Source organism: Osmerus mordax, chromosome 1, assembly GCF_038355195.1.
Source record: "Osmerus mordax isolate fOsmMor3 chromosome 1, fOsmMor3.pri, whole genome shotgun sequence".
NCBI classification, from domain to species: Eukaryota; Metazoa; Chordata; class Actinopteri; order Osmeriformes; family Osmeridae; genus Osmerus; species Osmerus mordax.
In genome coordinates, this window is record NC_090050.1 from 9484531 (window position 1) to 9552464 (window position 67934).

A 67934-nucleotide genomic window follows, 5' to 3' on the forward strand; every position below is an offset into this window, starting at 1 on the left:
AAACTACCCCTGGACCGCGAGACCACCTTTACTGGCGCGAAACTCCAACTGCGGGTTGGAGTCTCAGCGCATGCGTGAGACTTGAGAGATCACCGTGAGGGCTGCCTGTCACAGGCCCATGATGAACAGTGAAACGCTGCACAGCATGACTCATGCCATGAGACTGAGTACGGAGGTTATAGATAGCTATACAAAGGGACCTTGTTAAACATCTCCTGTGGGACACTGTCATCATGGCCAAAATGTGCACACAATGTGCAACACAAATCATTGGTAGGCTATGTCTAGATAAGCAAATTAACACGTACATATTACACTAGCTTGGGCCATGCTCTGACTAAAGGTCAGTGTTGGTAGTTGACCAACAGGCAGGTTACTGCAAGTAATTGGTTGATGCTGCCTGAGATTGTCAGGGTGATGACTGTGTCAAACAGCTTGTGCTCCTTTACAATCAAACTACTCTGTACCAGATAAACACCACGTATTATATCATGAAGAAATTGTTCATAAAGTGACAACTCACCCAACAGTATAAAATAAGACATTGGTTCCACCTAATAGCGACACAGCACTTATTGGGTATGCAAGTGTTTACGTAAATCACCCTGAATAGACAGCAATAGCACAGAATAAAAATACTTTTCTTATAACAACTATAGTTCATTCTGCTGGCTTACAAAGTGTGGTATATTAAAAACAAAATAGGTTTAATGTGGTGAGATTTGGCTTGTTAAAAACCTCAGAAGAAAGCAAATTCTAATGGCCACCACAACCCTAATTAAACTTATTCACAATGTGTTTTGTGATGGAGTTCAGTCCAAAGCTACTGTAGGCTGCAGTGCTGTAACATCTTAGCTGTGTAGTCTACTACGGGAATCAATTCTTTGTTTATCTGCTGAGTTAAGGTTGTCGTGGTCACTTGAATGAGCTTTTTTAGGCTTTTAACAAACTATAATTCACCACCGCATTAAAGGGTCGTTTTTTTCTATCGGCTAGCTCAATATTGCTAAAACATTAAATTAAATCGAGTTTTACATTGAGATGTAAAAAATCGGGGATTTTATGCAGCTGTAGAGGCAAGGACCGTCAAATCTATCATCACGTTTTTTATTTCGAATTTGTACGTTGCGGTGGTTTTAGTAGGCTGGGGGAAACGTGTGACGTAGAACCACACCTTCGCTTTTGATTTGATTCGGAAAGCACCGGCCGCTGTTCGCGTCACCGACAGCGGGACATCGGTTCATTGAGTGCAAGTAGGACTGAACTCGAGACCAGCCGGTCGCGTTAAGAAGCTGCAGGAGGAGAGGACGCAGGTGGAAGCGGACTCACATGCACTGATCGATAACTGAGCATCGTCTTGCAGGTTTTCCATCCAATTTGTAGGTACATTTCAGAAAAATGTGAGACTAGGATAGGGGCTGGATAGAAGCAGTGTAATGGCGAACAGAGGTTTCTAATGTATAAGACAGCTACATCGACTGCCTTTTGAATTAAGCATAGCCTACTGTTTATTTTCATACGAATCACATATTTGAGTCGGCTACTCATTAGGTTTTCGGTCATAGCAATGCGTCTCTGGTTTCTGAATTAGCCTACTGCGTGATAGAATTAGGCTTTCTTTTCTGCAGTGGTAGCTAGATCGAGTCGATGAGGTAGCGAGTCCTTAGGGCTTATTCGAAAAATACATATTTCTTGAACAAAACAACAACAATCGATTAAGCTATCTGGATTTCCTATCTGGACGAACTCCACTGTGCCACTACTGTGCCACTATGACATTTATCATTTTCAGTCGGTTTCCATTCTGAAACTATCAGCGTTGCGATTAATTTTCACATGTTTATTGTAATTGAATACACCATTACTATGCGGTGTAATCCGTCCATGGTCTGTTACGTCCCCTGCAGCAATGTGCCCATGAACAGGAGTTCCTTGGAGACTTGGCAGGACACAGTGCAACCTCATGTCAGCAAGCATTCTGAGGGAGTCTGGCTCGGCCAGCTCTGCTGACGCCAAGAAAACCGAGGCCAGAGTGAACGAGAAGAAATGCTGTAAGTACCTGTGAGGCTGGTCAGGAGTCCTATGTGGACTGTAGACCGAAGCTGAGGTCGATAAAGCTAGTCTACTCTCTTCCTCCTTTCCCCCAGCCCCCCCCCCCCCACCACCACACACACACACACACACACACAGTCTCCTATGTCTTCATTAGTGGAAGCCGACCAAAACATGCTCACCAATGCACTTTGATCTGCTTCTTCTTTGATGTGTGTGGAGGAACATACCCTGTTTTTAGGTGTATTTCTGGCACCATAGCTCCCATGGTGAGTTCTTAGTAATTGCACCTCCTGTCATTTCCTTGTCTCAATGTCAGGCTACTGTGGTATACAGTGTCCTATTAAGTTTCAGGCCTGTATCATTTGTATCATGTATCATGCACTGAAACCTAAGACACTAATACAGCATTTACATTTACAATGTATTTAGTATGGACGATTGTCAATGATGTAATCAAATAAAAAATAAAAGTTGTATTTCCATTGAAATTCCCTTGAAACTAATGGAAGTGTCTGGCTGTGATGGTGTGTGCGTGTGTGTGCAGCGTGGGCCTCATACATGACCAACTCCCCCACGGTCATTGTAATGATCGGCCTGCCGGCCAGGGGCAAGACCTACATGTCCAAGAAGTTGACCCGCTACCTCAACTGGATAGGAGTGCCAACCAAAGGTCAGAGGTCAAACACAGTGGTTATACTGACATAGCACATCATGACAATATATCCAAACAAAAATAATTTATCACTAAAAGTTTGATCTGTCTGTGGGTTTATAGAAAATCGTTCTATCTTTTTCACATTCATGTTCACGTGTTAAATATTTTATCTACTGTTGCTTGTTGCCTGTATAATAAATGATTACACCTTTACTGGTCTGTCACTCCAAACCAGAATATCATGCTGTCAGGACTTGTTACATAACGGTACAACATCGTAACTAAGTTGTTAAACAAGCCTCAAACCTAACAACGTAGTCTTCAAACCACCACTGTATTTGCTGTTAAAGAACCATTATATTGTGGCCTACTAAGTAAGGGACATTCGTTAATTAGGTACATAACAGGACTAAAGTCTAACTTTTAAAGATCCTAATTACAGAGAGGTCCCTCTTTGGAGTGAAGGACACGTCTCCTACCTGAACCAGCATATCTGAGGGTGTGCGTCGGTAGCCCTCACTTCACCGTGCTGTGTCAACACTTATACGAGCAGGGTCACATTGCTTCTCTCTGCTGGGGGACTGCTGCTGATGTCACTGTGCTGCTGTTGCAGTGTTTAACCTGGGCGTGTACCGGAGAGAGGCCGTCCGAGCCTACAAGTCCTACGACTTCTTCCGCCACGATAACGAGGAAGCTATGAAAATAAGGAAGTAAGTTGGCACCTTTTTGCTGTGTTTGTTCAGGGGTACACCATGAAAAGGTCACACAGTGAAAGGAAGTCCTTTAAGTGGAAGATAACACTTGAGATGTAGTTGCCACATTTGATTGGATGGTGATCTTGCCATGAACTATAGAGGCATATCCACTTCGAGTGTGTTTTGTCTGCAGAGACAGACAGACAGACACGCAGGCGTTCTGCCTGCAGACTTGGCCATGGTTTACTCTGCAGACAAAGCTGCTGCATCAGTGACTCAGTGTTTCAGAATGGGGAATCTCTCTTTCCCCACAGACAGAAACACACACCGATAGTAGGAGCACATACACACACAAATACACACACACACAAACACAAATAAACACAAATGATGAGACATGAGTACCCACTCTCCCCCTAACACACTTCAGAATATGAATGAGCTCATTGACTCGACCGTGGCTGTTGGAAAGTACTCTGCTGGAAGCTTTTTCCTTGTAAGCCTGTCTGGCTTTGTCAATCTGGACAGCACCACGGTTTGGCTGACCTACATATCCAGGCTGCCGCTGTCACTCTGTCACGACTGGTATGAGGTCAATCATTCAGAACACCGCGGGGTCGTGACCTGTCTCTCACACCACTTTCCCTCCACTCTCCGCCGCTGAGGTCACAAGAACGGAGCCAGGCTCCACATAGGTGTTGCATGATGTCATACTGACCTGTGTAAGGAAAAGGATGAAATCTGCGGTCTAACGCAGGTCTAGCTGTGACAGGGTGAGAGATGTGTGTGGGCTGGATCCTTAGGAAGGATGTCCTGTAGGCAGACTGCTGTCATGATGTGTCCTTCTCCCCCAGACAGTGTGCCCTGGTGGCCCTGCAGGATGTCAAGGCCTACCTGAACGAGGAGGGAGGACAGATCGCTGTAAGACCACACCTCCATCCTCCTTCACTACTCACTATCTCCTCTCTAGTTCCTCTCTGTACTTCTGATGTCGGTATCTTATGTCTGATTTCCACAGTAGCAACTTCCCCCCTGGAAGTAGGAACTTTCCCCCTGGAACTTGTTTCCCCCGCAGGACCGGGGTGTAAATTGAGTTCCGGGGAGTTAAAGGAGGAACTATTAATTCCCTGGGGGTGGTATTTTCTTGAATACATGAACCTTTTGGGTGGGGCTTGAAGAACTGAACCTTTTTTGATTGGTCAAGTACTTGCCGAGTATTTCAACCAATTTTTATAAACCATAAAAAATACATAAAAAGTTATAGAGCAGGTGGACCCAGATGCAAGGAGATGCTGGTGGGAAACATAAAAGTAACCTAAACATATTTATTCAACCAAATATCAGGAAAGCGAAGGACTACTCACACGTAGGGAAACCCAAAAATGACAACTTAACTGACAAAGACTGACTAGGGAAGAAACCATATGCACACACAAAACACATGTGCAGGCAATCAGTCAATCAGACACAGGGAGAACACACAGGACAGATACTGGGGCACGGTCATAGGTGTGACAAAATATGTTTAGATTCTATTTCATATTCTATTTATAGATATATGACACACACGTAAGTGGACTAATTAGCATAATCCTCTGTGGAAAGTGCTAACAATGGAGTAAAGGAACCTTCTAGTTCCTTAAATAAATAAAGAAATGGAAATACAAGTTCCGGGGATTTGTGGTGGAAATATGGCTCTCGTCCCTCTATCTCTCTTTAAAATCTTTTTTTTCACATTCGACAGCCCAATCATTCATTCTCAAATTTTCATTAATCCAATGATGTCCTGAAAAGCCTTCATGTTGGTAAGATTTACAGTTGATCTTATTTTGTCATTTCCATCTTTGTATTCAGGTCTTTGATGCCACAAACACAACCCGCGAAAGAAGAGACCTCATTCATGGCTTTGTCAAAGAGAATGCATTCAAGGTATGTGACAGAGCTTAGAAAACCATTCCATCAGCATGTTGTATCCATCATATTTGATGGTATTCTCAGGTCACTGTAAGGCTGCTTCTATGACGGCAGACATGTCCCCAGCCCTGAAGTGAGTCACCATTGAAGCTCCCGCAGTCTGAGCAGTCCTCTACCCTTTCCAACAGGTGTTCTTTGTGGAGTCAGTCTGTGACGACCCTGAAGTTATCGCTGCTAATATTCTGGTATGTTCCGCAACAAGACCAGAATACTTTTATATGACCCTCGAGCCCGGGGCCAAACTATTACCTATTTATACAGTTCCCCTGTGACCTTGGGTGTGTTAGGTAAGATTCCTTCTTTGTGTTTGACATTCGTCTCGTGATCGCCATGTTCACAGGAGGTGAAAGTGTCGAGTCCAGACTACCCAGAGAGGCATAGGGAGAGGGTGATGGATGACTTCCTTAAACGAATAGAGTGCTACAAGGTCACATACCAGCCCCTCGACCCTGACGAATATGACAAGTAAGAACGCCCACATCAAGCTCATACCTTTATTTAAACTGTACCTCTTCATGATTGATTAGAATTATATTGAGGGTGCCGGGCAAAACAGGCCTACACAATTTGTAGCCTGAGGATGAGCCGTAAGCTAACATCGTAGCCTTTTCAAAAATAATTAAATACAAAGTCATGTCCTAAGTTCATGTAGGGAAAAAAGACTTCCAAAGTTCTGCAATAATGATTTTAGTCAGTAGATGGAGCTAGTTGGGCTGCCTCTGCAACTCAAGTTAACTTCCTGGATATAGGATATACAGTGCTGAGTTTCTTGACGAGGGATGACAGACAGGGTCTATACCTCCCTCCACGCTGAATGTCTCTCCTCAGGGACCTGTCCTTCATCAAGGTGATGAATGTGGGCCGCAGGTTCCTGGTGAACAAGGTCCAGGACTACATCCAGAGCAAGATCGTCTACTACCTCATGAACATCCATGTCCACTCGCACTCCATCTACCTTTGTCGCCACGGAGAGAGCAGCCACAACGTCGAGGGGCGGATCGGGGGAGACTCCGAGCTCTCTCCTCGAGGGAAGCAGGTGCGACGGGTCTCTCGCCGGACACCTTCAGAGAGACCGTGTTCGTCAGTCCCCTCACGTGACCCCTGACCCTTTCTCTCTTTAGGTTCATCTTTGCCCTTTCAGTCACGTTATGGACGACTGTTCGATAATCGTTTTTTCTCTCAATCTGTATCTTTCTTTCTTCATCTCTCTTCCCCTCCCTTTATTCTCTCTTCGTCTTGTTCCCTTGTTGTTCCTCTTTACCTCTTTGTTTCTTTCCTTATCGATGTCTCTCATTGTCTCTCCCTTTCTTTTTTCAATTTCTCTATCTCTCGCTTTCTGTTTCTATTTCTCTCTCTCTTTCCCTCCCTCTGTCTCTTTCCCCCTCTTTGTATCTTCCTCTCCATCCCTCTCCCTCACGCATCCTCCCGCACACACTCTCTCTCCGCTCTCTCTCTCTCTCTCTATCATTGCTCTCTCTCTTTGTCTCTCTCTTCCAGTTCTCCCACGTGCTGCGTGGCTTCATTGAGGACCACCAGCTGTCTGACCTGAAGGTGTGGACCAGCCAGCTGAGGAGGACCATCCAGACGGCCGAGGAGCTGGCCGTGCCCTACGAGCAGTGGAAGATCCTCAACGAGATCGACGCAGTCCGTGACCTCGACCTTTCACCTCTTCACCTCTCATAATGAGTGTCTTCGCACAAGTGGGGGGATTTAAACAGGCCACATGTCGAGCTGCAGTCGAATGCTCTCCCACTGAGCCACAGCCACCTTTTTGACCTTGCGCTAGTATAATGGCAGCGTGGTGTTGCAGTGTCACCGCATGATGATGTGTAAGGGGTTGTAGATGCAATGGTAAATGGCGTTGATGTTGCTCTAGTCTGAATTGCACTGTAAGTAGTTAAGTGCGGTTGCTGTAACCGCAGTAGGGGGCGCTCTTGTACGGGCCAGGTTCTTACCCCACAGATGAAGCGGGACAGTGGTAGTCAGTGGTCTTCTGCTCCTCTGCAGGGTGTGTGTGAGGAGATGAGCTACGACATGATCCAGAACTCCTTCCCAGAGGAGTTTGCTCTGAGGGACCAGGACAAGTACCACTACCGCTACCCTGGAGGGGAGGTGAGCCAGCTACCAACTCTCACACACACACACGCTTAACCACCTATAAATACACACCGACACACGCCTGTACACACAGGCACATGATGCACACGCACACATATACATCCACACAGGCATACACACGTAACACACACACACCCCTTCTCCCTGTAGTCCTACCAGGACCTGGTGCAGCGTCTGGAGCCGGTCATCATGGAGCTGGAGCGTCAAGGCAACGTGCTGGTCGTTTGTCACCAGGCGGTCATGCGCTGTCTGCTCGCCTACTTCCTGGACAAGAATGCAGGTGAGCACAACCGTATATATACAGGACACACAGTGTATAAATATATGTAAACACAGTATATACTGAATTTGGCTCAGCGCATTGCATACTGAATGGTTTAAATGGCAATAGTATACTGTATATGTACTATACTACATAGTATTAAATAGTATCATGTGCAATACCTTGAGCCAAACCACTAAAACTCCACTAGAACTGACTCCACTATATCATACTAACACACCACTACTAGAACGTACTGTACTAGAAAACATTGTACTAACACAGCACAACTAGAACGTACTGTACTAGAAAACACTGTACTAACGCATTTCTACTAGAACGTACTGTATTATCACACTGTTGACACTGAGAGTGTTTTACACAGACACAGTCCATTGTTCTCTCTCTTAGATGACCTCCCATATCTGAAGTGTCCTCTGCACACTGTGCTCAAGCTCACTCCTGTGGCCTATGGTAAGCTCCTGCACTTATATTGTTGTTTTATATTTTATATTTGCCTATTTTATACTGGAGAAACACCATACATTGTTTACATACCATAGATTATTTTACGTCTTGTACTCTCTAGTATACTTGTGTGCACTGTTGGAAGCCTGAAAATAAAGCATTTCAGATTAAATAACTCTTTTTGCATTTGACATTAAACATAAACGTGAACTTGATACTTTGTACATAGAAGAATATACCTGTGACCCTTTCATATAAGATCCATATGTTCACTGTTTTTTCTCCAGGCTGCAAAGTGGAGATGTTTAACTTGAATGTAGAAGCTGTTAACACGCATCGGGACCGCCCTCTTGTAAGTACCCCTGGTTGTCGTCTAATATTAATATTTATATCAGCCTAAAGAATTTGCATATTAAAATAAAAACCTTTGAGCTATATTTGTCTGATACAGTATCTACTGTCTTTCTTTACTGTGAATTAAATCTTGCTTTGTCCAAAAGCCTAATATACTAGTATCTAGTCTAGTATGAATACTTGATCTCTAATGTGAAAATGAGTTGTGTTGTTTGCCAAGATACACACTGACTGCGCAATCAGATCTCCCGATCCGCAAAGCTTTGCTACCTTGTACCCTGATCTTGGCTTCCCCGCTCGGTTTACACACGCTGTGCCTCACACACACTCTAAGGAACCTGGGAATCTTCTTCTTTGAACTTCCTGTTTAATCAAACTGGCTCAGGCTATGTCTGATTAAGTGAGTGGTCAGTGTGTTAGCTGCTAGGACGCTATCATGGCTGATCCCACTTCTTGCTTGCTTCATCGATGACATGGGTGGCCTTCACCTCCGGTTACCCTCCATGAGTCAACTGTGTACAAGCAGGAGCTCAGTGGTGTGGTGTTTGACTGCAGATCAATAGGTTGCAGGTTCAAGTCCTACCTCGTACGTCACTTTGGATAAACATTTTCTATATGTATGCATTGTTTACCTTGTTGGTCCAACTGTATTCATTTGTTGCTGAGGCCCCATACTCTATGCTCGGAATAGAAGTCATTTGATAGAGTTGTGAGGTGCTGTCTGTCCGTGCTTTGTGGAGAGCTATGGCTGTCTATTGCTGGACAGAATCACCAGTTTCATGTCCCTTATTGTAAGAGCTCTAAAATTTAATATGTTGTCGTAGATCATCCAAGAGGTGTTGTTTGTCTACTATTGGCTGTGTTCAGCTGTTCCCATAGGGAGGTACCATCAGTGTAGTATCTGTCGGGAGGGGGGGGGGTGTCCACATCTCTCCTCTTTAACTGTTCCGGTGTCCCCCCTCCCCCCGTCTCCAACCAGGATAAGGTGCGGAGGGAACCCGCTCCCACTCTGCACCGGAGGAATAGTTACACCCCTCTGGCCAGTCACGACCAGGTCAAGAGACCCAGGCTCTACAGTGCCGGCAACCGCCCCTGGCTGCCCCTGGCAACCACCCCATCCGATCTGCAGTTCCCCGAGATGCCAGAGGGACAGCCAAGCCAAGTTAGTGTCCGGACCAATGGCACCCTCAATCAATCAATCACTCCAAATTCTACCCAGTCACACACCCTCCCCCTCTTCCACCTCCCTCCCTCCCTCTCCCATCTTCAAAGCCAATCCCCTCCCTATCCTTAGCATCCCCTCACCTCACCCTTGGATCCTCTTGGTAATCCTGTGCTTGTGGTGGTAGCAGGGTGGAGTGTCTTTCTGGCATGGTCCTGTGGGGTGCTTCTTCTCTCCCGGGTGTGTGTGTATGTCCTGCATGGCTTGTCGTGTCCTTAGGCAGGTAGTCTCCAGCTTGTTTCCCCATCTTGAATATGCACAGCACTGTGTCAGTGTCTGGATTCACCACCGGTTACCTTTTTAACGTATACAGGACACATCTCTTTCACACATACACAGCCACACACACACACACACACATGCTATATGCGTACAGTGCAAAAAATAATAGAAAACATTTTGGAGGGCATCCTTTAACCCTCTCCACTCATAAGTGCTATGAGAAGCATATTCAAAGCACTTCTGCTGGTGTGGGTATGTTGGCTTTGTGAGTACAGTGCTTCAAGCTCTTCTCCCCATTTCTCTCTTTCTCTCCTTCCCTCCCTCTCTTCCTTCTTTCCTTCTCTCTCCCTCTTCTTTCATCTCCCCCTCCCTTCCTCTCTTTCATGCTCTCCCTCCCTTCCCCTCATACTTTATCTTCCCACTTCCTCTCCTTCTTTATTTCCCTTCCTTCTCTCCCTCCCTTCCCCTCCTTCCTTCTCTCCCCCCCTTCCCCTCATTCTTTATCTCCCCCTTCCTCTCCTTTCTTATCTTCTTCCCTTCCTTCCCTCCCTCTCCCCGTTCCTTCACAGACTCGTATAGGAAACAGTTGTTTGTGAGTATCATGGAGAACTTCCAGGCTGCCAATGCATCCATCTACTTTTAATTTGACTGTTTACTATCCATATTGTCAATCATAAAAATGTAAAACAAGAAAAAAAAAATTTTCTTCAGTTTCATGTATTTAGTTTATACTGATGAGTATGCCTTGGTTAATTCATCTTTTACAAAGAGCACCTAACCTTTTTGTTGTCTTGTGACAATGGCTTTTTTATTGCCAAATGTTTTTCAAATACAGATGTCTGTTGATTGATCACTAGATTCTGCAAGGTGATGGACGTACTGTAGGCTATGTGATGGATCCCTGACAATGTCTTCTTGTACCAAACTTCACACACTATTTCTTATAATGGCTTTGCAAACAAATATATATACATATATATACACTCATACACAGCATTGTTAAAAAGACAATATTTGATTGAATTTGAATTGATGCCATGGAATATATATTGTATTCTCAGAGACGATATAGTAACATTTTAAATCTATCCTTTAAGAGATCCTTGTTTAGTGCTTGTCTTACTGCGTGCACTTTGAGATTGTGAGATGACACTGAAACTATAATTACTGCTAACCACCCATCATATTTGTTTGTATTCAAGGAGTCCCTGTGTGATGGAATCGACCTTGACAGCCCAACAGAGTCTAGTGGCTGTGTCCGCTTCTGAGTGACTGCGATGTCAGCCTCTGGACCAGACTGGCTACCCCTCCGTTTGTCTGCTCTGGAGCTGCATTCATCTGTTCATCCTTCCCTCCTCCTCCCAGCCTTGTTCATCGTCTCCTGCATGCCTGTTTAAATGCTCTGTGGTGCAACATTAGCTGAAAACACCTCCTACATGTGTGCCAATACAGAGACGCGTGTCATCGACATGCGGCACTGTTTATTGCTCTCTGTTCTGTGGATGCTTTGAGGTATTTTCATGCTGCAAGTGTACAGCTACACTTGTTGAATAGAAGAGACTTGGCAGGCATATTGAGTTACAAGGTACACGTTTATTTGCCATTTGTAACAGGTACAAGTACAAGTATTTGGAATTTTTGGTTCTGCTCCTCTTGATTGTCTCCTAGCGGTCTAACCGAAATCATATATGGTTGTAAATCTTAATATCTTTATAAATAATCCTAATTTTGTGTAATCCTAATCGCATTCAATGCAAATGGGTGAGTGGCAATTATTACTGTAGAACAGTTCCATCAGTCTCCAGATGAATCCACCCTTCACCTTACTAACCAAATATGGCATTGTGATATTTTCATTTTGCAGGTCAGCATAGAGCTTGTTCATATTGGTACTTTGTATGTTTTAGACAGCCTAATGCTTTATAAGTGATCTCTAAGTGATATTATAGTTGTGAAAATACACATTAATCTTTGCATTATTAATGTCAGCAGCAGCTAATGATATGTAGGTCAGAAGAACAGTGATATTGAGGGTAAAAGAACATTTATAAACAAGGAAAAGTCACGTTTCTGTCTTAATGATTGTCCAAATAAGACTCTTGCACAAGTGTTGCTTTGGGAGCATTTAGTCCAGCCTACAGAACCAAGTTCCTGGTAATAGTGAAGCAATGGCCATGCTTCAAATGGATAACATCTTTATCTCTGAATGCAATTGAATGTGGCTTATGTATGTAATACTGATGTCCTAAACAAAAACAAGCAGGATTTTTCTCCTGTTCTGTCACAGGTATATCGTGTATCACATTATATGGGATATTTTCAGTAATATTTTAACTGACAGGTCAAATATATATTTGATATTCCAGGGAGTTTTACATTTGGAAACTGAGAATGTGTAAGACTGAGCAGAGTTTGTGAGTTTTCTGATGCAAATGCTGGTCAAACGATTGTGAATTATGTTAAATGTAGTCAACTGACGCACACTTTATCAATGATTGTGAAAGTAAGAGGATGTACATTGTTGGCAAATATTTGAGCTTTTGAATTTTCTGATACAAAGTCATTTTTCTGAATTTAAGGTTCCAAAGAAATATGGTAAATGGGCTGTGTTTGATAGTTTTACAATAGTTGTCTTTTCAACCACAGAAGGTAATATGGCCAAGATGGTGCAATCATGCTTTGCATTTCCATGTGTAAATGTCTAGGTCTGGTGACTATGCTTTCTAAATATTGATAACAGCATATCAACATCATGTGGTTTAAAAGTTTATCTACTATTATACTATTAAAGAGTATCATAGTATCTCCTGGTGTCAAATAGTCTTCTGAATAACTAACAAAGAGCCTAATTGATTTTGATATTGCTTCCTTTCTATTATTGATATGTATCTGTATTTAGGTAGCCATTTAAATGCGTTAAAAGAATATCAAATAAAATCATTCCCACCAGCAATGGCAATCCATTGTGTGCACGTCACAACACTGAGTACGCATGATTATGTTGCTGTGTACGTGTGACGTATAACGCACGATTTATACTTGGTTGTATTTGTTTGAGGCATTGACAGTTTACTTCTGGTAAGCGGCTAAATAACGAGCGATTCAAAACGTTATTTATGTTCATTTTTACTAATTGATACGCGTCAAATGTAGTAGTTTGTGGGTGAAATGACAAATAGTGTGATGGCTAACGCACAAAAAAGCAATCTAATTAAAAAGACATCCAGGCAAACTGGATGTTTTGTAGTCTCACTACAACTAGGCTAGTTAGCTAGCTAGCCAGCTAGCTTATCTGCCAAATATGTCTTACTATCAGGTGGTCCTGTAGTTGGCAATCCACTCAAAGGAGCAACTGTAGAATGCAAACTAATAATACAATATTAAGCGGTTTTCACTACTCATCGCGCATAGGCATTGGGTCGCTATTTGGGAGTGGCAGCTAGCTAAAGTAAAGCTAGTGAAGTAGCTAGAAAGCGAGCTAGTTTAAGCCAGCCAAGAAGCTAGCTAGCTTGTTAGCATGTTAGCTAGCTGAACAGAGAACAAAAGAGTTGAGTTCAGTGAGTTCTTCTCTCACTCAGTTCCTGTCATCAGCAGTTTACTTGTTTAGAGAATGTACTTGTTCAGTCCGGCTGAAATCACATCAGCAAGAGACCAGAGCTTTTCAATAACATAATTTGTTAGCTAAAAGATTTAAACAAATATCTAAACAAGCTAGCTGCCTCATTGTCAACCTAGGTAAAATTGTTAGCTCATAATGGCATATGTAGGCTACCTAACCAGATAAAATCCTAAAGCTGTGTCCATTGATACAAACCTAATATCTGTTTGCGTTTGGTTTTCCTAAGACAATATTAATCACATAACTTAACTATTACCACAATATCTGATGTTTTACAAACTGTGTTTTAGTTGTCTACCTAAACTGCCATGCAGCCTGTTGAGAATAGTGATAGAGCATATGACTGCAGATCAAGACGTCCCATGTTAAAATCCCCACTTGTACGTCGCATGAAGATAAAAGCATACAATGTATTGATTGTTTACCATTGAGCAGGGCCTGTGGTGAGAAGCCAGTGCTCATCAGATGACGTTGAACCTTTTCTTCCAGAGTAAAAGGGGGCCAGGATGTTGAGGCTACGTTGTAAGACCAAAAACGGCAGCCACATCATGCAGGGCCTGACGCACCAGTCCTGTGTGCAGGAGCTGAAGAGCAAGGTGGAGGAGCTGACGGGAATCCCCTGTGACATCCAGAAGATCATGGTGGGCTACCCTCCTTCCAGTCTGGACTTAAGGGACGGAGATGCCCACCTCAAGGATTACCCCATCAAATCAGGTGTGTTTGAGACAAACGGCTTGCGCAGTAGTTTTGTACTGAGGTTGCTTGGGTTGAGGTTTATGGTGAGCAGTGAGGGGTTTGAGGCAGGTTAGTGAAGTTACTCGTGGCTAGGGACAATGTATACAGTCAACACCGGAATTATTGGTGCCCCTGGTAAAGATGAGGGTCATGGGTAATAAATAAATAAACACAGTTTGGTGAATTAGCTTATTCTCACAACAGTACAATCTTTAAATTTAAGTACATTTATTCTGTGAAAAAATATCACTCATCAATAATTTAACAAAACCATGAGTGCCAAAGTATAGAATACATTGTGTATATTTACATATATATCACTACATTCTGTATTTTAGATTTTTTTATTGATTTAGCTGCTTTTATAAAATAAAAAAAAGCATAATGCAAATAGCGCATCTTTTAAAGTACAGCAGAAAATCAAGGATCAGAAGTGCATAGTTCTACTTCGAACAGCTCTTGGGTGGTCAGAGTCAAGCATGATGGGGTATTTACCGTCCGGGATCGTGTGAGAGATTCATCCATGCGTTGCTGCTTCCAGGTGACACGCTCATTGTGGAGGAGGAGAAGAACAAGCCCAAGCCCCATGCCAACGCCGTGGTCACCCCCATCCCAAAGGGCCCGAAGCTGGACTGTCCCCCGGTGCTGGCCCGCCGCGTTGTCCCGGCCGACAACTCCTGCCTGTTCACCAGCGTCTCCTACGTGGTGGAGGGCGGCGTCTACGACCCGGCCTGCGCCCCGGAGATGCGGGGCCTGATCGCCCAGATCGTGTCCAGCGACCCCGCGGCGTACTCGGAGGCCGTGCTGGGCAAGACCAACGATGAGTACTGCGCCTGGATCCGCCGGGACGACACCTGGGGCGGCGCCATCGAGGTGTCCATCCTCTCCAAGTTCTACCAGTGCGAGATCGGCGTGGTGGACACGCAGACGGTCCGCGTCGACCGCTTCGGCGAGGACGCCGGCTACCACAAGCGCGTGCTGCTCATCTATGACGGCATCCACTACGACCCCCTCCAGAAGGAGGCGCCCGGCTCGGACGCGCCGCCCCAGACTGTGTTCTCCACCACGGACGATGTGATCCTGGCACAGGCCCTGGAGCTGGCTGACGAGGCCCGCAGGAAGAGGCAGTTCACGGACGTCAACCGCTTTGCGCTGCGCTGCATGGTGTGCCAGACGGGCCTGGTCGGACAGAAGGAGGCCCGCGAGCACGCCAAGGAGACTGGCCACACCAACTTCGGAGAGGTGTGAGGGAGGGGGGGGGGGGGGGGGGGTGGGGGGTGGGTGGGAGTGGATGGATGGGAGTGGATGGATGGATGCCTTTTGTGTCCCCCACCCTCCTTCTCCTTCTCCTCTATGGTCACCCCCCTCCACCTGCGAACACCCCGTCTGTCTGTCTGCGTCTTTGCCTCGTGGCATCCTGAGACGTTGTGGGCGATTCTGCTGACAGTGTCCAATCCTACCTCTCTCTAACCCTACCTGTGGAGTCCTACCTGTCCTACCCCAGTTGTCTAACTCTGTCTAAACCGGTCCAGTTCAACCTGTCTAACCCTACCTGTCTAACCTCCTCCCTCCAGTCCTACCTGTCTACCTCCACCTTTGCTGTCTGTCCTGCCCTAACTGTCCAGTATTACTCCACTGCTTTTTAGTTCCCAAGCTACTACAGTTCGGACCTCATTAAATCATTATGTCTGATTATCATATGGATAAGTTACTCAAAGTCCTAATGCTAAACCCAACACGCAGTCATGTGACTGCTGTTCGGCTATGTCAGGTTCCTCATGTGTAGCATGTGTTCAGTTTACGGTTTACCAATGCAGAAATTTCTGTTTAAACCAAAACATTACAATTCGTCCTTTGGTTGGCACATTTCTTAAGACAAGGTATCCCTGGCGACGATGGCACACGTGTCATAATCTCTTGTGACACTGAGGGTCATTACCATAGTTAGATTTTTTGCTGATGGTTGAGGACGGGAAGATGGTTTTGTGAGATTGCCTGATTAGCTAGTTGTTTTTAATGATAATTGATAAATGTCCAGAGATGGGAGTGTCTCTTGTGGCAGTGATGGCTTTGGAATTTCATAGTATCAGCATAGTTTGGTTGTTTGTTTTTTTTTAAGGTCAGCAGAATATTTGAGAACAATGGTGCTGTGGTCAAGTCAATTTGACAAAGTATTAACTTATTTTTCACTCATTATTTTTTCACTCATTACATGTTTTGCTATGTGGGCAGCCAAGTTTTAACATTTCTTTTTTAGGTATGATGACATTTTGTTGATCAACATCAAATCAGAAAAATATTACTTAAGCGTATTGCATAACTCAAGACAAGTCATCCAAATAGGCAATTGTTTTCTTTCAGTTTACTCCTTTGCAATTTTTATGGTTTTTATGCATATATATATGCTGTCATTTTTAACTACATACCAAGTGTAATTAGTGGTTTATAGGTGAACTATTGGAGTTTGTTTTCTTTAATCGATGGATGAACAGAAATCTTGACTGTTTAGGGGTGCTGTGTGAGAAGAGTCCTCACTGCTGATGTATTTGCAATTCAGGTACAGTCCACCCTGTGTGCTCTTCATGTCCACATTCAGTCCAGAACAGTGTGTCGGGCCTCCCCTGTCCCCGTGGGCCGTGCGCTCACGTGTAGCCTGTATGACACGTCACACCGTGTGACGTCATAGATGTTGTCGGACCACGCTTGTCCCTTGTGATTGCATGATGACATGAGAAAGACTGGCGGCCGCTATCCGCGATGCTTCTACAGGTCCTTCCACCTCCTCCGCATATCTATGTCTTAATTCAGAAGGCTGTAGGGGGTGGGTGGTGGGGGGGCCACCACCCACCCCCTACAGCCTTCTGAATGGGGGGGGGACTCTCAAAAGGTGTTGATATAATGTGGCATTACTTTTTTTTTTGTCACGATAGTTTCCTTATCACAGAGGTTGAAACATATTCTGGTCATCATTTTCTGTTGGCAGACACTGCTTAATGGTATATAAAGCTGTGATCTGGTTATTTATAGTCCAAGTCTACAGGCTATTATACCTACATTCACTTGTGGAAACCGTTTGTTTTTAATGCTCCCATACTGATTCAGTAACATGTTGGTTTCAGCAATGGGGTTTAACATTTAGGTCAAAGGTAAGCATTTTAACCAGTAATAATGTGAAAGCCTGAGAAACTATGGGTCATTAAGCTTTTTGTGCCAGAGTGTGTGACCAGGCCTGTATGCCCTGGTATAGGTGGTGTGGGACTGGCTCCTGGTGCCAGATGAAAAAGTTCTCAATGATACTACAGCTCACACGAGTTCCGTGTCACGGCTTTTTACAAGGACACTTATAATGAATGTTGCACACTAAGCACTACCGTTAATCTGGATTTACTTGATTTTTCCAATGTTGTGTCACAATAAAAAGTTGTAACTCCAACAAAAAAAAAATTGCGTTCACTCGTTTGTTGTACCTAAACAAAACTGTGTGGCATGTCTTCGAATTTGTCAACACCGATCGACGTAATGGAAGAGGTTACTCACCGCGACATTAACAGTAATCGCTGTTTGTGTAGGCCCTAGTTGTTGACAGTGTAAACAAGGCACCAAACGGCTATCAATGACGAATCCCATCGTTCAAACGAGATTAAAGCCCTGCCAATTCACTGGGATTAAATCGCGTTATTTTAAGGAACCTTTAACCTACATTAATAGGATTTAAGAGTGGATGAGTTTCAAGTGACAGCCGCCCCTTCAACACAGTAAATACACTCCCTAACACTCATTGAACCGGCAAGTTGAATACCCCCAAATTGAGTTTCAACAAAGAAAAATTACTGTAATGTACCAACCGGTGTAGAACAGCAGGACTACGGAGAGGTTTCAACACTTGGTAGTAACAGGAGTAACCTGCGATTTCAACGATGTGCATACTTCGCTGTGATTGGCTAACACTGGCTACGTAGTGAATTACCTGTGACAAGGTGCAGTTGAACACGACTTGATCAGACTGAACATCAACGGCGCGTATTTCATCAATTTCACTTCAGGGATGTATTCATTGGAAAGACTTTTAACATAACGGTTTCTAGAATTTCATTGACTTTCCAGGTATGTAAATATTAACTCGTACGTGTTTACCAAACGTTGCAGTGTATAAGCTACACAAGTGATTTAAAATTAAGAAATTCTCATGAAACGTGTTTGAGTTTAAACAAATGTTTTAGTTTGACAACGTGTACAAAATGAGTGTTCTTTGAAATTTATTAGAAAACAAGCAATCTGCCAAAAACAAACTAATTTAAGTGGTAATATGTTTATCAAATAGTACAATCTTGTACATTCTTTCTTTCTTTGTATTTGTAAGTATTTGTTCATATGGCATTCAGTATTCTCGTATTTACTCATCTTGCGGGTCTATTATTCCAGTACACCAAAGCCTTTCACTGAGTGTGGCAGCTTTAACTGGACTCTCAGGAATGCGAAGCCAAGTGATTTTGGTTTAACTTTAACCCACTCGTAACTAATATTTTATCAACGAGTCACGCTGGTGCACGGGCGATTAAATACAGAATAACTTAATCGTCTGTATAACAGACTTTATTAATTATTACTGCCTGTTGTCACACTTGTGATTGGAAATGATCTTTACACAGTGTCCGTTCCTGTGTTATGGCAATCAATAGTTCCGTTTCAACACAGAATAATCATGACTTTATTGAAAGTTTACACTTATGGTAAATAGGCGTCTGATCACATTTCTAACATGAATTGCTTTTGGAGACGAGCCTAAAAAAAGACAGGCCCTTCTTATTATGAAGGGAAAGGGACCTTTGAGCTGAGCTCTGGACAGTTTGTGATAGTCTGACTGTGGGAATACCAAATGTCCACAATAGCCCAGCCAGTGAGTGTGTGCCTCTTGTCTGGGAGGGATGGTTAGACACAGTAATGATTGACTAGATGGTCTGGGGTTGCTGTATTTCAAAGCAAATGACAGCATAAGGCATATGGCCCAGTCTGTCTGATAACAGCTTGTGTAGAACTGAGAGATACGTGATTGGGAAGGAACCTGACATCTGAGGAGAAATCATGTTGAACTTCTAACAAAGCCTGCTTCTTGAACCAGTCACTGTGTACCGGCCATAATCTCCATTCCCTACACCCCGCTTGCAAAGTCGTTTATGATATTTGCATGGGATCAGTTTTAGATTGCGTGAGGTGGAAAGACAATAAATGTTATCATCTGCTTTGTCATCATTCAAATCCTCAGCTCTCAGGAAGGATGGTGGGTGGGTGGGTGATTAGGGCTGCTGGCTTCACATAAACGGCAGGCATAGGTTGTTCAACTCGCAAAAAGGGAGTGCTTCACAGCAAAGGTAGAACGGCAAACAGGACACCTATTGTGTCTAGAGCTGCCTTGACCTACTTAGACAGCTCTACTCAGGTGTTGAAGTTCTACCAGGCTCTTCTAGAACTCTTGGGGACTAATAGGGATGTGTTTGTCAGGGTTTAGGATGGTTTTAGTGTTGTAGGCATACTACTGCTACTGCTACTACTATCAATAGACTGTACTTTTGTCTCAAGATAAGTAAATACAATAGGTAGCGGTTCTCCAACTAGGCAAGGGAGGGGGGAGGGAATGAGGATGTTGACATGTTGTGTGTTGGGCTGTGGGAGATGACAGACTTATAAAAAAAAAAAAGAGTATGTAGTTATTACAGGAGAGGTGGGTGAAATCATGTTCTAATTTCAAAGGGGGGGGTTGACAAACAGTTGAGAACCACTGCAATAGTAGTTTCTTCGGTCTACTGTTGCTGTCCACAATTCAACATCCATCACATGTTATCCTGACAGATAAGGCCGCACTCCATGGTGAGCTGCATCTCAAATGGCCTCTAGGACGTAGATAATGTGTGATGTCTTCCACTCAGAATGAAATTGATCCTGACTAAGGGGCTTAGTGAAACATGTGCTGTAATCTGAGTCACATGTATGCAAGCTGAGAGAGTAGTTCGTTATCTAAGGTATCTGACCGACACAGACTTAGTCATGATACTCAGCCAACCCTCCGCTAACTGTCGCCCATTCACTATTAGGCAGGCTGCTGCTAAACACATCCACCAGCAGTTAAGAAGATTCTGTAGTGACAGGAAAGCTTAAAAAGCTGGATGGGGTGCGTGATGAAGATACAGAGAACAGGTTTAACGTATGCTTCCGAGATCCAATGATCATCAGCTGCCCTATGTGAATTTGGGAGGCAAAACGTAAAAAAATATTTCTGAATTGGACAGTTTTTTATAAAAAAAATTCATAGTGAAACATCTGATTCAAAACAATCTTCCTCTCCTGTCACACGAACCAGACGGGCACCTCTGAAAGAAACTGTGGACTTCCAACCACAGGCAGTCTAGAGTCCACAACCCACCTTCCCCTCTACCATGCCAAAGAGTGACACGTGGCCTGGTGGCATCACCATGGAGACCATGGCTGGCATGGACAGCGCGGGAAGTTGTGACAGTGTGGTCAGCATGAACTCGAGTCACGTAAGTAGCCACACCTTCACTTTGTCACTACACACGCTGTCCTCTATTGCTGTCCACTCAAGCCCACACGAGGAGTTTAAGTCACCAGAATATTGATGAATGAAATGATTACATACATGAGAACTGACCTTTGTGTGTGTCTGTGTGCGTGTCTGCACCTGTGTGTGTACCGCGTGTGTGTGTGTTTTCCAGAGTGACGACAGCCTGGAGCATCTCTCAGCTGAGGAGAAGGCCTGCCTCATGTTCCTGGAGGAGACTATCGAGTCCCTCAGCACCGAGGAAGACAGCGGACTGTCCAATGACGAGCCAGATCGTCTGCCCGTCCCCGGCAACGTGGCTAACAAGATGGCCCATCTCTCAGCCTCCATGGGGCAAAGCAAGCTTTACAGTGAGTGACATGGACCCGAGAGCCAGTCAAGTCTTTTGCTAGATTTAGGATGTTCGAGTTCCAAGTTTGTTTGTTACTTTAATGTCATATAAAATGGCAGACGTGTACTTCTTATCTTAAGTAGGACCTCTGTTATAACATTTAGGAAAATTATAAAAGTAACAAGATCAGTATTATTATGAGACACAAATGTCTACAGGATGTGTGGTATCGCAGACATTCAGATCTCACATCGGATCAATGACTAAAACCAGGGTGTTGTAGTAAACTGGAAGAAGCATGTGTGTCATGAGAGATTTCTCGCCTTATAGATGTATCCAGACATACCTGTGACCAGCCAGCCAGGGAGGAAGGTAAGCTATCTGAGCCAGCGTACAGCTACCTGGTTCCCACCCCCCTGGTCATGGCCAACATCTCCTCCAGCCTGCAGCCCAAGACCAGGCCAGGCCTGGAGCCAAACAAGGAGAACTTCCATCCCGGGCCCAAGGCCTCTTTCTCAGTCACCAAGCCCAGGTCGGGTCAATGTGGTGTCCCGTCCGAGGTGAACGTTGTGGTCCCTCCTCCTCCTACCAAAGTCCGGGGCCCACCAGGAGGCCCTGAGGTGGGGTTGCCCCGAGGCCCTCTGTCCTACGAAGCTCTGGTCCAGCTGAGGAAGAGTGCCTCCATGAAGAGAGCTCCCGACAGCCCGGGAGCTGACCCCTCCAGAGACAGGAACAAACAGCCGTCGGGTCCCACCACACCCTTGCAGGGTCACCATGGAAGCAGCCACCCCACGAGCCCCTCCGACCCACATCCCCAAAAGCCCACCAGGTCCAACCCCAGTCCACCGGTCGTGGCTCCCAAGCCCCAAAGAATGCCCTCCAGTGCCTCGCGGAGTCCCCAGGACGCAGCGGCTGCCTTGCCCACCTCAGACTCACTGCAGAGCGAGAGAGTGAGGAAGGAGGCCCTGCTGAAGCTGGGGCTCCTGAGAGACAGCACGCCAGATCCCAGGCTTGTGGGCGCCTCGCTCTGCCCTCTCAAGTCCCACTCCTACTGGGACCTCTCTGCTCACAGCGTCCTTAAAGAGCCAGGCCTCAGCAACCCGGGACAAGGCCATCCCTTCTCCTACATCCAGGGTTCCAGGGAGGCCCTCTCTAAGCCCCGGCCAGTACAGAGCAGCAGCAGTCTCCTTCTCCATCGCTCCAGGAGCGAGGAGCCCGCCGCACCCCTCTCACACCCACTGAGACCCAGCGGGGTCAAGGCTGCCACCCTGGAGCGCTCCGGGGTCAGGCTGGGGAGCCATGCCACCGAGCAGAGCGTCCCCCAGCCCCTCTCCGATGCCCTGAGCAGCCAGAGGAAGGCTGGATGTGGTCCCCCAGTTGGCTCAAGCAAAGCCCCAGAAATGGTCTCTTCCTCTGCTGCTTCTGCCAAGCCCGGGGCCCAAAAGCCTGCACAGCCGGTGGGGTTCAGTGTGGTGAGGGTGCCCAACATGGGAGAGGATAGAAAGCAGGCCCTGAGGAAACTCGGCCTGCTGAAAGACTAGTGAAGGGTTCCTCCACTTCAGACTTGGGTGGGTGACAGACAGGAACTAAGAAGACTTTTGGGGCCAGTTTGCTTTTAAGTCCTTGAAATTATACTGAGCTTTGAACACACACCCAGCTTCTTTTCAGCTTTTTCAGTTGACTTGTCAGTTACTTGTACACTACTTTGTTCAGTTGAAAGTCAGGAAAAAGTAATCTCATGAATGAGATCATTGTAATAATGGTATTCCAATTTTTCGAATGCAATTTGCTTTAGCTGTAATCATTGTGCTACAAAATATCTTCATATGACCAATTCATAGAAAAGAAAATACAAACTGACACTGTTGAAATTGATCCAAAACATGTTTATATATAATTGTTTTAATGATCTAAGGTTGTCATTTCAACAATAGTTTCATATCAGTGTTTTACTGTGCGAGTGATGTATTTTTACAGTTGTTTCCCCATCAGTTTCCTGCAGTTTTTGTCTAAATATTGTTGTGAACAAAGTTTTATGTTTGTCTTACTTTCCTTCCTGCTATTAAATAACAGCCTTCTTTGTCCACACTTACAAGCTAATCATAGTTTTGGTTTTGAACAAGGGCACAAACAGATGTCTAAACTTGAGACTTGACAGAAGCGCTTTCTGTAGCATCAAAACATTTGCCTTTGCAAAAAAACAGCAGTTTTGGAACATAAACTGAAATTTTCTATATTTGTTTGGAATCAGAGCGGTACGTTTTTTTTTTGCAGCATTCTACATATAACCACCACCATCAGAAGGGTAGTTGCTTGTTGTAGTAGAGTATACTTTACGTTTTCACCCCTCCACATGTGACACCTGTCATGGTTTACCTCCAAGATTAATATATAAAGGATGAGACATGTCAACTAATTACCCATGAGCCACTGCATTTTTTTTTTTTTATTATTTGGGGGGGGCAGCTTTGGCTAACTGAACACACTGCAGCGATGGCAATATTAGCTATATTTTGCCTCTAAAGTGGATTTTTGTCTACATACTACTTGGTTATCTCAAACTTGCCAGCATATACTCAATGTGGGTTCAGCATGGCGTTCACCTCCCTGCCTCTCCAGAGCACCCGTCCTCCAGGTGGATTATCAGTCATGCTACTCGTCTTACAACCACACCACTCCGACGATGAGAAAGCCTACTCCGCACTCTTGTGCTATCGAATGAAACTGAGCTCCTACTCTAGGTGAACCTGTTTTTCACTGAGGGAGATAAGCACCCTACTCTCTGTGTCGCTCGACTTGCTCATTCTTTCAGCACAAAGAGGTCCGTTCCTTTGATTCACTGGCCTGGAAGAGACAGTCTCATACAGCCCACATAAAACAGACACAAAACTGATGGAAAACCATCACAACACAGATACAAAATGGACACTAAATAGACACTAAACCTTCTCTGGTGGAATGGTCATTGCATTGGGCTGTTGCTATGGTAGCACTGCAGTGTTATCTCTTCTGCCAGGCAGGTATTATTATGGCCTGGCGATATCCATGTCAGCATGTTAGAGTGCTTTGCATACGATGGTTTCGCATCAAGAAATTGACACCATTTCCAGCTGCCAGAGCCATATAGAAATTAGACTAGATGTTAAATAAATAAATACTTCATTACACATTCTCTTCTAGATGACTGAGCAAAGACTCACACTTGTAGCCAGGATTTAAACATGGGTCCTTGACTGTGTGTAGTGTTAAATGTGTTTAATTAGCCTACACTTTACATTGTATGAGTGAAATGGACAGTGAATAACACTAACACACAACACACTGCTTCAGTCTGATGAATACTATAGATGTATCACTCACCATGCTGGAGGTCACACACACACACACACCACGTGGGCCTGCTGTATCCTATACCTAAATCTTTCATCAGGGCTGGAGGTGGCCCCCTCTGGTTAGGGGAGTTTATCTCCCATGGTGGAGGTCATAAGGTCACGCATGAGAACATGTCAATACTAGTCATAAGTGGGAAGTTCTGTCAAAATGTAATAGAGTTTGATTTATGACTTTAAGGAAATGCTGGTGCAATAGGTCATGGGTGTGTGTGATCATGAGATATCAAAAGGGGGATTGATCAAGGGGCATGTGGTAAATGTAAGTACACTATATGATTTAAAAAAAGTATGTTTGTATAATGAAAAAAAATTAGATTGTATGTAGACAAAAGAATAACACCGACAAACATACCCAACAATCGTACTTTTCAGAACCATGGAGAGCAACCTCTTCCCCAGGTCTCATGCGTAGAGAACTTTCACGAGACGGTCAACTGATCTCCTTGAAGAGTAAAACAAGAGTTTGGGAGGTAGTATTGAACCCCAAACGGTAGCAACCTGGACTTGAGAATGTGGAATGTGAGGTCAAAGACAGTCTCTTCCTGCTCTGGCCACAGCCTTCAGGGACCATTACCTGCTTAACCCTGACCTTAACCCAACGTGTTGCAGTACAAAACATATATTGAACATAGCTTTTAGTATGAGACACTGAAAACCCAAATATAATCATCTTGGTTCCTAAACATTTGTAGCCCATATTAAGAACTGAAGAAAGAAACTGATTGGTGGGTGTTTACATTTACACATTTACATTTAGCAGACGCTCTTATCCAGAGTGACTTACAGTAAGTACAGGGACATTCCCCCGAGGCAAGTAGGGTGAAGTGCCTTGCCCAAGGACACAACGTCAGTTGGCATGACCGGGAATCGAACTGGCAACCTTCGGATTACTAGCCCGACTCCCTCACCGCTCAGCCAACTGACTCACTGGGTGTTTAGGATGTATAATGAATATTAGTTAACTAGCCTTCTTTTTCAACTGAGCTATTGAATATTATTGAGCTATTGTTTAACTGTCTCTGGACTTTGTATTGTTTTACCTGCAGTCTTACTTAAATTCGACATATTTTGCCAATTTTAATAGTTGAATGTTAATAATATTCAACTTTATTTTCATTATTTAGATATATCTGTCCGTTCAAGGCATCAGTAACACTTTTTTTTCTGTTTTCCTTTTCACACTTCAGTGATTTGCAGTACAATGTGTCTTCTTTATGCATACATATGTGAATAAAACACTTACCTAAAATAAAGTATTCAGTATAAATTCTTAACCTACTTTATGATTCCAAATGTAATGTCATTTCTGGTCAATTTGGAGAGAGAAAATTGTTTATATTCTAACTCCTTGGTCATGTCTGATTGTCTTAGTTGCACATCCGGGGTGATGTTTTACGTCTCTCCTCTAAAAGACCCACACAGATGCAAGCAATTAGGCCAATTAACGAAACACCTGATCGGAATTGCAGTTCAGTGAATAACATTTAATGTGAAACTGAATTTGATTAGGAGTTATTCTGAAACGTAGACCATGACTTCAAAGCGAACGACAAAAGTGAGTGCCGAAGGGCATTTCATGGAGCAAATGAGCGAGATGCGTCAAAAGAAAGCGGATCTTTTTATCCAACAGTTCGAGAAAGATGGTAAAACTGCTGACAGCCTACTGACCGGAAATTATGCTAATATCAAGAAAGTTTCTTGAAATTTGGTTAACATTGCCCTTCTCATCCCTTAGCGCAAGACCGCATCAACGAGATGGTGTCTAAAATGGAGCAAACTCTTGCCACGGTAGATCGTGTGTTCAAAGTGGAACTAATGAAAATGCCACCTGCCCTCCAGAACACATTAATCAAAGATTTGATAAATGGTAAAAAATAAATGTACACTTAATCTCGACATCTTTTAAATATGTTGTGAAGCTCGCATATTGAGGATGAACATGTTCGTTTTCTTAGCAGGTGGTTTGTCAGCTGGAGACGTAACGATTGCTGTCAAGGTACAACAACAAAAGACTTCCACAAATTATAATGGTGAAACAATAGCCTACCATCTAGTGGGCACATACAGTAACCACCTATCATGCCATCTGTAACAGAACGAGTCTCCTGAAATGCATCAGCCACTCACAAGGAAGCACAGCGGCAAAAAATGTTTGTCTTGACATCTTTATGCATAATCGGCAATAATCATTAGTCTTCATTTGGAGTTAACGGAACACTTTTGTATTTCCTCCTGGTCTAGTTGAATTGTAAATTGTCTTTTAATCTGCAGCTAAAGTCAGCGATGGTGCACCCAAACGGATCACAGGATCTCAGACAAGGAAACCGTTAGAAGCAGCTAAGGTTTTGTCCAGCATTATTGCCATGATCGTTTGAGGGTTCAGTACATGGCAAAAAAACAATTTCGTGGAAATGCACTCGCCAGGAAAGTACCCTCACAGGTCTTGTTTTTTTCAGAAGGCAACCAACAAAACAAGATCTCTTGTTACAAGTTCAAGCGCAGGAAACTTAAGGTAACTCTGTTGCTCTTTCACTCCCAGTTCAATGTAAAAAATGTTGACATTTGTTACAGGTACACTGAAGTTCTTTCGGCCTGATCCTATTGACAGGCCGCTAGGGAATTTTATCTAAACCTCCCTAATAAATTAAACCTGGAATCATTCCTAAACTGTGAGCTGGCCTGGGGTGGGGGTGACATACAACTTAGATCAGTTAGACTAGGTTTAGTTCAAGTGGTTACCAACCCTGGTCTTCCAGCCATCCAAAGCCACCACACTTCAGCTAAATGCTTGTTTGTGCATTTTCTGCCACAGGTGTGCCTCTACCTCAACGTGTAAGAGGGCAGTGTCTCGTGTCGCCAAAACCAGTGACCAGAGTGCACTGACTAGTAAACAAAGGTTTGACAATCGGTCGTTTTAACTCATTAGGAACATGTCAATGAAAAGGCATGCCTTTTTCCTGTGGCACATTGTGGATGTGTCCCTTACCTCTCGTCTCCAGAGCGGTCCTGCTGTCGAGCGGTAATGACCGCATGTCCTGCTTCGCGGCAGGGTCCGCACCATACGTCACCATATCTACCTCTCTTGGGGAGGTATTATATATTTATTATACCACTCTTACCTTGATGCTAACTGGAAATGTCGTTGGCAAGCACCAACATTATTTTTCTCCCCAGACAGTTTGTCTTTCTGAAGAGACCAAGGACGAGATTGACGTGAGGCAAATGGATGATATGGCTGTTCTTCAGATGCAAAGGCTGATGGTAGATGAGTCTAGTCTATCACAAAAAAATGAATGACATTACTGTACAATGAAAGGGGGGGGGGGGGAAAACAACTGACTTCTTCTGTTTTTCAGAAACTGATGGTCTACCTAGCCAACAAGTTTAAACTGAACAGTCTTTAACTGGGGTGATTCACCCATGCAATCCATCTACGCACCGGTTTTACTGTAACTTGATTTAAATAAAGATATTCTTAATATTGTACAAGAACTGCAAGTGCTGGTCTATTTAGCTTTAGTGGTCATTGGTCTATTGGAGGGCTGGAATAATGCTGTAGTCTTGTTTAATAACCATGGCCAGCTTAATCGGGGTCTTCCTTCACATGCTGCACCATGACAACAGTATATTAGATTAACTGCAGGGTCTTTCACCTGGTATGGACTAACCAATGCAATGGGTGAATAATATGCACACTATTGTCTAATATTTTATTAATTTGTCTAAGACCTTTAAAAAAAAAATCCTGCTTTGGTAAACACGTGCTGTGGTGTAGAGAACTCGTCAATCCAGAATAGGAGAACACTGAGACCTGGGAAAGGGGATGCGCTCCATGGTTCTGAAAATTGATTATGCTTTTCTTTTAAAATATTTGTATAATTGAAGAACAAAATGATACTACTGCGCATGCAACACATCCCCTTTGGTATCTAAGACATCCCCGCTCTTGATATCTCATGATAAACCCATGACCAACTGTATCAGGTCTTTGACATCAAACCCGGCCTATAATAAAATTAATTTGATAATGATGGATTCATAACCTTTGACCTGTTATGAATCCAACCACTACTGTGTCAACACAGCTGCCATGACAACTCTGCCAACTTTATCAATTCACCGCAGTACATAGTGGAGCCACCCATCTGAGCAAGTCCATCAGTCCATTTTCCTGTATTTTACATATTGCAATCTTTTTAGTAAAACATTACTTTATTAAACGTTACATCATTGTAAATGTCTTTGTGATAAATCTTTTTTTTCCCCTTACCATATTTTAAAATATACATTGTTTAAAAAAAAATATTATTCAGACTACAATTGTATTAAATTGTGTCTGGGTTGTGTGTCAGCAGTTATGAGTGTGGGGGAAAGGAGGCAAGGGAGAAGGAGAGGGAGTAGGCAGCGAGAGAAGCACAGGAATGGAACAGGAAAACAGTTACTTCAATTCACATCACTTTGTCACAGCCTTTTTCCCCCCCATGTTTTATATAAATACTTATCTCCTTTACAACACATCCATAAAACCAATCACCCATAAAACAAGAGGGTTATTCTTGTAAGTGCTAGTTGTGAACATGAAACAAAGTGGCAGGCAGCACATAAGTGTTGTGGAGAAGTACATCCACACAGCAGATGAAGATTCTTGTTTGTTCGGAAGCACAGGCGTATCACAGTTTAAGCAGGCATTGTGGAGTGGCATTAGGTAGTGTAACATAGGTAGTACTATCTTCAAAATTACGATTAAACCAACACGCACAGATTACACTGCTGGATGAAAGGCCCATGTGACAAGTTTCCTTCTATTGCAAAAAAAACTATCAATACATATTCAATTACAGTGAGGGGAAGGATACAATCAGTAAATAAACAGCATAACCCTTCAGGTTGTCCAGTCAGTGTGTTAGCACCAGAGGTTCCCGGTGGCAGATAGAACAGAGGTCCGAAGTGCAGCGAGGAGGTCCCGGCCTCCTCACCTTTGACCTCTTCCGTCGTCTCAGTTGCCCTCAGACAGGATGTGGCTTTTGCTCTTTTTTCTCTTGACCTTGCTGTTGGAGGAGGGGGGGCCCAGGGACTCCAGACGGAAGGGCCGGGGGAGGAGTGACTCGGCGCTGAGGGGGGGAGCGATGTTGGAGCCGCTGGAGGTCAGGTGGGCGGCGCCGTTGCTGGCGGGCGTGGCGTGGACGGCTGGAGAGGGAGAACACGTCAGAGGAACGACAGCCAAGAGGACCATCTCAGTAGACATTGTATCTCCAGATAAAATCAAGCACAACATCATCTTTCGAACATCATCTTTGTCACGTTCAAATCTGAACCATGAGACCAACGCCAAGATGTTAATAGACGTTTTGTCAGTGTCATGTGTTTAGTCAGATTTGGATGTGTGGACTGATACTTTAAGCACAAGGGGCAGACGTTAAGCCGTTTTACAAAAGATTCCTCTATTTCTGTCGTTTCAAACCCAACGCTCACAGGCTTGGCTCATCCTACAGGTCCCTCGAGTCTCTGCTGAGTCAGGGAGAGCTGCTGGGGTTTTCAGGGCAATCTGTTTTGGGGTTGTTCAAGTGAATCCTTGTCTTTCGGGAAATGTGGTAGATCGATATTTTCCACTTCTTCAGGATGACCATCCTCCTATGCTCTACTCGACCACCTTTTTATTTTGAGGTTAAATAAAATCGAATAAAAGTAGCTTAATAGCAAATGTTTACAAAGCATGCTGTCAGAAAGATCAGCAGCTCGGATACATCTCTCTCCATTTATCTGTTTATCCCTTTATCTCTCTGCTATATAGTGATATCTATCTGGTATCTTTATTTAACATTACTCCAACCTGACTCCAAATGATTTACAGCCCACTTGTGTCAAAACCGTCTGCTACTGTCCAGATAAACATGCAGTGATCAGTGACCGGACAGCCTGGTTTGGAATAGTAGGACAAAGTCTACTGAGTAAATACTGCGTGTGTATCTGTTTCTATGACTGGTTTGCTATCCTTGCTGGATCTCGGGACAGCCAGGGTTCAAAGGTCAGGATCAGGGTCTGTAAGTTCCCAGTCTTACCGAGGCCCTTCAGTGAGTCTCCGCCCAGCAGCTGGGTCGCTCTCTTGGACCTGAAGTAGTTGCTGGCGATGTTCTCGCTGTCGCTGCGGTTCAGCATTTCTTTATACTTGTCCCCCTCGTCCTGCCACATAGGCACACAGGAGGGTGAGGCACCATAGCACACTATACACCTTCTATAGGTTCTAGTCATGAACCATACTAGCTAGAGTACGGTTCTAGAATAGTATATAGAGGGAGAATTTAGTGTAGTGTTGTTTGTGGACGCTCTGCCATGCATGTGTGTTCCTCTGCTCCCTGCATGTGTGTGTGTGCCATCCCTGTGAGATAAATAAAGATGGCTTCTTAGTTACTAGTCAGTAGTGCTACTTAAGAATCCTAACAGTTATTTTGCTGTACTTGCACAGCACAGGGACTATCTGTATGTCGCTTTGGATAAAAGCGTCTGCTGCATGAATCCAATGTGAATATAAAATGTATTCTAACACTGAGGTTGACTGCAGGTTTTGTACACCTGTCCTCCTCTTCCTGGAGCACAGAGAGAGAGAGGTGTGTGAGGGGCCGTCACAAAGAATACAAGCAATAGTTCTGAAGAATACGAGTTACAGTACTAGCCACTATTTGGAGCTTTAGCTATAAGAGCTGAATGAGCACCATGTCGAATGTACCCAAAGGCGTGCGGTGTGTAGACGTGTAAACGTTAGACGCCCCTACCAGGAAGAGCTCGGCCGTGTCGGTCCCTGATGCTCGCCGTGCCGCGAGCCTCGGGGCGGACGCACACACGGCTGGGACGGACAGACGGGACGGACACAGACCGTGAGAGATATGATGAGAGTTATTGATAAGCTGTGCCAACAGGGTCTGCCAGGAAGTCTGGGTGTTAAGTGTGCACATTGTGTCGTGTCAGTTGCTGGAGCGAGTCAGCTGTTTGCGTGTGTTTGTGTTTGCGTGGCGAGTGTGTCGACGGAAGGGTCCGACCCAACTCCTGCTCCAACCCAACTGACAGTGATGTGAGTATATGGTGATGTGGAAGATTGTGTGTGTGGGCGTGTTATGACACTGAACAACCCCCGCTCCTCCCTCACCTGACGGCAGGGCGGTCTTCTGCACCACCACCTCGGGCAGCCTCCAGGTGCCCCCGTCCTCATCCCAGCTGGCCTCCTTGCGCAGGCGGTCAAGGTTGCTGTAGTTGCAGTCTCTGCGCACCAGGGGGGCCATGCGCTCCAGCAGGCTGCCCAGCAGCTGGGCTTCTCTCTCCAGCCTGCGGATGGTGGACAGGTAGTCGTTCCTCTCCAGCTCAAACTCGGCCTCCAGGTCCCGGATCTCCAGCCTGGCTGCTTTCAGCTGCAACGTCGACATCATCATTATCTACATCATCATCATCATAACGGCAGGCCACACCAATACTTAACTGTACAAGCTCGAACATCCTTATGTTATACTAAATAATAAATCTGACGTGTGTCGAAAAAAACGCACATTCATAGATTAGAATATAACAGCATTTACAATACACAGGTATACAGTACAGTCAACGCTAATGTATATCCAGTGTGTCTCAGAGGGTGTCCAGGAGTTCCTGGGTGTGTGCCGCTGCGTGGACGCCCTCCCCCACCTTGCCCTGGGTCTTGTCCAGCAGCAGCCTCTTGGCGTGCACCTCCTCCTGGATGGAGTCGTACACGTTGAGGAGGACGTGGTCGCTGTCCTCGCCGCTCTGGGACAGCGCCCTGATCAGGTGTTTCTTCCGCTGGTCGGCCAGCGTCTTCCTCTGGTGGTGGCGGCGCTGCAGCTCCTGGTTCCTGGCCTGCTCACCGCCCACCATCTCCTGCTCCAGACGCTGCAGCCTGGCTCGCGGGAGAACCACACACACACCCGTGAGGGGTGGAGGGGGCGGGGGGGGGGGCGGGGGGGGGTGTGTAAGGGTTTTGGATGTGTGGTGATTTGTGTCCGCGTACGTGTCTGTGTGTGGGTACGTGTGTGTGTAGGTGGGTAAGTGCGTGTTTTGGATACGCGGTAGTTTGTGTCTGCGCGTGTCCGTGTTGTCTGTCTATGTGTGTGTGTGCGTTCGTGTGTATGTGTATATGTCTGGAAGTATGGACATGTTCATGCATGTGGTCGTTGATGTCTGTGTGTGTGGGCCACTCACCTCTCCAGCACATGTTTCTGGTCCAGGGGTCCTGGGGTGGAGAGGGAGGGTGAGTCTGCATGGCTGTCCCCCTCTGACCCTCTCTGGACCCCCATAGCCTGGTGAGCAGCCTGGGCCTGGACCCCCTGAGGAGAGAAGAGATGATATTATGACAGGTCATGATGACAGGTCATGATGACAGGTCTCATGATGACAGGTCATGATGACAGGTCATGATGACAGGTCATGATGACAGGTCTCATGATGACAGGTCATGATGACAGGTCATGATGACAGGTCATGATGACAGGTCATGATGACAGGTCATGATGACAGGTCATGATGACAGGTCATGATGGTGTGCTGTGGTCAGAGGTACAGGGTCTGCCGTATACAGCAGGTACATCCTCAGGGAAACATCTAAAACAGTACAGTACTGATCAGGTGGTTGGTCTGGAGGATGGTACCTTGACCAGGGGACGGTCCTCGCCCGAGGCCAGGGAGGGCTCACCAGGGGTGGGACAGGACTCCTCCTGAACCTGGGTCACATGGCTGGAGCTCTCTGTCAAGCACAAACACGACCGCGACACGGCCACAACACTTGATGAGCTCAGACTGTTTTAAACCCTGATATAGTTGCCGGTATTCAGTCGACTAACATTCAAACAGTGAGTCTAGTGTGAGTATAAAAACAGAGGCTTAGAGGCTAATTGAAGGCACTATTACAATTTACACCCCCGCACCCTCCCACACACACACGTACAATTATGTTTATGTGCAGACATTATTATTGAATACTATAGTTCTGATGAGGACATGCAATATACTGTATGTATACACACGTATGTATACATACATACAGTATTTTCTCTTATGGCCGGTGTGACAGCACCTGTGGTGGAGCTGGAGCGCCCTCTGGTGGCCCTGGAGGCCTCCAGGTGAGCCAGCTTGGTCTCGTAGGAGCAGCGCAGGGCCGTGATGTCCTCCTGCAGCTTGGCCTTGGACTCCTGCTCTGCACTGTACTCTGCCTGCAGCCTGGACAGCTTGTCCTCATACTCCTGGAGTGTGTATACACACACACACACGCGCGCACACAGACAGACATGTGGTACACACAGGAACGTCCACTTACAGGAGGGCCCACATACAAGCACAAACACAAGCCGACAATTACAGGAACACACACACACGGTTTAGGCCACGAGGGCTCTGGCGTTCCCGTCCACCAGCCGGGGTGTGTGTGTGTGTGTGCGTGCACTGTGTCGGCTCGCTCTCCAGGAGAACACACCTCTTTGATCTTCTCCTTCTCAGCCTCGGTGGTGCTGGACTGTGGCCTGGACGGAACACCAGGGGACGCCTCGGACCTCTGGCCCTCCAGCAGAGCTGAACACAGAGAGGGACAAACACCTTCAGACTGGGCCTGGACACGTAGGAGATTGGAGAGCGGCATCAGCACAAACTATCCACCGGCTAGCACCGTGGCTAGCAGATGTGGATGTGATTGACGTCCGCCTTAATGACCTCTGACTTCCACCAGTTACAATCCCGCACAAATACAGCCTTGTACTCTGGAATGGTGAAGACCCACATGACACGTTGGATTTGATTTGTTGTCCGAATCACATCGTAGCCCTTCAACACGGGCAATGCAGGCACTCACATGAGAGGTTGGTGGTCCCCAGCTGTCCAGAGATCAGGGCTCGCAGCAGCTTGATCTCCTCCTGGTATTCCCTCAGGAGAGCGTCCTTGGGGTCCTCGTTGATCCGGGGACGGTTCTGGATGCTCTTGGCCCTGTCCACATTCACTTTCCTTTTCACTGGGTCGCACGCTCACAGATCTTATCCGAGTTACAGTTTCTACACGGAACACCACTGCTCTCATCGACATGGTCGAGAGTTACCAAGCCTGCCTGTTCCCCTACCATGAATGAAACAGTGTATGAAATAACAAATGAAATGGGGCGTTGATGTTCCATTGAGTGGATTTCAATACAACCTCATTCCCTTCACAATTTCATACACTGCTTCATTCATTCCTTCACAACAAATATTCCACCCACCAGGCTAATCTGGTCAGGGGGATTCAGTTAGAACCTAAACAACGCCCCACGTTAACAACACAAACAACAAACAACAACACCCCCCAGCTCACCGGTTGGCGTAGCGCAGCGTGCTGAGGCTCTCCTCGTAGTTGTTGTCGGCCGGGGAGAGGCAGGCCACCATGAGGGTGCGTGTGTTCCCGCCCAGGGAGTCCTGGAGCAGCCGCGTCAGCTTGGAGTCCCTGTAGGGGATGTGTTTGGACCGGCCGTCCACCAGCGCCGAGATGACGTTCCCCAGGGCCGACAGGGACAGGTTGATCTTGGTGGCCTCGCGGAGGCGCTCGCCGGTGGCGCCCGTCTTGGACTGGCGTTCGCTGCCCGCCAGGTCCACCAGGTTGAGCTTGCCGGCCCGCAGGTGGTCCTTACCTGCTGCATCTGAGGGGGGGCAGGCAGACAGACGGGCGCAAGACAGAGATAAGCAGACAGATAGACAAGCAGACAGACAGATAAGCAGACAGACAGACAGAGATAAGCAGACAGATAGACAAGCAGACAGACAGATAAGCAGACAGACAGACAGAGATAAGCAGACAGATAGACAAGCAGACAGACAGATAAGCAGACAGATAGACAAGCAGACAGACAGATAAGCAGACAGACAGACAGAGATAAGCAGACAGATAGACAAGCAGACAGACAGATAAGCAGACAGACAGACAGAGATAAGCAGACAGATAGACAAGCAGACAGACAGATAAGCAGACAGATAAGCAGACAGACAGGCAGGCACAAAACACAAACAGACAGACTAGTTAAATACAACATTTCATCATATGGAAACAGAGAAAGACCGAGATAGAGTGGGGGGTGGGGGGAAGAGAAAGAGAATGACCTTTAATTTGCCTTTAATAATTGATGTCCTTGGTGACTCAACAAGCAGTAGTCAGGGTGTGGTGTGTGGGTGTCATGCTGACAGACTGACCTGTGGTAATTGGTGAGAGTTACAGGGAGGGTGTAGTGTAGCTGGCTGTATTGTATGATGAGCTAGCTCCACACTCCACAGAGCTAGCTGTGAAGTATAGTGATAGGGACTGGTAGGGGTGTAGTAGAGCTAGATGTGGAGTATAGTGATAGGGACTGGTAGGGGTGTAGTAGAGCTAGATGTGGAGTATAGTGATAGGGACTGGTAGGGGTGTAGTAGAGCTAGATGTGGAGTATAGTGATAGGGACTGGTAGGGGTGTAGTAGAGCTAGATGTGGAGTATAGTGATAGGGACTGGTAGGGGTGTAGTAGAGCTACATGTGGAGTATAGTAATAGGGACTGGTAGGGGTGTAGTAGAGCTACATGTGGAGTATAGTGATAGGGACTGGTAGGGGTGTAGTAGAGCTAGATGTGGAGTATAGTGATAGGGACTGGTAGGGGTGTAGTAGAGCTAGATGTGGAGTATAGTGATAGGGACTGGTAGGGGTGTAGTAGAGCTAGATGTGGAGTATAGTGATAGGGACTGGTAGGGGTGTAGTAGAGCTAGATGTGGAGTATAGTGATAGGGACTGGTAGGGGTGTAGTAGAGCTAGATGTGGAGTATAGTGATAGGGACTGGCAGGGGTGTAGTAGAGCTAGATGTGGAGTATAGTGATAGGGACTGGTAGGGGTGTAGTAGAGCTAGATGTGGAGTATAGTGATAGGGACTGGTAGGGGTGTAGTAGAGCTAGATGTGGAGTATAGTGATAGGGACTGGTAGGGGTGTAGTAGAGCTAGATGTGGAGTATAGTGATAGGGACTGGTAGGGGTGTAGTAGAGCTAGATGTGGAGTATAGTGATAGGGACTGGTAGGGGTGTAGTAGAGCTAGATGTGGAGTATAGTGATAGGGACTGGTAGGGGTGTAGTAGAGCTAGATGTGGAGTATAGTGATAGGGACTGGTAGGGGTGTAGTAGAGCTAGATGTGGAGTATAGTGATAGGGACTGGTAGGGGTGTAGTAGAGCTAGATGTGGAGTATAGTGATAGGGACTGGTAGGGGTGTAGTAGAGCTAGATGTGGAGTATAGTGATAGGGACTGGTAGGGGTGTAGTAGAGCTAGATGTGGAGTATAGTGATAGGGACTGGCAGGGGTGTAGTAGAGCTAGATGTGGAGTATAGTGATAGGGACTGGTAGGGGTGTAGTAGAGCTAGATGTGGAGTATAGTGATAGGGACTGGTAGGGGTGTAGTAGAGCTAGATGTGGAGTATAGTGATAGGGACTGGTAGGGGTGTAGTAGAGCTAGATGTGGAGTATAGTGATAGGGACTGGTAGGGGTGTAGTAGAGCTAGATGTGGAGTATAGTGATAGGGACTGGTAGGGGTGTAGTAGAGCTAGATGTGGAGTATAGTGATAGGGACTGGTAGGGGTGTAGTAGAGCTAGATGTGGAGTATAGTGATAGGGACTGGTAGGGGTGTAGTAGAGCTAGATGTGGAGTATGGTGAGAGTTCCAGTTACAGGGAGGGTGGAGTATAGCTGATAGGGACCGACACAGGGAGGGGTGTTGAGAAGCTGACCTGTGGTGCAGATCTCCAGGTGGATGGTGAAGATGGAGTGCGAGCGGGAGGAGTCCTTGTTCATGAGGGTGTAGCCCACCGAGCGGTTCCTCCAGCCCTGCTCCATGATGCGCTCGCACTCCCCCACACTGTGCACCGTGTGCATGGACAGATCCCGCACGTACACGCCCCGCTCTGGGTGCTCCTTCAGCTGTTCTCACACACACGCAGACACACACACGCACACACACATGAACACACATGCGAGCCCACACTCATGGAAAACATGCATGTGCAACGGGTGCACACATGGAAAACATGCATGAGCAAAGACACACGCATACACACAGAAAACATCGCAATAAAACACACACACACACGTGTGCATAAACACACACACACACACTAATGCACACACAGAGCAAACATGCATGTGCACCACACGGACACACGCACACAGCCAGTGCGTGCGTGTGTCCGTGCATCACAAAGCGGTCATCCTCGGCGGACACCTTCATCTTTAGGAACTGCCTTGTTGTTGCTCGTTACCAAGGCAACAACAGCTATAAGGCGGTGCAGATCCACTACAACGAGGCTGCCGGACTAACAGGTTTCTACAATACACGACACAGATGTAGCCCTTCAACAAGATATAGCCCAGACTTCCAACAGCTCGTTTCGAACACAGTAAACAGGTGCGGTGCAGAAGGTCTGGACGTGTCGAACCTCAATTTTTTGTTTGGTGTCGTGTCCCAACAGGTCTCGTATCTCTTCATTGTAAATCTCCAGGTAGGATGCCCTCACAAGGAACTTGGTGTTTTCGGCACACTATGTGACACAGAGGACGACAGCACGGATTCTGTGTCAGAGCACAACTAAGTGGACGAGTGTTATTCGCGTTCATAAATGTAAAGTGACAGCTAATGCGTAAGAAGAACATATCTTATGTTCAACCACTAAAGCTGCAGTCTTTATGGCAGTCATACTAAGGTCCAGCGGAATAAATGTTGGCTAGGTCGCCACTTGCATTATCTTACATATTAACTCCTAGTCACCTAGTAAAGTTATATTTGTTTAAAGGTCCAGGCACTAGGCTTCAGGCCCTACCTGAATACTCTCGAAGATGTGCTCGAAGGCCCGGGGTATGACCCCTCTCTGGGGCGCAGGCTCGGCCGCCCCCTGCATGGTGAAGGACTTGCCGCTGCCTGTCTGGCCGTAGGCGAAGATGGTCCCATTGTAGCCCTCCGTCACACTCTGTGGAGATATCACATGATCTTGAAGCACTGCTCTACAAAACCAAACCACCTTTACAATAACTAAAGATATCAATCTCGTTTGGACTGCGTGTGGTTTCCTTGAAGCATTGTCCTTGTTGACATTGGTGCACACTGGGTTTGACTGACGGCAGCCTGTTTAGTAAATGATGAGTCCTGAGGTCAAGGGCAATAGGATATAGCTGGGCGTCCTAATTGGCTAGGTTCACACTCTGAACCAATGGTGTCCTATGACCACTAGGCTGGCTGAAGTGTCGAGCCTACTGTACACAGCAGTCAAACATCAGCACGGCTCTGGACGGGATGAACGGGAGCCAACCTCGACCAGCGGGTAGGCTATCTCGTTGTACATCTGCTCGGTGGTCTGGTCGATAAAGTAGGTCCCGTCGAAGGTGAACTGTTTGGGTGGTTCGTCTGTGGCCCCCGGCTTGACGATGAAGCATTGACACCTGCTCAGGTCCATGGTGACCACCATCTTACAGCTCAGAGCATTCTCCCTGTCGTTCATTGGCCTACATCTCACCACCACCCGCACTGACTCGGACGCCATTTTGGCCTCCATTGAACCCAAGTCAAGGGTTTCTGTTCTCAAGGATTTGATCACTAGAAGGACAGAACAGGACAGTTTAAATTCATCGCCTACCTGAGTTGTCTGTTTGACTGTACTTCCGAGCTACTGGACATTCATTCAGCATAGAATTACACTACAGCTATCCTCTGATTATGCTTAGGTAGTTAGTAAGTAGGCTCAACTCTAGATAGGAGTTATATCATCTGATGATGCTATGGTAGTAAGTAAACTTTAGGTAAGATGGCACATCTGTAGCATGATTTATCAAGGTCGCCATCTATGTAGATGATCAAAGTTAAAACTGAAACACTGACCTTTTTTTATTTGGCTAGTTAGCTATGCATGTTGAACGCTAACGCCGGAAAGCACTGCACCCAGCAACCCTATGGAACACATCCTGGATGGAGTTTGACAAATCTCGATTGGAGTCCTCCTCGATTTCAAACCCAACATTCATCTGCTATGAGAACCTCCTGCATTTGCGAATGACATTTTCCTGGTTATTATACATAACTCATGACGACAAATGTGAATCCAGTTGTGTAAACACCATTATCATACCCTGTCTCCTGCAGATGATCTCCTCCTACGGCGTTCCATGTTGCTAAGCTACCGCAAACTTCAACCATATAACTACGTCACTAGTGAAATGTCAAGTCGTTAATCACAGCCATCTTGGTGAGGTCGGAAATAATATGCTACTTTGAATATTTTTCCACGTATGCAATTTCATCAGTAAATGTAGGAATACCATAATTAGACATTTGATATGCTATAGTAATTAGACCCATGCAGAAAAAACTATATTGATTGATAAAAACAATTACACACAAAAAAGACCGGGATTAGTTATAGACCTATTGGAATTTATGCAGTGAAATACACAATACTCATGAAAAGATTTCACAAAATGCAGTTCCATTGGCAAACGTTTATATTAATACTTTTGTCATGAAAATATGTGCTACCGGCATTCAACGTTGTCCATTGAAAGCTTTTGACCTTTATCTAGGAGTAGAAAAAGAGTAAAAACAACTTTGAATTCACAAGTAATATTAAAAGTTAAAAAATATATACACATTTGGGAAATGGCAACACCAATTCCAAGTGCTCAAACAGTTATATCAGTTAATTCTGACACACCAATTGCACATTGAATGAATTAAAAAATGATGATTAAAGTTAGTAAGTTACTATTTAAAACCAGATAAAATACAAAAAGAAAGTGTTTCTCAAACGATAAACATAATTTGATGTGAGATTTTTTTCACCAATGTTCCCATATAATAGTCTCCCAACATTACCCAAAGTGCTCCAAGTAAAGAAACAAACCAGGGTCAACAACATTTAGAGGCTCCCCTTAAAGATAATCCATAGAACAAATAAAAACAACTATTAACAAACATCCACTACTAACCCTTCACCCAGTAAAAAAAAGTTAATACTTGATGTTTAACTAGCATCTGTAAATTATATACAGCCCCATCTAAATAAAGCATTTCCAAAGTAAAGTGAAGTGAGTCACCACATCCCAGTGCAAACTAAAAGACGATGGATATTTAAACCCATTGTTTCCGCAGGGCAGTTTTAGTAGTGTTCCTCTTGGGGCCAGTGTGTTGTCTGACAGTCTGGGCCTTGTGGCCTGTGTTTTCATCCCACTCATAGCAGTGGTTCACACGGGCACAGCTCAGAGCACACTCCAGCTCTCCCTTCATCTCTGTGTAGTGGTCTATCAAGGCCGCCAGGGAGCTGAATTCTGTGGGACATTTCTTGAAACAGAAAAGCATCCCAAAATACCATTATTAGTATGTGATTGTAGTACAGGGGAACACACACACACACACACACACCGAAGGACATAAATAATATACACTCTTCACCGACAATTTTTCTGTTTCTGTTTTCTGTTTGGTATCCACTGTTTGTATGGTCCTTTTTGATAAAAGCATATGTGAAATGAATAAAATATCCAATGTAATGTCAACTGTCCTCACCTCCAGCAGGTATGTCCCTCTGGGGGTGTTCTCCAAGGCGTGAGTGGCCAGGCCCAGGGGGGCTCGGAAGGTGAGGGAGCCACAGCCAGGCCTCCTGGGGTGGGGGCAGAGGAGGTAGGAGCCTAGCACATCCTCCAGTAGCAGGGTGGAGCTGCTGTCACTGAAACGCAGCACAATAACAAGAGTATCAAAACACCCTGGAATCCAAACCCACAGTCACGGAGGCCAGCGGGTCGATTGGAAATGCAGCACGTCGTTTAAACCAATCAAATCCCTTGCAGTTCTTTCTATGATCTACATATAAAACGGCATTTATCGTTTAACTTAACTTAGGTTATTTTTCTAAAGAAACGACGTCAATTCAAATGGAAGCATGTTCTGGAGAAGCATGTTCTGGAGAAGCATGTTCTGGAGAAGCATGTTCTGGAGAAGCATGTTCTGGAGAAGCATGTTCTGGAGCATGGTGAGGAGAGCGGTGGCCAGGTCCACTCACGTGGAGATGCCAGCCCAGCACCACACTGCCTGTGCCAGGGCTTCTTCTGTCTCAGCTAAGCTGGGGGCACGGCTCCTCCGGACTGGAATTTTGTCCTGCACTTTTTCTGTTACACACACACACACAGATATAAGATCCCTCAGGATTTGAAAACCATTGCATTCCCCGGGATCCCCCAGGGAAGTTATTCTAACAAGCTTGTATATTTTGGATGACATCCAAGACGAGCATTTTCAGAGTCACAGTCAAAGGAATGCACACAGTGAATCGAAGACACCGAGCAGAGAAAACCGACGGCAACAGAAAGTCAAAGCGTGAGGCGCCACCAGCGAGGGCCTTCCTACCCCTCGAGTGCAAGGTGAACCAAACCAGCCCCTCGCGGACGACCCTCACCTTCTCCCAGGGTGACACGACTGACACCACAGACGGTGACAGAGAGCCCACGGTGTCTCGGTGAGGGAGGGCACGGCACACATCGTCCTACCTAATGAGCCGTTTGACCCTGGAGAGCGCACTCCGCACACTCTGCCCACCTTGCGGCGAGTTGAGGCGCTCCTGGGCGAGCCGCTGTTTGAGGGGCGTGAAGGTGAAGGAGCGGTAGGCCCCCGAGCGGAGGACCTTGTTGCGGATGGCCTTGCAGCGCACCAAGGACGGAGAGGAGGTGAACACGTCCTCGTGTTTGCTCGGAGGTTCCTCCGAGGGCTTTGAAAACACCTGCAGGAGGGGTGAGACTAAACTTCACAACTAGCCAGAAAACACCAGCCGTTTCACATTAGGATTCATGACCTGGTTGAAAACCAGGACTATACTGATTCACACATCCCAAGTTAACCATGGAGGCAGCTTCTTCCTGTGTTCCTATAAACCAAGGCTAGCCACTGATCGACAAACATCCAGGCAGGGCAGTGCGTGTTCGAACCTTCTCCCAAGGCAGCAGGCCACTGGTCGGGGCTCGTCTGAAGGACACCAGGGCGCTGACACTGAGGGGCAAGCCATGGTTGAGGAGGGAGGGGTTGCGGCGGGGGAGGGGTCCTGCAGGCACCTCTTGGGACTCCTCAGGGTGCTTCTCCAGGTAAGACAGCTGGAAGCAGCGGCAGAGCAGCAGGTTCAGGAACTGGGCCTGAGAGAGAGAGGGGGGCGGCCGAGAGGTGGATGGAAAGATTGGAGAGATAGAAGTGGATACGACAATACGGCATCACGTTTACACATTTTGCAGACACGTAACATGAGACAACTTGAGTGAACTGTTAGTGAAGGAATAGTCTGAGTTGCATCTTATGGAAGGTAAATAACTGTTAAACAGTTAACTAAGTCTTAACTAGATTTACAAGGATCTTTCTTTTAGTTAACTTTATTGCCATACAAAGGATACAAGGACAATACAACATTGATGATGTCTGACACAGAGAGGGGTGGCAGAGAAAGGGATGGAAAGAGATTAACTTTTGACTTTACCAATGAAAACAATGTATCGACTATTAAGCTAAAATAACTTGTTTTTGGCCAACAACAGATCACGCAAAATAATGTTTCATATGCAAATACCCATGCAGATTGAGAAGATCCATATTCTAATAACAAATAGCCATCAATCAAAGTGCTCCAGTTAGCTTGTGCCTACCGCTCTGGCGTGCCTGGCATTGAATAGGTGGCAGTAGAGCTGTCCGTCTGGGCTACCAGGGTTGTGGGAGATGAAGGCGAACTGGGCGTCGGAGGGGCGGGCGGTGGAGAGAGACACTCGACACAGTGCATGGGCCATCAGGAGGGTCTATACACACACACACACCGCAAAGACACCCATACACAAACCCACAGATGTAAACAAATACAAGCCCACACCAATACACACAGACACACACACACACAGATGTAGGACAATAGAAACACTGCATTTCAGACAAAGACAGCGAACTTTCGCTGGTTTACACGCAGACGGGAACTGTCTGTCTTCTACTAAGGTCCCGGGACACTGATAACGGTTGTCCCCAGCAACCACAGAAGGATCTGTTCTTAACGGGGAGCCTAACCATCTCGTCCTCATCATACATCTTCACGCCACGGATGGAGAACTTCAGGGACACAGCTCTCCTTCGCTTGCAGGTCTGAGTTATAAAAAGAGCACAGAGAAGCTTGTAAGTGCAGCTCCACATACTCCAATAAAAACTATTGTTTTGGCATTTATATAATAATATATAACAATTATTATTTTTTATTTTTTTCCGTTACAAGATATTTGTCCCAAAGATCACCTTGAGAGACTTGAGCTGTCGATGCAGTTGCTGGATCTGGTCATCCAAACAGCAGTCATCAATGGGAAAGGATCCCACATACTATAAAGTTAAAAGGAGGTGAGAATACAGCAAACTAGATGCAAGATCATGTCACTTGATGTTTCAACACACTTTGTTAAAATGGTGTAATCACTTCCACTACACAATGGTGTATGAAATCTAATTAATTTAGATGTGTACAGCCTTTTTACAAGGAATGTCACAGTGGGCTTCACACAGATTTGCACAGGGCAGCATCTATAACTGCCCTAAACCCTCAACGAGGAAAAGGAAAAACTCCCAAGAAAACTCAGAAAGAAGAAATTGAGAAACCTTGGGAGGAGCAATTCCTTGAGGGATCCCCTCCACTAGAGACAGTTGGTGTCACGGTTGAATGACAGTAACTCTCCTCAGCAAACCTGTTTTGCAGTGACTTCATGTCGGTTACGGCGGAGGAGTAAGCTGTGGTCTCAACCTACCTCCGCTGATCTGGTGACCGTCCCATCGTCTTTCACAGCCGTCTCGCCCATCCTTTCGCTGGAATGTGAGGTTTCTGAACAGGAATTGTGGCCCCCTTCAGTCATCTGCTGTTCTAAGATGACAGGAGGAGTTGCAACTAAAAAACAGCACAGCTTGTTAAACTATTTCTATAATCAGATTGAGCTAGTCGTGCTTTCTTGAAAGCCAAAGTTGTAGCCTACTGTCTAAAAGTGTAAATTGAAGTACCAGGGTCGAGGCAGGATCAGCGCAAGAGAATTGATCTAACTATTTTCTCCAAGCTAGCCCACCTGTGTTGTCGAGATCTACACCACCTGGGTTATATCTTGCTCATGGGTATAAAACAACTTCTAATTGTCAATCTATAAATTAAGCGACAAGACAGATCTAACCGATGAAAGAACGGCCCCACATTCGTAGTCCACATATTAGTCCGTTTATTTTTAATTTGCGTCGGATCATTGGAACCTCAAACAATAACGCACGGACAGACGGAGCTCTGGAATGCAATAGCGCAATGTGTAGGCCTACATGTCAAAATTAGTCTACCTGGACCCCGCAAGTAAAAATAGGTAATCTTATAATTTAGTTCAAGATGAAGAATCTCTTACTCAATCTCCAGTCAACGCTTTGTGTCAAACACGAATGCCCTCGCGGCCGAAGTCCCAAACACTGATTTCCCACTTTCCCGACAGTTTCAGTTTGATGAAACACACCTTATCAGCTTCACGCCCACAACGCGTTCTACACTTTCCCCAGTGCTGTTTATTTTCTGTGTCTGTCTGGGCGTGTTGGGCTTGGAACGGCACCAGTAACACCCCCACTAGTCCAGCATACGTTTTATACTTCATTTTTTTACAATGAAATTCAATCAAAAAGGAACACAGAGAATGCACTATTTCCCTGTTGATTCCCTCGAGATGATATTTCACCCGTAGCCTAAATCCCCAACAGACTGTTGTGCAACAGCAGCATTTTGTCTCCCTAGTAAAGTTTCCTGCTTCTGCGTTGTTTCCAGTGGGATCCCGACGTTATTGTATGTAATGTAGGCTACTTCTGCCACATCAGCAACTACGTGCTATAGCTTCCCTTAATGCCTTTATTCCAATGCGTGCCCCCACCTTCCTCCACCACCAAAGAATGAAGGACGAGCAGTGGAGTACAAATATAGCCATTTTATTAATGACTGAGAGGAAAAAAGCATAACAGAAAGGAGAACGTGCATGCTGGGCAATACGGTACAGTATGTATGAGCTTACTTCCTTCAAAACAAATGTCAGTCATTCATAGCACATCGAATATAAATGGCTGTCTGATAAGAGATCTGTTACAGAGCCTTACAAGTTTACAACCAATACATTTTGAATAGACCTTTTTCACATCAAAATGACATGATCCCTGCTATTTAACGGTAGAGCTGCAAATAACACTATGCATTCTGAAATCCGTTTTTTAATCAATCAAATGTCCTCATTCAGGTAATAAAATTCCACTCAAACTGAAATATCTTTCCAGTACGTTTCTAATCCTCTTTGAACTCGTGACGATGGGAAGTCATGGTCCACCGCTGCGCTTTATTCCTCAAAACGAGAGACTTGAAGCACAGCCCAAGTTCTTTCTGTCACCATCCGCTTCATAAACTCAGTTTATGTTTCAATTTTGTTCTTCAACAGTCCTTAGTCAGAAAGAGAAGCGGTATCGGATACTTAGCTGACAGTATTGGATACAAGGAATGTGTGCTGATAACATTTGGGGAGGAAGTGAATAAGCATGAAAAATATATAAAATAAAAAAGCCAATTTAATTCTAGTAGAGTATGTCAGGCCTCTGCCTATAAATTAATCAGAGGACGTGTGAGAGAAGGAATACAGATGGAGGACTGATGTATCTTTTTCACACCTTAAAATTGCCTTTCTACGCAATGGCATTTAAAACATGGGTTAAAAAATTATAATAAATCAACCTGACAACTTGCCATAATACAGTAAACTGACTTTACAGATAACAGTCACATCCTTATCCTACAAAGAATACTAGTCTCCAGAAGACGCCAAAAAAAAAAAGGAGCGGGATGATAGGCTGAGAACTGCCATCTTCAGAGCTACACGGTTAGCCTGCTGGAGACAGGCTGTCATGATCTCACTTCCTGTGACCTCACTTCCGGCCCCGCGCAGACTTGCGTGCTGCTGGCTTGGTCTTCACCGCTGACTTGGCTGCTGGCTTGGCTGGGGGCAACTTTTTGGCCGCGGGCCGTTTGGTCGCCCTACTGGTGAGCTTTTTGGCGACCGGTGTCTTAGGCTTCCTGGCTGGGGCTGCCTTCTTGACAGGTGTGGATTTAGCTGGTGGTGGTGGAGCCTTCTTGGGGGGGGCAGCTTTGCTGGCTGCTGCAGGTTTCTTTGCTGGGGGGACTGGTTTCCTGGCTGGCGGAGGGGCAGACTTTCTTGCTGGTGGTGCTAATTTCTTGGCAGGAGGGGGAGCCTTTTTCCCAGGGGCAGGTCTCTTGCCCTTGGCCTTTGATTGGCTGGCTGGTCTGGGCTTCTTGCTGGGTGGAGGGCGGCGCGCTTTAGGGGCGGGCCTCTTCTGGGCTTTCCTAAGGGTCAGATTTGAACAAACACACTTACTGAGAGGGTCAGATGTTGAGATCTTACTAGGGGTGTAACGATACACTCAGCTCACGATTCGATACACATCATGATACTGGGTTCACGATACAATATGCATCACGATTTAATGATTTACTTCCAAAACATTCCAAAAGTCAATAACTTTCTTTGTTGTACATACGACTTAGTTAACTCAGTTCAAGTGATTTCTGTGAATACACGAGTGACGCAGATGCAGAGCAGGTCGCGTGGTAGTAGCTCAACCAATAGGATAAAACGGACATCATATTATAATATATAGCCATAACTCTACGATGCATATTATAACATTTTTGCATTGCGATATATTGTGACACCCCTACATCTTATACCCAACACACACACACACACACCTCTTAGGAGGGGGAGGAGGTTCATCATCCTCCGACGACTCTTCCTCTGACTCCTCTTCCTCCTCAGAGGAGGATTCCTCGGAGGATGAGTCCACGGTCCTCCGGCGCTTGGGCTTCTCCACAGGCTTATGTTTATCTGGGAACAACACGGCTGGGCTGTGGAACACAAGGAGACAGTGAGTAACATTCTCGGGTTTAATGGTTCACAAAGGTCACAATTCGGTTCAATACGACACAGTAGTGTCACGGTTCGGAATGTTTCCACTAGAGCAAAAGAAAGTTGAAATGCAGGGGCCTGGATACGAATCCAGTTCAGGCCATTTCCTGCACCTCTTCCCCTCTCTCCCTGCTTTCCTGTCTCTCTCTCTCCAACTGGCTCATCAATAAATATTTAAAAAAAGGAAATGCCAGAGACATTTCCTTGATGCATCATTTGGGCTGTCTTGTGGAGCGCTGTGGCACTAAGAACATTATATTTCACACAATTTAATAGTTTAAAAAATGTCCAGATATAATAGGATTAGTCCAACAAATTGTTCGGTTTGTAAATGGTACCAAAACAAAAGACCAAGTATCAAATGGTTCAACACAAATGTGTATGGTTACACCCCTAACAATGAGGTGTGTGTGTGTTGAGTCTATCTAGGACCCACCACTTCTCTAATGACTGCAGTGATGCAGGGTAAAGGAGGGGTAGAGTAAGTCATCAGTAACACAAAGGCATGGACAAAGTCCAAAAGTCTGCTCTGACCACATCACTAAAATGACCAATTAAAAAGCAGGACTCAAGTCCTGTTAAACTTAGTTCATTAGTAAACATTCAGTGAGTGCTGCATCAACTACGCTATACTACAGTACATACTTCTGAAACTGGGCTAGTACTGCCAGTTCTTTCTTAGCTGAGGTAGCAAGTTATTCCTAACCTGTAGAGCTACGGGTTAGACAGCAGGTGGGATACCTGGGGTAGTAAGTTACCAGGGGTATTAAGAGAAGGGGTGTTGGTAGGGTACTTTTTTTAAACAGCTAGTTCTTCCTAACCTGGGGTAGAAAGGGTAGGAAAGCTAGTAGGGTACTTTAAACAGTGGTGTACTGGGGGGATCCTGCTTACATTTACATTTAGCAGACACTCTTATCCAGAGCGACTTACAGTAAGTACAGGGACATTCCCCCCGAAGCAAGTAGGGTGAAGTGCCTTGCCCAAGGACACAACGTCATTTGGCATGGCTGGGAATCGAACAGGCAACCTTCAGATTACTAGCCCGACTCCCTAACCGCTCAGCCATCTGACTCCACTGCTCACCTGGGGTAGTAAGGGTAGGAGAGCTGGTAGGTTCCAGTGAGGCCGTTCCCAGTGATCTGCTCCATCCAGCCCATCATTTTACACTTCTGCAGGGTCTTCTTCAGGGTGTTCACTAAGGCAGGGGGACAAGACAACATCAGAGCTAGGCAGGCTGGCAGGAGAGGGATTCTATAAGAGGCTCTATCCAGGTACACTCATAGACACACTGGTCTTGGGGGTAGAGCAGGTGTAGTCATCTCAAAGGGTGGTGGTGAATTTGGGGTGAGGTAGAGAAGTGGACTCACCCAGGCGGTATTCTACGTTGTCCTTGTTTGTCTCGACCAGGTGCTTGCGGAGTGTGGGGATGCTGCAGGTCTTGGGCTCGTTCATGGCCGTGATGGCGGTGAAGATGGCGTCCTCCAGGGGCCCCCCTTTCATCAGGATCTTGTCCCCAGCACGCTTCAGCTGGGGGGGGAGGGAGGGGAGGCAAGGTCTGAGATGAAGCTTCCCATTCTCTCAAAACATGACTGGGATAGGTTACAGTAGGGTAGACACAAACATACTGTTGCTCATCCTCTCCATGTTATATCTAAAGTTAAAGATGTAGTAAGGAAACAGTGACTTAGGGACTTGTGGTGCCAACCAAACAAATGTCAAACCAATGCCCCCCCCCTACTCCAACCATGCTAAATTAGATCCCTTCATTCGTGATGGACGACTTACCTGGAAGGTTCCGGATGCTCCTTTACCAGTAATCTGCTCCAGGTGTCCCTTCTCCACGGCTCTCACCAGAGCCGACTTGAGGATGTCCGGCCTGAGAGATGAACCAGAGAACCACATCACCGTCAACTTCATGCAAGTGTCACTCTGACAGTGGCTGTGTTGCGTCAGTTCAGTGAATTGTGTGAAGGTGGGGGACTACTTGGGGAAGGAGTGATGCGGGGTGTGTGTGTGGGGGGTATTATCAGACAAATCTACAGAGGTTTGGCTCACATACTACGTCCTTTTTGGACGTAGTATGTGAGGTCACATTTGACCTCAATACAACCCCCCGCTAACCGTGTCGGAGTCCTACCTGTTCTCCACGTTGAAGTGGGGGAAGTGTTGCTCCACATACTTCTTGATGAGGATGTAGGAGGCCTCTTTGGGCTCACAGAGGCGTGTGATGATGAGGGGCAGGGCGTCGCCCAGGGACTCTGCCTTCATGCCGGGAGTCACGGTCGGCTTCTGACAAGACAGCATCTGACGTTAACACCACGTGCTCCCTGCAATGCACTGTAACAGGCCGTTTATCGTATGTAGGAGTGCATTTGAGACCCTGTACATTTTCAAAATGGCCGCCGGCGTACATTTCAGGGGGTAATACAGGCTCAAACGTTGAGAAAAGCTCAACTTCTAGGTCCATACAGATGATTAAGACCAATCAGAGAAGATGTTCCTGCACTGTAGCCTATCGGTATGTCGCCGACACATTTGCAGCACGCCCACCTTAGTAGTACGCTGTGGTTGGAACATTCCGTATACCTTCTCAGAGAGGAGCCAAACAATGTTGGCTAGCTCAGCACCTCTGTTAGAATCATGGATTGATCACTGAACACCAGGAGGACCACATCTAGTACACAGCAGTTGCGTCACCGAAGTGTGACCTGGCTGACCTTAGCGGCTGGTTTGGGCGGCTGCTTCCCGATGGTGAAGCTTCCAGAGAATCCCTTCCCCTTCAGCTGTGGAGGAGACACACAGGGGGAAATGAGTTCATATCAAGGAAATCAAAAGCAACAGTACAACAACAAACGTATTTGACATCAGTAGTTTCTAGATCAAATCTATAAATTCCCCAGTCAACATGGCTCAGTGGTATAGCACGTTCAGAGGTCCCAGGTTCAAATCCCTGCCTCTGTCGCTTTGGACAACACCGTCCGCTGAATGAATGCATCATTATAACAAAGCGGGGGATAACAGGTGGGTGGGTGGCCGGGGGGAGACCTCGCTATCTTACCTGTTTGATGGTCCCTTTCTCCACCTGCCTCTGCAGAGCTTTCTTCAGGAGGTATTTCCTCTTGTCCAGCTCCAGGTTAGGGTATTTATTTACGATGTACTTCATCACCGAGTAGACTGAGGCGCCGGTCTTGTCCTTGCAGGACTGCAGAGAGCAAGCAGACGCGCACCGAGATGAGTGTGTTGCTCAAGCGAGTGTGTGCGTGTGCATGAGCAGATGCGTGTGTGTTAGCGCGTGGCTCTACGAACCAAGTGGTTACGGTTGGACAGCGTTCATGTGGTGACAACACAAGAGAAGTGAATTAAGGGTGCCACACACACACACCTCAACAGCCTCAAAGAGGATGTCGTCCACCTTGGGTTGGTTGCCCGCAAACTTGGTGGTGACCACCACCTTTTTGCTGGCGGAAAGGGTAGCCCATGCAGGAACGGTCCTTTTCATTGGCTTCTTGGGTTTCTCTTTCACTCCATCCTTCTCTCTGCAGCCAAGGCAGAAGACACAAGACATTCCTTTTAAATTGCAAAGCACCAAATGGGCACATCAATTGAAATCTTGCAACCAAAATCGCAAGACTGAGAAAGCCAACTTCTAAATCGCTCCTTTTTAGGCATGGCAACATGCCTAATCATCCAAAATCATTTTGCGCGCCGAGACGGCTACTCTCGCGGGAAAACCTGGAATTAACGAAGGACGTGCCAGTCAAATCGCACAACATCCAACTCACTCTTTCTTTTCCGCCTCCTCCCCCTCGGCTTTCTTCTCCTCGGCCTTCTCTCCGGCGGACTCGTCTGCGTTTTTCTCGCCCTCCTCCGCCTTCTCGCCGTTCTCTTTAGGCGCTTCTCCTCCTTCCGCCTCTTCGCCTTCGGCCGCCTCCTCGCCCTGCTTGGCCCCGGGGGCTGGGGCCGCTGCCACCCCCTCCCCTACGGATGCCGACTCCTCAGAGCTGGCATCAGGCTCTGGAGATATGTAGAAGACAGGTAGGTGGGTGGGTAGTTAGGTAGGATACAGGTAAAGAGCGTGAGAGAGAGAGAGAGAGAGAGAGAGAGAGAGAGAGAGAGAGAGAGAGACTCATTGAGAATGGGCATCACATTTGGCAATACTCCCATTTAGTCAGGGGGTGTGAGGGTGGTCTGAAAAGGCCCTGGTGGTACACATACATGCAAACATCGCATTAGTTGATTTTCGGTCCTTACGTTGACGTGTCTAGTATTGAACTCACCTGCTTCTGGTGCCGCGGAAGGAGCAGTCTCCTGGTTAGACCCAGCAGCACGACGTATCGGCATAACTCAAATGACCTAGGAGTGACAATAAAAACATGGATTTACCAAACAAAGCCGGCTGTAGTAAGCTGGTGTAAACATTTCACAGTACAAGATCCACAATGGAAAAAGTAGTCTTTGACTGATCGCTAGCTTTCAACTGCCTCTGTTTAGTCAGTAACCCAAACGTCAATCATTCCGTTGGCCTGTGCATTTAACGTAAACAGCACGATGGCAGCACCTCCATTAAATGTATGGATGAACGTTTAATGCATAGGCTACAACTCGATTAAGTGTTCTGTAATTTGGTAGATGTTAATGCATGAATCGTGCAGACGTTGTGATGCCATTAAAGCATCTTATTGTGTATGAAAGACACGTCTCTGACGAATAACTCGGAATATGGCCATTTTGTCCATTTAGTCCTCACACAGTAATGGCGCTGAAAAGACTCGAGTATAAAACAGACAAAGTTCCATTGAAGGATAAAGCGAATGCAACATGGACTTCGTTCAGCTTATAGGTGTCATATGCAACGGAAAATATTTACAATTATCCAAAAACCTACCTTTACACTGCCTAATAAAACGATGAAGAAATATTATGCAGCACTCCGCTTTATTTAGAATTCTCTGTTTACGTGCCCCTCCCCCTAAAACGTACACGTAGCAGCGTAGCGGTGACGTCGGGGGGGTTCTTTGTTCGTTGATAAAAAAAAATATATATACAGATCAATATTAAATTGGCAAAAAAAACTAATTATATTCCTTTCGTACGTTATCGTGCGACAAAACGTAATCGTTTTCAATATTAATTTCAAAAGTGAAAACCCTAATATGACCGATCAGCCCAATTCGTTTAAAACAATTTGTGTTTTAAGACCCATAGCTGTAAGCATTGTTTTCCAAGTTTATGATTTATTGTAACTGGCATAGCAGGTTTTCATTAATAAGTTGTTCCCATTGATTGTAGAAAACCATTAAGTATTTTCATTCATAATGCTGATGGGTCATGCTTAAAACCTCCAGAATGTAGCCTACTTTGACCAAAAACAGGTTCAAGTTGTCGATCTTTCCGTCAAGCCTAGGGGCCTATACGTGAACTGCAGTGAGCTAAAAGCGTACTAGAAACTGCAAAATACCCAGAGCAAGCACAAAGACGCTGGGGTGAAGTGGGGACAGGGGCTGTCTGCGTCCCGTACGGTTTACCCCGGGGAAAGTTGGTTTCAGGTTCGATTCAACAGACATTTGCGGTTTCAAACCTCAATAGGTTTCGAAAAACTAAAGCCAAAGTATAAGAATTAGCGTCACATTGTTGGGAAAAATAACGTACAATATTTCACACATTTTATCTTCACAATTCAGACATTGGTTCGCTTTCAAAACTTAATAAAGATCTAGAAATGCAGCCGCATTACGGATTTCCATCTGGCAGAGCCAAAGACCGTGTACAAAGTGCAGGCGATACATTTAATTTAATTCGTTTGTAATGTTTTGTATTTCAATAGCTCCTCGGTCATGTGACCAACTCCTTAAACTACTTTCAGATTATCCACAAATTACTAACAATCAACGATGGACTGAGATGCACACATGCATATTAGCTCCAAGACACGCCCATTCGCTGATGTTTACAGTGACCATTCAGCTTTGCCAAGCCCTCAGCCCCAGGTGTCAAAGTCCCTCTAGCCTGGCTCCCCTCCAAGCTTCTTCCACCAGAATGACCTCTACATTAGGAAAGCCTTCTTCCAAATTTCATAGAACTGGGTAGTTTCACAGAGTTCACCTGAATACCATTAGTATTTTGGATGTGTCGTGCTTCTTTGCATCCATGTCTACGTAATGGCCACCCATTTCCTCATGTGGCCGTTTGACATTCTAACCTTAATCTGATGATTCAAAGTCCATGTTAATAAGATGTCTATCCTTCATTTAGCATCATATGGTACATTATCACCATCTATGCTCTCCATCATGGCTAGAATCCAGTGACTATGGAATGGGACCAGATTTAAATCAGCACAACGGGCAAGAAAGAATAAATGTTAGATGAATAAGAAAGAGTGAAAGCCAGGACCGAAAGAGGGACATGGTAAAGAAGAACATAGGAAAACGAACAGTTAGGGGGACAGAAGAAACCAGAAACTTTACTAAGCCATCAGATCCAGATGGCCAGGCCTGTGTAAGGGTTGGGTGTCTAAGGTAGTCCACCATTCAGACAAACTGATGCCCCTATTTCTCTTGCCTGATGAAAAGAGAAACCGACCACTTCTAAATCCATGTGCTTGTCCGCTTAGTCTAACTGTGCGTGGTTGTGTATGACTGTGTTGGATCCACATACAAGCCTGTGCTGTTGTGAAGTTGATGAAGTAGCCTACATAAGACGTGATGTGTAACTGTATGTCACAGAAGTCCAGGGGGATGGGGGGGGGGGGACACAAAATCCCGGACAATTTTGGAACAGTAACACAGTTACGTTGCCCTTCCGTTGCCTCAACGTCATTCGATGACCAAACATTAGTGAAAGACGCCAGTAGGTAACGGCAACGTCACAAAATGACGTGCCAGTCCGTAACCGCGACCTCCTAGCAACGTAATTTTGTGACGTTGCCAGTCCGTAACCGACGTTAATTAAGTAACCTATATTTCTCAATTCTAATGCTTAAATTGGGGCGGTTCATATGCAGACCTCATTTGCCCAAAATGCTACTTGTTCTTGTATAATAGGCTACACAGTAGCCAACTTTAGGAGGACTATTTGTGTGATGTGATTTGTCAAGCTTATCATAAACAAGGAAGCATTTCAGAATCAGAATGTGTTTTATTCGCCATGAACGTTTGCACAGACAAGGAATTTACTTTGACAGGAAGGTGTATACATTCAACATATAGGAATCTTAACTTAAATATGTGGTCTACCTATACTAAAGGAGAGTCAGTTTTAGTTTTCGATAATTAATTCAGTTTCAGTCCTTCTGGTGGCTGCATAGGTGCTTTGTCGAAACCCCCTTATTCTAACAGACAGCAAAGATTATGAGTCCGAGCAGCAGATGGATCATACTCAGTCTGAAACAGAAGGCGTCACTGGTAGTAGTTGTGGTTGTTGTGGTTGTTGTTGTAGGTGCGGCTGTTGTTGTAGGTGCGGTTGTTGTTGTAGGTGCGGCTGTTGTTGTAGGTGCGGTTGTTGTTGTAGGTGCGGTTGTTGTTGTAGGTGCGGTTGTTGTTGTTGTGGCATTATTGCACAAACTGGTACCACAACAGGATGGTCCACTGCTTATGTTTCCAACGCTTTGCATGAAAGGAAGGCTACCCAGGCTTATAGCAGCTGCACACAGATTTGTAGATACACAGCCAAAAATTGGAAAAGGGCTGGACCCAATTGTCACTGTAGAGGAAAAATCATCGTTTAACTACACATCCTCCATTGTTTTAAGTTTGCTAATTAATTAAAATAAGTAATACCACAATGTAATATACTTAAAATATCAGAAATAAAAGTATTTTCACTCTGTACGTGTTTATTACTGTACTTTGAATACTATTGATTTATGACATGTAACATTTTGGGAATATTAGAACATCAAAACTTAACTAGTCACTATAGCTGTCATATGAATGCAGTGCAGTAAAAAGTACAATAACTACCATTGATATTTAGTGGACTATAAGTATTAAGTAGCACATCATATAAATACTACAAATAATATAGAACAGCACTTCTTTACTTTCTTCCACTGGATGATTTTCCAGATCTCACATGTAGTTGGTTTGAGATACTTCAAGGTTGTAAAATACTTCTTGGAAACCACATATGATTAAGACTCACCACTCGCTGCAAAGCACTGGTCCTCTTCCCCCCTACATTGTACTTGAGAAGTACATTGAGAGGTCATGGGGTCACAAGTGAAACACCTTAGGGTGTTATCTGTCTGAGCAGCAGGGACTGAAACAGAAAATAATTTAAGTTGTTTGACAAAGAGAGAACATTTAAGCTTCACAAAATGTAAGCGTGTCTATTTTGTATTTTTTCATCTTACATTAGGTATTTATTTATCTGTACTTACATGGTAGAGTGTTTATGTTGCAATTATCTGTGTTGCAGCACTTAGTAGATGCAACTGCACCCAAAACACCCAAGTTGGCTGAAAATGTCTGATTTGAAATTTCTCGGGCTGGACACATGGAGGATGATGCACACGCCTTGAATATTTGCTGTACTGTAGTTCCATATGAAGTGGCTGCAAAATAAAAAGTTGAGTTTGTGAATATTAACGGAAAGAACACATAACTCTGCATTACATTTATTTCACTTAAAAGTAGAACATGGTGTAAAGAAATGCCCACCTTGAATGGAAGCTGTTACACACATCGTCTCTGAGGAACATGTGACTGGCGTTGTGGTTGAACACTGCTCATCTGTACAAGTCTGACACTGAAGTGCCACAGCTAAAATGTGGAGAAAAATTTGTCAATGAATAATGAACACATGTCAAATGTCAAATCAAATATCTAAAGTGTATTGATGGTTTGTGAAGACTGAAAAGTCATCTTCTTCTACTTCTTCCCCTTTTTCGTAAAATGGATTGTAAATAATATGAGGTTGTAATTTCAAAAAATGGTTTAAGTGTCTAACTACTTGACTTTACTCCAGCACACATATTTATATACTTCTACAGCCAAGTCTTGTCATGTATATTGCCTAAGAATTTTAATGTATCAAATATATATTGATTTTGTATAATTGTTTTTAATTTACTCATTTTTATTTTTCATTTTGCTGTATTCGTTATTCTGAATGGTCTTTATCCCTTTCCTGCCCCTTTAGACTGCTTCTTCTGCTACTGTATTTTGACATGTGAATTTACCCTTTAAATATGATCTTTTCCATCTTAACCATAATTTTCAAGGGTTGGACATTTGTCTTGGTTAATTCTAATATATCTTCCGGAGATATCAAGAGTCAGATTTAAAATCCTTCCTAAAAAAATAGTTCTGGTAAATAAAAAATGTATGAAACTTTGTTCATATGCTCTATTGTTTTCAGAAAATATATTGGAAGAATAAGTACAACTGTACAAAAGTACATTTACCTGTGCTGGAGAGTGCCCAGATGAGAGTCAGACAAAGGATCAGCTTCTTCATGATGAACAGGTAAGTACTGAGGATTACTTTCCTTAGACGGCGCTACACTTTATATACTGCACATGGCATTAGGTGTGATCTCATTTTTACCTATCAACTCACCTTCCCACCTTGCTTTCAGAGAAAAAATGCAGGAATGCACGGAAGTTTTTTCATAAATCTGGTTTGTTGGCATGATGGTATCATGCGACAGTGGAAACAGTCTGGCACAGTGTTTAATGGAATGGAATGTTCTTAACGAACACTTTATTATTACACACCTAGCTTTGCACAATGTTATTGTATTCCATCATTTTTAATGTTGTAAAACTGGCAACCTGACATTCTGTTAAATTAAATGGACTGCATTGTATTCCTTTGTAATTTAAATTTAGAACCATTTATTTATATCTTGCATTGCACTGTAGGTGCACTGTAATTTGAATTCTAACCTGGTTTGTCCTGTTGTATCTTATTTCTGAAAAAAATGGTAAATCATATTTGTGTCTTATTTACTGTTTGTATATATACACATACAGGTAACAGGTAACTAGTGCAGCCAACATGTCAAACCCACACATACAATGGGGTCCTATTGTAAATTGGAAAAATCAATCAAAGATTGATTATAAATTGAATCATAAATAAATATAGTATAGTAAGTAAGTAAGTAAGACTTTATTTATATAGCACGTTTCATACAAGAATTGTAGCTCAAGGTGCTTTACATAAAATCAATAAAAACAATGATACAAGTGATAAACAATTCAAACAAAAATAAAAATCCCAATAAGATCTCTGTTCAAGAGAGAAAACAACTTTAAACATGCATCTTAAAAGTAACATATACATTTGGTTCACCCCTGGTCTGTATATATAAAACCATACACTCTGTTAACAGATCCTTTCCCCAGGTCAAGAGTATGGGCCGTATTCTCTGTTAACAGATCCTTTGCCTCAGATCAAGAATACAGATTGTTTTACATATTTGTTTAAATACTTCACGCGACCAGAGTTCTTGTACGCTATCAGAGTTCGCCAACTCTGACCTAGACAAAGTAAAATTAGCAAGTCAAATAATGACCCAAATTTACTAAACCAAGATTCTACAATAAAATAACTAATAAAAGTAGGATTACAAGTAACACACATACATTTGATTCACCCCTGGTCTGTATATATAAAACCATACACTCTGTTAACAGATCCTTTCCCCAGGTCAAGAGTATGGGCCGTATTCTCTGTTAACGGATCCTTTGCCTCAGATCAAGAATACAGATTGTTTTACATATTTGTTTAAATACTTCACGCGACCAGATTTATTGTACGCTATCAGAGTTTGCCAACTCTGACCTAGACAAAGTAAAATTAGCAAGTCAAATAATGACCCAAATTTACTAAACCAAGTTTCTACAATAAAATAACTAATAAAAGTAGGATTACAAGTAACACACATACATTTGGTTCACCCCTGGTCTGTATATATAAAACCATACACTCTGTTAACAGATCCTTTCCCCAGGTCAAGAGTATGGGCCGTATTCTCTGTTAACGGATCCTTTGCCTCAGATCAAGAATACAGATTGTTTTACATATTTGTTTAAATACTTCACGCGACCAGATTTATTGTACGCTATCAGAGTTTGCCAACTCTGACCTAGACAAAGTAAAATTAGCAAGTCAAATAATGACCCAAATTTACTAAACCAAGATTCTACAATAATATAACTAATAAAAGTAGGAAAACCCTTTTGAGATAAAATTACTTAAACGCTTCGGTAAAAAGGTAGGTTTTAAGCTGTCTTTTAAAAATGTCTAGTGTTTGCTTCCCTAATATTTATGGGTAATTTGTTCCATAGTTTTGGGGCGTAATTGACAAAGGCCGAATCACCAATCTTCTTATGACTGCTTCTGGTGACCTCTAATAGGCCTGCATTTGATGATCGCAGTGTTCTAGCTGGTGTGTAGTTTATAAAGGAGTTAGTAATGTAGCTAGGTCCTTGTCCGTGTAGAGCTTTGTATGTGAGGAAAAGGACCTTAAAGTCAATTCTGAAGGTAACAGGGAGCCAGTGTAAAGTAGCTAGGACAGGACTAATGTGTTCTCTCCTTTTAGTTTTGGTTAATAATCTAGCTGCAGAATTTTGAATGAGCTGTAGTCTTTCAGTGGTTTTCTTGGGAAGACCAGTGAAAAGTGCGTTACAGTAGTCCAGCCGGCTGGATATAAAAGCATGAATTAACTTCTCTGCATCATTTTGGTTTATGAATGGTCGTACCTTTGCTATATTCCTCAGGTGAAAGAAAGCTGTTTTTGTCACTTTATTAATGTGAGAGTTGAAATTCAAATCTGAGTCCAGGATTACACCGAGACTCGTCACCACTGGTTTAAGACAGGGGGTTAAGCCTCCAAGATTCTTAATAAGCATCTCTCTTTTACATTTACATTTAGTCATTTAGCAGACGCTCTTATCCAGAGCGACTTACAGTAAGTACAGGGACATTCTCCCCGAGGCATGTAGGGTGAAGTGCCTTGCCCAAGGACACAACGTCAGTTGGCATGACCGGGAAGCGAACTGGCAACCTTCGGATAACTAGCCCGATTCCCTCACCGCTCAGCCACCTGACTCCCTACCTTTTGGATTTGGGGCCACATAGTAGGACTTCGGTTTTGTCTTCATTTAATTTAAGAAAGTTATCATTCATCCATTTGTTTATTGCCAACAGGCAGTTGGTAATGGAATTGATGGTCGTTGCATCGTTGGGTTCAGTGGATATATATAGTTGTGTGTCATCCGCATAGCTATGGAAATCCATGTTATGTTCTCTGATTATGTCGCCGAGTGGTAACATATAAAGAGAAAAAAAGGTCACCTAAACTAACATAAAACTTCCTTCCTGTGATATATGATTTCATCCAGTTCAATACACTATCCGTGAACCCAATAAGCTTTTCCAGTCTATTGATTAGGATGTCGTGATCAATTGTATCAAATGCTGCACTAAGATCTAACAGGATAAGGATAGAGACTTTATTTGCATCAGAGTTTAGTCTGAGGTCGCTAATTATTTTGGTGAGAGCAGTTTCAGTACTGTGATATTTCCTGAAACCTGACTGCGAGACTTCCAGGATGTTATTTTCTTCAAGAAAATAATTTAATTGGACTAAAACTATCTTTTCCAGTACTTTACTAATAAATGGAAGGTTTGATATTGGTCTGTAATTTGCAAGTAGACTGTTATCCAATTTGGGTTTCTTTAATAGGGGCTTTACAACAGCTGTTTTGAAGGCATCTGGGAAAACGCCAGTTCTAAGGGATGTGTTTATAATCTCTAGCACCGCATATATATATACACTGTGGTCTATGGCTTATCTCGCATACTACTGAACCCATCCACCTAATATGTTTTGTGCTCATTCATGACTGTGTGCACAACACCTAATGTTGTTTCAGAAATTCATACTTTTGACACAATTAGCCAAAGTGTATAAGCAAATGCAAAAAACTGTTACAGGCTTCTGGGTTTCAGTACCCATTGCTACAGCTGACAGGGCTAATACAGCTAGCAGAACTAAACACACAGCAGGACTAATATTAGTGTAATCTTTGTTTGTTTATATATTTATTTTATTGACCCTTTTTTTCTTAAATGATTCTGTCTGATACATGAGATGTGCGAGTGAAAATGTGTCTGATACGCTTACAGCTTAGACGGGATGCAATTTGGATTTGTATTCATTCAATCAAACATTACAGCAGTGATCGTTGAAGCACTGGGTGGAGATCTGCATTCCACTGAATGCACTTTCTGGTTTTTGTTGGCAGTGCGGTGTTGTTGATGTTCTATGACCACATTCCGACACCTGCTCTTGTTGAATTGACGTCACTGACTGTCTATTTTGACTTCAATAATAGAACATTGAAAATCACATTACCTGATTCATCAAGTGGGTTGGGCCTTGCCCAAAAGGTCGAAAAGGTCGAAAATGTCACACCTCTCATTATTAGTTTAATATGTCCTCCATGCGAGGACAACATATTAAACCGATTTTTGCAACAGGGAGTCGGAACAGGGGCTCGTTTAAAAAAAGTGAGGTGAGTGACTTCAAAGGAAGGTAATCGGAATGAGTTTGTATTGCCATGTCAGTCGACACCAACACGGAATTGACTGTGGCCGGAAGGCGCATACAATAAACATATACGGATCCTAATCGAGAAAAAGTCGAAGGTATAAAACAAAATGGAAAAAGTGTGGTGAGAAAAGAAACCAAGCGGACGGGCATAGGCGGAAATCCCGGGGGATTTCCGCCTATGCCCCTATGCCCCTATGCCCCAGCTGACAGGGGGCCCCCCCCTGTCAGCTGGGGGCCCTCTGGCACCTGGGTGCCTCAGGCGGTTGCCTACTTTGCCTAATGGGTAAGTCCGCCCCTGGTTTCAAATCGGCACTCTGGTTCCCCTTCAGCACGCACAAGCCTTTCGCCTTTTACTAAAGACTTCCGTGGAGGGGAGCCCCGACGAGTGGAACGTGGTATTTTTGGGAGGCTTTGCCCGAGGGAGGGCAGAGCCTGATGGGCATGTGACAAAAGCAGGGTAAGGTTAGCTTTGGGGTTAGACGCGAGAGAGCGGGCGTGCGTGCGTAGAGGTAAGGCTTTTGTCTTTGCGTCTTCTGTAGCTGTTTGCTTTCTGTTGCTTTTTCCTTCGCTTTTGTCTTTGCTCCCTGTGTAGCTTTGGCCTTTGCTTTTAGCTTTGGCCTCTGCTTCTTCTGTGGCTTTGGCCTTTGCTTTTAGCTTTGGCCTCTGCTTCTTCTGTGGCTTTGGCCTTTGCTTTTAGCTTCCGTAGTTTCGGCCATTCTTGGTCTGGCGGTTGTCGTGGCGACCGAGTGGCCCAGCTGGTGCACGGAGGGTCCTCGCGCGGGGGGCGTCTAATAATGCGGTCATCGCTTCTCTGCCTTTTGCCTCAGATCAAGTGAGTATCTGTCCATATCGGACAGATATTGACCCGCCCCCGTCGATACCAGATCGCCTGATGGGGATCCGGTGACGGGGGCGGGTCGAAGTGATCGTCTGCCTGGGGGCTTCGGCTCCAACGCCAGATGGGGACTTGTCCCCACCTCAGAGTGTTGGGTGTTTCGGTGCCCAACACTGCTGGTTACCCAGATGCGGGCCAGGCCGCAAGAGGGACTGACGGATCGGACTGATGGCCGGACCCGAGGATCAGGAAAATCCTCGCCGAGGGGCAGCCTGGGACGAGCGCGGGCAGGAGTGGGCGCCAACCCCGGGGGCCGTCGCGACAAGGGCGGAGGGCCAGTCGCTCGACTACTCTGGCGAGGACGACTGGGAGGAGAGCTCATCTCATTAGACTCATCAGGTAGCATTAAGTGGGACATTTGAAAAAGGTAAGAGTATTGATAAGGTATTTTTATGGATTATGTGTTTGTACATGTCTGAGGTTCGGGATCAGGGCATATTTAGGAGGAGGAAGTTAGATGATGATGACCCTCCATAGCATGCAGCCTCAAACCATCCAGAGTTCAAAGTCTGTCTCTTTTTCTAAGCAAAGTAGGGGTTAACTCTGCAGGGCTTTACAGTTACATACTTGCATATATAGAATATAAAGAGGAGCAGAATAAAGATAAAAATGTAAGTATATCTATTAAACTAAACACTTGACATGGTTTTAATACATGGAGACATCCATGTATCTATATCAGAATCAAAATCAGAATTTGGTTTATTTGCCATGTAGGTTTACACAAACACAGAATTTACTGTGGCAGGAAGGTGCAAACAATAAACATATACAAATCTTAAATTAAAAGTAAAAAGAACAATAGTCTAACTAATTTTAAGGACTAAACAATCTAAAAATTATATTTATGCCTGTGGTTGTTGTGGTGTACAATGCATCTGTTCAATGATTTTGCAGTCATGGCTGGAATACGTTGGTGGCTGCAACAGACAGCCTCATAGTGAATAATTCGACATAGCCATTACATTCTAGAACTGTAAAGTGTCTTGTGATGGGTGGATTCTGAATTTCTATAAAAAAAATATTCTGCTTGTTCTTAATGTGTTTAGAGGTCTTGACCCAGAATTTCATGTATGTTTCCATAGGTGAGTTGATTTGTGTCCAAGAGATGGTCAGACTAACCTTATGGACGTTACAGGGCTCTGCTACATTCATATCCTAACTGTTCATTTTGTGCCTCTTCAGTTAAACTGGAAATGGCTATTTTTCTTGGGGCAGAGAGCTGGTCTGAATACACAGTAGTGTAATTTGTGTAGGCAATGCAAAGACTTTCACACTTAATTAGTCTAGTTGTCAGTTAATAATTTATGAATGCCCTTTGATTTTGTCATCCAATCTAAAACAGCCCTCTTTATAAAACAAGACAGCTGATACTGTCACGGCTCCACCCACCTGAGCTTGTTTCCATTACACACCTGCTCCTGATCATCGTTACCACTACTTAACCTGTGGCCTGACATCCAGTCCCTGCCGGATCGTTAGACATACCACCTCTGCACCCTGGAGACCCATTCACTCCCGCCTAGCCACCCTCACCACCGACCTGCACGTTTGTTACCACCTTCACCTGTACCCACCTGTCCCCAATAACTACCTTTTTTTTCACCACCTACCAGTCCCGGTCTGCATTTGGGTCCCATCACTGGGATTTGTGACAGATACAGGGCCATGGCTGTTTAGGATGTGGAAATAAAAAATAAAAAGTGCTGCTTTACATGCATTAGTGCATGGTCATTAGCACAACCCTCATTCATCCCCAAATGTCTGCAAGGAGAAGACTGTGAACTAGTACGTAGACCTCAGTAGAGTGTCGACTTTGTTTGGTTGACCACTAGAGGGTACTCCAGTAATTTACTGCCATTACTCCGCCATGGCTTTTTACAGTAAAAAGACACACCTTGCATATTTATCGGTGCATTTTTTTTATTTTTGCAAATATACATGCACACACACACTTTCACACTTGTAAAATACATAGGCTACTCTCTGTCTCTCTCAATATCTCTCTAGAATTATAGTTTTGAATAGCACAATTATTAAAATGAATGAAGTGTCTGTCTACAATCGTATTTTTCTTTGTTTAAGCCCTATTCTACAACAACAATTTGATTGATAGATGAAAGAAAAATAGCAGATACAGAACTTCATTCTTAGTCTCAATCCCAATTTTTTTTTTCTGGATGATAAGTGGATTCTGTTCAGTCCCCATTTCCATCTATGTGGGCACATCCTCCTATTTCTCTCTTTCCCTCTCCCTCCCCTGCTTTCTGTGCGGACTACTCATTACTCTCTGTCCTCCATACGCTCCCAGATGTCAACCTTCGACCCAAGACAGGTTCAGCGGCAGGTCAAGCTTCGGGGAAGCATGTTTATGTGAATATGTGTTAAAGGATTGTAGGCACTCTCCCTTTTGTGGACACAACTGCTTCTCCCATGGCAACCACACCACACTGACTAAATGGGAAGCTGGATCCCCGGTCTCAAATGTAACACTCGTCCTCTCTGCAAATCACTCCTTTAACGCATTCTCTTCTGAAGTTGAGGTTGGATGGATATATGTAGCCCTGTACTGAATCAAACAAACATACACACATTGGGAACACACAATAGCATATAAGAAAAAATCTATTGTAAATCATAAACGGAACATTTATATACACTACTAGGTCAATTACATCCATAGATTATTTAGAAAATTATTTACAATAATAACATTTATTAGAAGTTTCCACAGATATTTTTCTTAATTTTTCTATTACGGACAAATTATTCTTTCTATACAAAAATGTATGCTCAAAGTAGGAAAGCTGTTTTAACACAAAGAAAATCTTTAAAAATGGCACAAATCATACATATTGCTTATCAAACGACAATGGAGTAACTATATTTAACCTTTGACTTGCTCAACAACTGAAAGGACAGGAGACAACTCTGATTTATGATAACCAATTACCCAATTACCAAATCAAGACCCTGGTACTGACCTTCCGAGCGGTGAACGGGACTGCACCCGTCTACATCAAGTCTCTCCTGCAGCCTTACACCCCCACCCGTCACCTACGGTCTTCTTCAGACAACCGCCTGGTGGTCCCACCGCTCAAGACCGCCCGGTCCCAACACAAGCTCTTCTCCTGTCTGGCCCCCCAGTGGTGGAATCAACTCCCCACCTCCATCAGAGACACTGAGGGCCTCATGTACGTACATTCGCAAACGTAGCGTTATTAGCGCCATGGCCAACCCGCAGATTGCGCACTCTGTGATACTTCAGTTTACGTCGTATTTACGAAACCTGCAGGTCATCAGGTAATCAGCGCCTTTCTCCGCCCACTATACCGTACATTGCGAGCATTTAAACGCGCAATTGAATGGGCCTCCTTCTTTCTATCATGGATCAGCAACCAAAGTCAAAACAGCAATGACTGTTTGAAGTGATCCTGATGCCAATATTTGTAATGTAGCGAAGAGTTTAACAACTGCTGGAATGGAATGTGAACGCTGAGTCGGAGATTCGTTGTAATCTTTGATTTCTTCCAGTAACTGTAATATTGCATGGCTGCTTAATCTGTAACTCGTAATGATTTCGTGTTCACTCAACTGAAAAAGTGTGATCCTTGTGGCAAAAATTATTTTGACTATGTCTTCGTCTTGCTCGTGTTACGGCTGCTATTTCACTAGGAGGCATATGCGCATCCTGGTTTACGCCTGCTTTTAACAGGCGGAGAATTTTCACCGCAAAATAGAGTTGCGCTTTCACAAGCAGGTTTTGTACATACCGCGGAATACATAATTAGGCGCACTTTACGCATCCCCTCCCATCTCTTTATGGGAAACTCCCACTTTCGCATTGACCCTCCCGTGAATGCATATGCATCACACGGAAAAGCGCAATTTGCCATTTTCAGTTCCCGCGACAGGCAGTGTCTGCGCTTTTACCTCAGTGCGGCATGTTTGTACATACCTCGCCATGCGTTTACGCGCAAATTGCGAAACAAATACGCCTGAAGTGGGCGCAAAAGCGTTAGTACATGAGGCCCTGACTGTCTCTTCACCTTCAAGAAAAGGCTCAAGACGCACTTGTTCCGGGAGTACAGCGGTACTTAGGAATGGTTCGCTTGACCCGATGTTAGTTTCCTCAAGGATCACAATGACTCTTGCTTAGAGACTTGTTGCTCTTGTGGTTAGTGGTAACTGATTAAAAAAAATTGTACTCGCTGTGATATATTGTTTTTATTATTGTTGGTTGTTTTTTCCACAGGTACACTTGCACTTATAGCGGTTCATGTTGTTTAATTGTAACTTGTTTAACTACATGCTCTTATGGTTCTTCCCTTTGGCACTTACTTTGGTTCATACTTTATTTCCCACTATACAAAACACGATTGTACATTTGATTTGGCATTGTGGTTCTGCTCGCATCGGCTCCCTGCCGCATCCAACGAGACACCGTCTCGACCTCCGAGCAGAGAGCAGCGACGCATTCCCCCTGAAACAGGAAACAGAAAACAGAACCAAGGGTGGAGGCCGGGGAGGCGGAGGCAGCAGGAAGACTGAAGTCTATGTCGCACTAGCGATGCATATGCCGGGAACCCCTTATATACCCCGCCCTATTAGGAGGGAGTGCCCTGCGCATAAAATGACGCGTTGCTAGTGGCGCGCTATGTCTCAAGTCCTCCTTCATGAACCAGGGCCCAGTTCGTTGTAAGGGTTGAAGCTAAGTTAATCAATTGTCCCTTTAGCCCGTTAACATTAGCGAGATGAGTGAGAACAGCAAATATCGGTTCGTCAACGGCTGATCTGCATCCAAATCATGTGGTTAATTTCAATCAGGCTAAACTTATCAGGGAAATTGCACGTGCACGTCCTACTTCAAAAGGCAGGAAAGGTCGATCACCAAAACCGTGATTTTCTAACGGTATGATGGCGGAAAAGACGAAAGAGAGAGCGGTGATAGGCTATTCTCGCCATCCGAGCAAACTATTATAATGAGTCTCTAGACAATAAGCATATTATCATGGCTAAGTCAAACACCGCCACCGCTGCCAGAGCAAAACAAGCAGCTTGGGAAAAAATTGCCGATAAGCTAAATGCGAAGGTTTTGGGGAAATGTATAGGCTCATCTTATGTGCCTCATTACCCCAATCAATCAGATCACATTTCTTTAATTGTGCCTGCTGGTATAGGCTTAATGGAAATTAATAATCGAATGAGATCTTGCTAGCGAAAATAATGATCTCAACTCTTTCAGAATAAGTAGGCTAGATAAAAACAAGGCCAAAGAGTATCTAATTGATACGAATTCATAGACAATTATGAGGATATATGTAGGCTACTGCGCTTATATCATGTACTATATGTGTATATGCATGTAGGCATATGTGTAAATCCCTCTTTGATGTCATTGACTGGGACATGGCCAGGGAATATGATGAATTGATTCATCAGCTGGTTAAGCGCCAAGTACACTTTTCTTACAGCAACGCATGCTGCGGCTTTGCCAATGTTTTCTGCATCGCCTATACTGTATAAAAATGTAGCCTATAGCCTACCTGACGCAATAAACTCAAGGCTATGCAGTCTGAAGCACAGTTAAAGTTTCAAGTACCTTTATTGTCAATTTGTTCACGTCAAGACATAAAAAGGAATCGATATGACGTTTCCCACTCTCCCACAGTGAAACATATAAAAAGCACAGGCACAACAGATAAGACGAGACATTTCCTAAAACATAGCGTTACATATTCACATACAGC

The 67934-nt window shown here is 44.7% G+C and overlaps 8 protein-coding genes and 1 non-coding gene across 10 annotated transcripts; 5 read left to right on the forward strand and 4 right to left on the reverse strand.

The window, feature by feature from the left end:
- The first annotated feature begins 1259 nt into the window (after positions 1-1259).
- pfkfb2b (6-phosphofructo-2-kinase/fructose-2,6-biphosphatase 2b) lies at positions 1260-12919 on the forward strand. The gene is made up of 16 exons (XM_067251849.1): positions 1260-1379; positions 1948-2051; positions 2600-2725; positions 3324-3420; positions 4260-4326; positions 5260-5334; positions 5508-5564; positions 5720-5844; positions 6208-6415; positions 6877-7023; positions 7387-7491; positions 7648-7777; positions 8171-8233; positions 8515-8579; positions 9561-9743; positions 11228-12919. Exons 2-16 carry the CDS (start codon positions 1964-1966, stop codon positions 11291-11293), a joined length of 1602 nt encoding a protein of 533 aa, XP_067107950.1. The 5' UTR covers positions 1260-1379; positions 1948-1963; the 3' UTR covers positions 11294-12919.
- A 153-nt stretch (positions 12920-13072) lies between these two features.
- yod1 (YOD1 deubiquitinase) lies at positions 13073-15627 on the forward strand. The gene is made up of 3 exons (XM_067243823.1): positions 13073-13103; positions 14134-14358; positions 14921-15627. Exons 2-3 carry the CDS (start codon positions 14151-14153, stop codon positions 15625-15627), a joined length of 915 nt encoding a protein of 304 aa, XP_067099924.1. The 5' UTR covers positions 13073-13103; positions 14134-14150.
- A 2745-nt stretch (positions 15628-18372) lies between these two features.
- zgc:158258 (uncharacterized protein LOC791186 homolog) lies at positions 18373-23373 on the forward strand. 2 transcript variants are annotated; one of them, XM_067241709.1, is made up of 4 exons: positions 18373-18483; positions 20687-20915; positions 21108-21303; positions 21615-23373. In XM_067241709.1, the coding sequence occupies exons 2-4, from the start codon at positions 20811-20813 to the stop codon at positions 22823-22825; spliced, it is 1512 nt and encodes a 503-aa protein (XP_067097810.1). In that variant the 5' UTR covers positions 18373-18483; positions 20687-20810; the 3' UTR covers positions 22826-23373. The 2 variants fall into 2 exon arrangements, with proteins under 2 accessions (XP_067097810.1, XP_067097821.1); XM_067241720.1 differs by having other exon boundaries at positions 18438-18483; positions 20735-20915.
- Positions 23374-26186: 2813 nt separating this feature from the next.
- Positions 26187-28162, forward strand: cdca9 (cell division cycle associated 9). Its single transcript, XM_067244050.1, has 10 exons — positions 26187-26319; positions 26412-26543; positions 26632-26672; positions 26772-26826; positions 26948-27018; positions 27133-27188; positions 27489-27572; positions 27676-27766; positions 27851-27937; positions 28033-28162. Exons 1-10 carry the CDS (start codon positions 26208-26210, stop codon positions 28078-28080), a joined length of 777 nt encoding a protein of 258 aa, XP_067100151.1. The 5' UTR covers positions 26187-26207; the 3' UTR covers positions 28081-28162.
- Positions 28163-29648: 1486 nt separating this feature from the next.
- kif17 (kinesin family member 17) lies at positions 29649-39235 on the reverse strand. The gene is made up of 15 exons (XM_067245408.1): positions 39005-39235; positions 38519-38665; positions 38138-38239; positions 37433-37622; positions 35009-35330; positions 34518-34648; positions 34146-34240; positions 33750-33915; positions 33325-33419; positions 32879-33003; positions 32348-32576; positions 31823-32076; positions 31441-31528; positions 30736-30856; positions 29649-29863 (listed from the first exon to the last, which is right to left on the reverse strand). Exons 1-15 carry the CDS (start codon positions 39233-39235, stop codon positions 29673-29675), a joined length of 2487 nt encoding a protein of 828 aa, XP_067101509.1. The 3' UTR covers positions 29649-29672.
- An 872-nt stretch (positions 39236-40107) lies between these two features.
- sh2d5 (SH2 domain containing 5) lies at positions 40108-45247 on the reverse strand. The gene is made up of 10 exons (XM_067236839.1): positions 45123-45247; positions 44493-44605; positions 43993-44073; positions 43771-43845; positions 43365-43511; positions 42663-42863; positions 42277-42457; positions 41744-41849; positions 41251-41410; positions 40108-41025 (listed from the first exon to the last, which is right to left on the reverse strand). Exons 2-10 carry the CDS (start codon positions 44595-44597, stop codon positions 40816-40818), a joined length of 1266 nt encoding a protein of 421 aa, XP_067092940.1. The 5' UTR covers positions 44598-44605; positions 45123-45247; the 3' UTR covers positions 40108-40815.
- A 419-nt stretch (positions 45248-45666) lies between these two features.
- hp1bp3 (heterochromatin protein 1, binding protein 3) lies at positions 45667-52894 on the reverse strand. Its single transcript, XM_067246377.1, has 12 exons — positions 52609-52894; positions 52001-52076; positions 51506-51737; positions 51106-51259; positions 50782-50925; positions 50441-50506; positions 49861-50012; positions 49509-49599; positions 49091-49250; positions 48807-48918; positions 47507-47662; positions 45667-47101 (listed from the first exon to the last, which is right to left on the reverse strand). Exons 2-12 carry the CDS (start codon positions 52062-52064, stop codon positions 46666-46668), a joined length of 1767 nt encoding a protein of 588 aa, XP_067102478.1. The 5' UTR covers positions 52065-52076; positions 52609-52894; the 3' UTR covers positions 45667-46665.
- A 1946-nt stretch (positions 52895-54840) lies between these two features.
- Positions 54841-57232, reverse strand: LOC136948971 (threonine-rich protein-like). Its single transcript, XM_067243140.1, has 5 exons — positions 57130-57232; positions 56384-56485; positions 56104-56277; positions 55866-55982; positions 54841-55424 (listed from the first exon to the last, which is right to left on the reverse strand). Exons 1-5 carry the CDS (start codon positions 57179-57181, stop codon positions 55054-55056), a joined length of 816 nt encoding a protein of 271 aa, XP_067099241.1. The 5' UTR covers positions 57182-57232; the 3' UTR covers positions 54841-55053.
- A 4366-nt stretch (positions 57233-61598) lies between these two features.
- Positions 61599-61716, forward strand: LOC136952887 (U5 spliceosomal RNA). The gene has a single exon (XR_010877906.1). It is a non-coding gene; the product is annotated as a U5 spliceosomal RNA (small nuclear RNA).
- Positions 61717-67934: the final 6218 nt, after the last annotated feature.

Excerpts from the sequence above, each read along its gene's own strand:
- pfkfb2b (XM_067251849.1), top strand. The coding sequence starts at position 1,964 with ATGTCAGCAAGCATTCTGAGGGAGTCTGGCTCGGCCAGCTCTGCTGAC. Across the intron at positions 8,580-9,560 it reads CGCATCGGGACCGCCCTCTT|GATAAGGTGCGGAGGGAACC; the intron begins GTAAGTACCCCT and ends GTCTCCAACCAG. Across the intron at positions 9,744-11,227 it reads CAGAGGGACAGCCAAGCCAA|GAGTCCCTGTGTGATGGAAT; the intron begins GTTAGTGTCCGG and ends TTTGTATTCAAG.
- hp1bp3 (XM_067246377.1), bottom strand. The coding sequence starts at position 52,064 with ATGCCGATACGTCGTGCTGCTGGGTCTAACCAGGAGACTGCTCCTTCC. Across the intron at positions 50,926-51,105 it reads TCCTCTTTGAGGCTGTTGAG|TCCTGCAAGGACAAGACCGG; the intron begins GTGTGTGTGTGT and ends TGCTCTCTGCAG. Across the intron at positions 49,600-49,860 it reads CACTTCAACGTGGAGAACAG|GCCGGACATCCTCAAGTCGG; the intron begins GTAGGACTCCGA and ends TTCATCTCTCAG.
- kif17 (XM_067245408.1), bottom strand. The coding sequence starts at position 39,235 with ATGGCGTCCGAGTCAGTGCGGGTGGTGGTGAGATGTAGGCCAATGAAC. Across the intron at positions 38,666-39,004 it reads TAGCCTACCCGCTGGTCGAG|AGTGTGACGGAGGGCTACAA; the intron begins GTTGGCTCCCGT and ends ATATCTCCACAG. Across the intron at positions 32,077-32,347 it reads TGGACAAGACCCAGGGCAAG|CTGAAAGCAGCCAGGCTGGA; the intron begins GTGGGGGAGGGC and ends TCGACGTTGCAG.
- cdca9 (XM_067244050.1), top strand. The coding sequence starts at position 26,208 with ATGACTTCAAAGCGAACGACAAAAGTGAGTGCCGAAGGGCATTTCATG. Across the intron at positions 26,827-26,947 it reads GAAGCACAGCGGCAAAAAAT|CTAAAGTCAGCGATGGTGCA; the intron begins GTTTGTCTTGAC and ends TTTAATCTGCAG. Across the intron at positions 27,767-27,850 it reads TATCTACCTCTCTTGGGGAG|ACAGTTTGTCTTTCTGAAGA; the intron begins GTATTATATATT and ends TTTTCTCCCCAG.
- LOC136948971 (XM_067243140.1), bottom strand. The coding sequence starts at position 57,181 with ATGAAGAAGCTGATCCTTTGTCTGACTCTCATCTGGGCACTCTCCAGC. Across the intron at positions 56,486-57,129 it reads CTGGGCACTCTCCAGCACAG|CTGTGGCACTTCAGTGTCAG; the intron begins GTAAATGTACTT and ends TCCACATTTTAG. Across the intron at positions 55,983-56,103 it reads CAACATAAACACTCTACCAT|TCCCTGCTGCTCAGACAGAT; the intron begins GTAAGTACAGAT and ends TTTCTGTTTCAG.
- zgc:158258 (XM_067241709.1), top strand. The coding sequence starts at position 20,811 with ATGCCAAAGAGTGACACGTGGCCTGGTGGCATCACCATGGAGACCATG. Across the intron at positions 20,916-21,107 it reads TCAGCATGAACTCGAGTCAC|AGTGACGACAGCCTGGAGCA; the intron begins GTAAGTAGCCAC and ends TGTGTTTTCCAG. Across the intron at positions 21,304-21,614 it reads GGGGCAAAGCAAGCTTTACA|ATGTATCCAGACATACCTGT; the intron begins GTGAGTGACATG and ends CTCGCCTTATAG.
- sh2d5 (XM_067236839.1), bottom strand. The coding sequence starts at position 44,597 with ATGACTGAAGGGGGCCACAATTCCTGTTCAGAAACCTCACATTCCAGC. Across the intron at positions 42,864-43,364 it reads ATGCCAGGCACGCCAGAGCG|GCCCAGTTCCTGAACCTGCT; the intron begins GTAGGCACAAGC and ends TCTCTCTCTCAG. Across the intron at positions 41,026-41,250 it reads GAGGGACATACCTGCTGGAG|AAATGTCCCACAGAATTCAG; the intron begins GTGAGGACAGTT and ends TTCTGTTTCAAG.
- yod1 (XM_067243823.1), top strand. The coding sequence starts at position 14,151 with ATGTTGAGGCTACGTTGTAAGACCAAAAACGGCAGCCACATCATGCAG. Across the intron at positions 14,359-14,920 it reads GGATTACCCCATCAAATCAG|GTGACACGCTCATTGTGGAG; the intron begins GTGTGTTTGAGA and ends TGCTGCTTCCAG.